Source organism: Cnephaeus nilssonii (genome assembly GCF_951640355.1).
Source record: "Cnephaeus nilssonii genome assembly, chromosome: 12".
Lineage (NCBI taxonomy): Eukaryota > Metazoa > Chordata > Mammalia > Chiroptera > Vespertilionidae > Cnephaeus > Cnephaeus nilssonii.
The window spans coordinates 26,503,418-26,575,506 of record NC_137083.1 but is presented as its reverse complement, the minus strand read 5'-3'; the positions used below and the strand labels follow the sequence as shown (position 1 = coordinate 26,575,506).

The 72,089-nt window shown below is 38.7% G+C and overlaps 2 protein-coding genes across 2 annotated transcripts; one reads left to right on the top strand and one right to left on the bottom strand.

The window, feature by feature from the left end:
• The first annotated feature begins 1,708 nt into the window (after nucleotides 1-1,708).
• LOC307107831 (guanine nucleotide-binding protein G(I)/G(S)/G(O) subunit gamma-11) lies at nucleotides 1,709-5,446 on the top strand. The gene is made up of 2 exons (XM_079785337.1): nucleotides 1,709-1,896; nucleotides 5,015-5,446. The coding sequence occupies exons 1-2, from the start codon at nucleotides 1,801-1,803 to the stop codon at nucleotides 5,138-5,140; spliced, it is 222 nt and encodes a 73-aa protein (XP_079641463.1). The 5' UTR covers nucleotides 1,709-1,800; the 3' UTR covers nucleotides 5,141-5,446.
• Nucleotides 5,447-54,476: 49,030 nt separating this feature from the next.
• BET1 (Bet1 golgi vesicular membrane trafficking protein) lies at nucleotides 54,477-67,089 on the bottom strand. Its single transcript, XM_079785831.1, has 4 exons — nucleotides 66,931-67,089; nucleotides 59,973-60,097; nucleotides 57,712-57,768; nucleotides 54,477-55,650 (listed from the first exon to the last, which is right to left on the bottom strand). The coding sequence occupies exons 1-4, from the start codon at nucleotides 66,947-66,949 to the stop codon at nucleotides 55,495-55,497; spliced, it is 357 nt and encodes a 118-aa protein (XP_079641957.1). The 5' UTR covers nucleotides 66,950-67,089; the 3' UTR covers nucleotides 54,477-55,494.
• Nucleotides 67,090-72,089: the final 5,000 nt, after the last annotated feature.

Here is a 72,089-nt window from a genome sequence, read left to right as displayed (position 1 = left end):
CACATTAACTACTTTCACTAACTTATTTAAGCTATTTTTAACCAACCTTTTAAATTTAAACAATGGGGAATCCAAAAAAAAAAAAAATGCATGAGTTCTGTAAACATGAGTTTTTGTCTTGGCTCACAGCTCACCAACAGGGAACCCTCCATCAGCTGACCTAACTGCTTTGAGTCAGGGAGATCCTGGACTGTGTGCTATTTCTAATACAGAAAAAAGAACCTCCTAACATTTTCTACATTTATCACATGTAGAGACATAAACACAATTAGAAAGGGAACATACTTCAGCTAATTCACCTCTCCCCTGCCCCATCACATATTTTACACATTAAGAAAACCAGAATCAGGGAGGGGGTGGGAGTAACCTCTCCAGTGATGGCCAGTGTCAGAGCGGAAACTAGAATCCAGGAATACTCAGCAAGTAGATTATTGTTTTTTGGACAAAAAACAACAACAACAACAAAAAAAAAAACCCAAAAAACAAAAACACCCTTTGCTTACAAAATGAGGAGTGACTATGGCTGCCTAAGTCCAAGTACCCTGAAATCATTCAGTGAATGCCTCCACTCTTAACTTGAATTTGACTCAGTAAGCAGTAGGTAATCCCCGGAGAGAAAGGGAAACATCTGACTGCTTGGGAAGATTTCTCACATTCATGCTTTACTTTTCTTCTAATTTTTAAAGCGTCACTAACAAGGTTTTAGTTTATAGTCCAAGGGAAAGTTTTTATTGCAGGCAAACATTTTTCACATCCGTCACTTTTCCTGGCTTTACCAAGTGGCAGCTAGAGGAATACTGCTTTCCAGAAAGTGGAGAAACCAACACTTTGTGAATCAGGAATTCAAAATCCTTGGTGTCAAGTGTCACCCACACGCTGGCAGACGGAGTGGAAGAAATCTTTTGGGGGAGAACGGGGGACATTAAGATTCTGGCGCTCTCCTCTGGTATCATCCACTTATCCTTCAGTCATGACCAAACACTCCCCAATACAAACTCTGCTAACAAGGATGCAGATAATTATTTAATGTCAGAAAATGCCCCCTGCAAATTGTAACTAATATTCATACCCTGGCCCCCCTTTGGTCCCCAAATGTGTCAGTGCTCCCCAGTTCCTTAATACACTGGGTGGCGAGACATCGACAGCTGTGGAGGGTGTCTCTGAGATCACAGCCCAGTCCCATTGTCCATCTGGGACTTTTCTCCAGCGCCCACGGTTCCCCCAATAAATGTGCGCATGCCACTGGGAAAAGGAACGTGCGCGCTGTGTCCTTTTGAAACTCTTGGAGAAGTGAAGAGCTGTTATTTCCTGCAGGGTAGTGTCCCCCTTTCTTGCTTCACAAACAAAGCCCGGATATGACTTGGGAAAGGGCAAGAAAGGAAAAAAAAAAGGAACAAAAAGTAAAACTTTTGTTTTTTCTCCAGGGGTTAGCGCGCAACCCCAACCCTTGGGCCCCAGCCCAGGCCGGTCCCCCGAGGGCGAGGTGGGGTCGGGAATCAGGCCCGGGACCCTTGGGCTGAACCCTCCCCGGGCTCCCTGGGGCAGGCCTCCTGGGTTTTAGGGCTTGGCGAGTGCGATCAGGGGTTTTAAGCTCTCGGGACGCTGGGCAGGGCTGGCGTGAGGGGCCGGGCGAGGCCGCTGCGCGCTCCACGCGGGGACCACCGCGCGGGGGGCGGTCCCGTCCAGCGGGCGGGCGGGCGGGCGGGGGGGCGCGCAGTTATTTTGGGACGCGCCCTGGTTTATAGCATTTCCAGCTGCTCCACTTCCAGAGCTGCCCCTGGGCCCGGCTCTGGGGCGAAGATGCCGGCCCTGCACATCGAAGATTTGCCAGAAAAGGAAAAGCTGAAGATGGAAGTTGAGCAACTTCGCAAAGAAGTGAAGTTGCAGAGACAACAGGTAAATTGGCTGCCCCGGGTTATTTCCTTCTCCGGGGGTCAGCGTCTCCCGGTTTGGTGCAGTAAAACCAGTAGATCAAGTTGATGGTGGTGGTGGTGGTCGTGTGTGTGTGTGTGTGTGTGTGTGTGTGTGTGTGTGTGTGTGTGTGTTTGCTGTTGTTTTTGTGTTGTTTTTGCAGCTGGAAGTAGGGCTTTGGTGGCGCCTGGGAACTGCCAGTTGATGTGGAAATCCTGGGAGGTAAAGGAGAGAGCAGGGATCTGATGAGTAATTTAGAGCCAAATGTCAGAACATCTGAGCCGCCTAGACTGGGGAAACAGACAAGAAAGTTTGCCTGCTGTTAGACAGTTGGTTTTAAAGACTCCAGCTGTAGGAAGAAGACAGATGGCTGCTTACTTCCTTGATCTTTTTCGTCATGGGAAGAATGGTATCTGAAAGGCTTTTTTAAAATCACAATTTAAAGTCTTGAATTGCCTAGTTTAGAATTTCACAGGGCTCTTTCCAGAGGGGTTCAGTGGGCAGCCCATTGGGGCTTGGAAGCAAAACATTACAATGTCCATATTTACTTGTGACTCTCATCCCTTTGTAATGCCCCGTTTAGAAGTAATGAACGAATGCAGTAGTATCGGTTTACTTATAAATACTTACGCATATACTGAGATGCTATAAAAATACTGCTGTGTTGAAAGGGGGTAAAAACCAGTTGCCTGACACAATGAATAGGCTTGTTTCTTGAAAATTTAAGGGACCCATTTGGTGGATGGCAAAGCCCAGTGGTAGAGCATGTGTGGACCTTAGTGTTTTCACACAATGAAACTTAGAGGTTACCTATTAAACAGAGTTGCATATACTGAAGTCAAGCATTGTCGCAAAGCTGGAACAGCTTAATATCTAGTATCCCTATGCAGAAGTTATAGGGGGAAAAGAAACAAATATCTTCTAGTTATTTAAAGCTTCAACTTAGAAGTTGGGCAGGGCCTCGGTGCAGCTGACTGGGGAAATATTCGTTAGCAGGTCCTCCCTGCCAGTTCCCCAACATCCACGACTCGGACACACCCTGCTAGGTCAGCTTCCCAACTTCAGAAACTCCAATTGTATGCCAGAGGGAGAGAAAATTTCCAGGATAGCCTTAGGGGATGGAGGGAGAGGCACTGACATCCTAACAATAATATTCAAACATATTTTATAATGCACTTTGAATTACAGAGTATTAGCGCTAGACAAACACTGTGGCTCTTAGGGATCATTCAACCCTCTTACTTTTAAGAATTTAAAAAAAAACCCACAAACTTGAATTCCAATGGGGCCCCAGAGCTAATGAGAGGACAGTTACTGGAACACAGTCTTGTGATGCCCGTTGGTTATTCTGTCAATCAGTTGTTCATGTCTGAGCTGTGTGCTCTGCTCCGGCCAAGGGCATCAGTTCACAGGCTGGACTCGGGCTCCAGCTAATTGTTGTTCAAACATATCCTCTTTACCAGGCGTCCTCAAACTACGGCCCGCGGGCCACATGCGGGTGTTTTTGCCGTTTTGTTTTTTTACTTCAAAATAAGATATGTGCAGTGTGCATAGGAATTTGTTCATAGTTTTTTTAAACTATAGTCCGGCCTTCCAATGGTCTGAGGGACAGTGAACTGGCCCCCTGTTTAAAAAGTTTGAGGACCCCTGCTCTTGACCGTGGAAAGAAACGCACCCGAGGAGTACTTTGGCAGGTACAGGTCTCTTTGGAAACCTGATGAAGAAGCCTCCTTAAGAACAGATGCAATTTAGGGGAACTTGAATCTTATCCATAAATTTACCTGGGACCACAGACCCTACGTTATGGATACTTGCATCTCACTTTTGAGAATTCAGTGTCAGCAAGGATGGAGAGCAGATGCTACCTGAGAGAATGGTGCTTGAAAAGGTTTTATTTTTGCCACATTTTAAGCCAGATAACTACATCACCTCCTTTTAAATTTTGGATCAGTGGTCTCCACACTGGTGTGCAAGGAGTCTTTGGGATGTGGCAGTAAAAACATTAAAATTTATATTTTTGGTTAGTTTTTAATCTCTATTTTTAAATAATTTCCAGATTATGTTTTAAAATTATGAATGATGCATTGACACAGTAGTATCTGCATTTATTTCTAAGTAAATAATTATATGCATTTTGGGATATAATTATGTTTTAGTGGTCACCATTAAAACAGTATGAAGATTAGTAATTAAAACATGTTTTAGTGGTCACCATTAAAACAGTATGAAGATTAGTAATTAAAAATTTAGTGGGAATATTTTTGTCTAGTCTTAGGTGGTCTCCTCTGGAATTTTGCTTGAGTTCTATAACTTTTGCTTCTAATTTCTTACTTGTAATAGAGACCTTCATTTAGACACGAATCCTTTTCCTTTCCTTTCCTTTTAAATACTTTTTAAAAACTCACTCTTGCAACCTGTCTCTTAAGGAAAGACTTTTTAAGGAAACTATTGAATTCTTTCTCCATTTCAGATAAAGTTTTTAAAGGATTACATACACACAAGAATCTGAGGTTAGCAGAATAAGTCTCAGACAAGTCTTTCACTGTGGCCCTGGCTCTCAAGCAACTAACAGGAAGGAATTCGGAGCAGAGACAGAATGGGGTGACTGGGCAACTTCAGCCTTTTCCCGAGTCAGACGTTCAGTGTTTCTCTCATTTTGTGAAATTGCAGAATGTGGCACACACCCGTCATAAATGAGAATGTTGGCAGGTGTACCCCAAAACATTTGGGAGTGTGCTGCTACACCTGTTCATTAGCATGGAAAATTGAGAGCACACTTTGGTGTAGTTCCTAAAATACTGTGGACACGTCATTAACTGCATTTTAGCAGAGGAAGGAAATCATGTGAGTCACGATGGATAGAAATTGCTGAGGATAATTTATGTAATACAGTGACTCTCTAACATTCTAGCCCATAGTTAGAGATATATTTTAGATAGAGTGTATCATTTATTATATTATATATGCTCTGTGCTATACTCTAATATTTTTAGTCTCACTGTAAATGCTGGCCATACCCAATTATATTAATTTCACTAAAAGGTGGTGATACAGTTTGAACAATCCTGACCTAATTCATTCTTCCCCCTCCTCCCCCTTTAAGGTGTCTAAATGTTCGGAAGAAATAAAAAACTACATTGAAGAACGTTCTGGAGAGGACCCACTGGTGAAAGGCATTCCAGAAGACAAGAATCCCTTTAAAGAAAAAGGCAGCTGCATTATTTCATAAGCAACTCTGGGGAGAAACTTTATCCTCAGTGGAAGAACTAGCTTATTTTAGTTTTCCGAAATAAAACCGACATGCCTTTTAAAGAAGGAAAAACTAAATTAAAAGCGGACTTTCTCAAGCACTTACATAGATATGGTTTTGTATAAGAGCTGTGTGCTTCTCATCTTTGCTCACTCCCCACCCTCTTTAAGGGGGCAGAGGGTATCAAATGTACAATTATGGAAATAAGGACATTACTTGCGCATGACTCACCTCTTTCAGCATATTGCTTGATGCCTCAAATAAAGTGTTATCGCTGGAAAATGAGTGTTGGCGATTTAAGAACGCGCTTTTTTTTTTTGCATTCACTTTAATATTTCTCCCCATACAGTTTGGGTGTTTGGGACATGTATCCAAAGGTGAGATGGCTCGATAGATCAGGTCTCCAATCCAGTTCTTTCTGCTCCAGACCTATCGAGAGTTTTACATTGCTGTGTTCGGACTTCGGCAATGTGTTGGAACATTGTGTGGGAACTGGGGGAATAGAATCGCTAATGTTGACAGGAGTCAGATTATCTGAGTCAGGAAGGAACCAGGCCAAACCACAACTGCACCAGCACTTCCTCAGTTTATCATCACACAGATCGTGTTCAAAGTGTTCCTGCCCTGGTGGCCTTGGGCAAGTGAGGGGGTTGAGGATCATGAGGGGCACCCTCGGCCAGCTCCCTGTGTTCACCCTCAGGGCACTGCATCTCCCATGTGGTCTCCAGCTCTTGGGCATAGCAACCCTCCAGCTGTGTGGCTTTAGCACAGACACGTGGCTCTGTACCCTGCCCTGCCAGCCTTTCCCAGCAGCCCTGAGTCAAGCACGCCTCTTTTCCTTCTCCTCCAAAGGCACCCGTTCATCTTTGCCCCTTTCTAAAACTAGCTTGCCTTTTCCCTCATCGACTTGTAGGAATTCCTCCTCTAATTTTGAGCAATCATCCTTCGTCAATAATTGGTGTTGCAGATACCTTTTCCCAGTCTGTGGCTCAGCTGTTCACAGTGGCTCCCAGCTGCAGCGGTGTTAGCCAGAGTGTGTGGTCTGTTTGAATCCTTTGTGAGGGCAACTGCGGGTTGGACCACAAAGAAATGGGACCTTTCCTCTTTTCTTTGAGCATTTTACTCCCTCTTGGTCTAATTTTTGGAAGAAAATTGCTCCAGGTTTGAACCAGAAGAAAGATGAGCAAAACCTTTGCAAGTTAGCTTCAGCTCACGTGGCCTTAGTTATTAAACGCGCCCAGCAATTTTAAATGCGGAGCCAGAAGCCCAGGTTTCTCCTGGCTGAGGCCTTTTCGCCTGCTGAGATGCACAGGTGATACGTATCTTACCAAGCCGGAGAGGGTCATGTGAGCTCTAGCAGCTTCCTAAAGCCCATCAGCACCCTCACTCTGGAATGACTTTCCTTCCCCTCGCTGCAAGAGAACAGGATACCCCTGTGGCATTTGAAAGAGCAGGTTTGAGAGAAGGGACTATTTCCGCCAATTTCCTGCCTTTTTCCCAGTGCTGACGTCAACTGGAATTATTAAGGGCCACAGGATAATTTTAGCCCAGAGCATCATCTACTCCAAGGTGAGCTTAAGAATAGCAAACACGTATTTCTCCAACAGCAATAGAACAATTAGTATTTGGGGTGGGTTTCTACTGTTAGTCATGGGACATTTAGGTGGCAGAGGATTTCAGTACCTTGGTGCTTTTTGAGTTTTACTTGAATGAGCTGTTTCATTTCTTTCAAGTCTCAAAAGTTTTCTCCGGTTGCATAAAAAAGCCAACGTCATTTCTGGTTCTTGGTAAAACAGATGAAATCATGTGCTTCCCTCCTGGAGGGCCAAGTCAATACATTTATCTCCTAACTTTTTTGAGAGTTGCCTGGATTTCTGGTAGCCACATTCAACTATCCATTCATGTGCATCTCCAAGTCCTAGTTTTTGTTTTTCATGTACTTTCAATCATTTGACAAATTAGCCCACTTCTGGTTTTTCCTTAAGAAAGAGCCAAGTTGTTTATACTAGATCTAATTCTATTCTCTCTTTCTATTTCATCATAGTAACTCGGCAGACCTAGAGAAATGTGATAAAAATCATTTTGATTTTCTACTAAAAACTTACTGGCTTGCATTATGAAGAAAATGAAAAAATCTGGTAACTATACATTTGGATATATTACAAAAGGAACCTTTAGTAAGTGGGGATTTAAGTGAAATTTAAATCATATGTTCAGTTTCTGCCTAGTATACACATTAAGTTTGAAATCATTTGGTAACTGATAAAATAGTTACTATGCTTTGTATATTGAGACATAGATTCTATGAACTCAAATTAACAAAATTGGCTTTTCTATTTCTAGGCATAATCTATAGTACCAGCTCACCCATACTTGGTATTTTAAAGAAATTTATTTTATATGTTGCATGCAAACTGATATCTCCTTATTGTCTAAATCTGTATTTCCTTGATTTCCTGTGATTTTTACAGTCAGATTTTCTTGTACCTTTGATCACTTGCACTCATTTCACCCACCCCCAACTTCCTGCCTATAGTAATCATCACTCTGTATCTATGAATTTGGTTTTTTTTCTTTCTTTTCTTTTCTTTTTTTGTTGGTAAGTGAAATCACACAGTATTTGTCTTTTCTGTCTGACTTAATTGACTTAGTTTAGCATAATGCCCTCAAGGTCCATTCATGTTATTGCAATCAATGGCAAGATTTCCTTCTTTTGTTATGGCTGAATAATATTCCATTGTGTGTGTGTGTGTGTGTGTGTGTGTGTGTGTGTGTGTGTGTAAAATAAGTTAATATATTATATTGTCTTTATCCATTTATCCACCGAGGAACATTTAGTTTCCATATTTTGGCTATTGTAAATAATGCTGCAATGGACATGGGGGTGCATATATGTTTTCAATTTAATGTTTTTGGGGTTTTTTTCTGATTCTCAGAAATGAAATTGCTAGATTATCTGCTAGTTCTGTTTTTAATTTTTGGTGAAACTCTATGCTGTTTTCCATAGTAACTGCACCAACTTAAGTTTCTACCAATAGTGCACAGGGATTCTCTTTTCTCCAAATCCTCACCAACAGTTGTTATTTCTTGTCTCTTTAATAATAGCCACAACAGCCATAATAACATAACATAACAATGCAATAGCTATAGCAAGTGTGAAGTGATATCTCATTGTAGTTTTGATTTGCATTTCCCTGATAGTTAGTGATGTTAAGCACCTTTTATGTGCCCATTTTTGTCTGCTTTTATTTGTTTAAAGAAACATTGGAAGGTCATACAGGAGACTGATAAAAATTGCTACCTGTTAGGGCCAATTTTTGGTGTAACCAGGTGGGAAAGAATGAGATTGAGATTTCTCATGGTATATCTTTCTATAAAGTTTTTATTTTTGGAACCTGGGAATATATTATCTTGTTTTAAGAGTAAAATTAATTTCAAAATAAAAAATAGAAGCAAAATTTATAGTGCTATGTTTAGGCTTTGGAGAGTAAGTATATGTTGGTATTAAATAATCAGAAATAAGTTTGTATAATCAACATGCTTTGACGAGTAGTATATTTTGGTCTGTTAAGCTTATCCTACCAAGTAAAACAAAGATATTGAGTCAGTAATAGTTATATTTCATCATTATCCCCTCTGAGTCTGAGAAGGATGATAATTGAGAAGAAATAAACCCCTATTTTGAATATCAGTCTAGAAGAACAGCGACTGCTGAGAAGATATCTTTGGTTTAACAGAGAGGAGTGGGGTGGTGACAGAAGAAAGTGCTCTCTGGTTAGAATGAACCCTGACCCCCTACTCTGTGCATTGGGCTGTGCTCATGGGAAGAACATTCAACCACAAAAATATTTGGAGCTCTTTGTATGCACAGGTGGATCTTATCTTTAGTCTTAAAGGATATAGTGGTGGGTTAGACAAAGTCCTTAACATCATGGATTTTATAGAAATGATAATAAATTAGAAATCAGTGGAGATAGAATATGTTATGATGTATAAGTTAGGATAAGTAGGAAAGTGTGGGGGTTTTTTGGTATTTTTGAGGATGATGATGATTATGGTGATAATGATAGCTTATACAAATGAATTCCTTAATATTTGTCTGGTTATTGAAGTAAGCCTTTTATAAAGATTATGTCTTTTAATTCTCACAAGTACCTTATGTATGGGGTAAATAATTTACACAGAGTCATATAACTAGTGTAACTGGCAAAACAGAGACTGTGCCTTATACATTATGCAAAACTACCTCTCTTGTAGAAGCCAATGCATATGCAGAGTTAAAAGAACTATTAGCACAGCAATCTTCAGAAGTGGCTTTTGGCATAGATAGGTAAAGTAAGTCAGCTGCTATAGCCTTAGAAAATTTTAGCCCTGGTGTATGACATAGAACTTTATAGTAACATTTTAGTTGTTGGTTGGTTGGTTTTCTTTCATCACAGCCTAATACAACAATTTTAACCTATAACAAGTAGGTAAATGTTGCTTTCATAATGAAAATCATATCATGAATCAATTATTATAACAGTGATAAACTTTAATTATATATCAAATAGCTTTTGCTCATTTGCTGAATAATATACTCTCTCAGATTAGTGCCAGAATTTTATCTGATAGAAGCTACATGAATGATGATAGAATGCCTAGAAGAAATAATTGAGACTCTGTAAGGACTTTCTGGGAAATATCGAAATGATTAAGTGACAGTCAGCCCCAGAGAAATGCCTAAAGTTACTAACCAATCTTTTCTAATAAGCCATCAAGCTTAATCTCTGTAAAAACCTATATATTAAATCTAATAAGCGTAGCCATAGGCTTTAGCTGTGTCATCTCAGCCTTTTCTTCCAGTCAACCTGAGGCGTATGATGTTAATGACCTACACCACAGAGTTGGTTTGGGAATTAAGGGGCCTGATTACTGAGGCTATGAGTAGAGCTCTTTAAATCCATAAAAAGTCCTCGTGTATTGGCAATGAACACCTTCAAATCCCTTTTGGAAGTAATCAGATTAAATAGAGATACATGAAAAATATATCTATTCTATAGAATCAGTATATTTAGTCAAACTTTCACAGTTCTCTTTGGTACTGTGTAGGGAAGCAAGGAAAGGGAGTTGGTCTTGCTTTACTGAATGTTTAGAAATAGTATAAAATAGAATAAAAAGGTCTATGTATCTCAATCTAAGAGAGAAAGAAGGAAGAGGAGAGAAATGTTTAAACCTATATTAAACAATTTGAAAACGTAATCTAAAAACTTTAATACTGATGTAGTTCATTGATTGCTTAAAATATTCAAAGGTCATTGTTGCTAAATGTTTCCTCTTTATAACTAAAGTGTTAATGAGGAGCACCACAACATGGGTGTGCATGCTCTTTAATTGCCAATATCCAGACTCCCCTTTCCTCTTTTTTAATTTTAATTAAACTTTGAAAGATTGTATGCAATTAGGCTTTCAGCTGATTCTTATTTACATATATTATTTTAATATAAAAGCACATATAAGGTATAATACATTAATATTTATTAACATTTGGGTTTTCAATTTGGGGCAGGAAGTAATTTAGACATTTAAAAACCATTTGTTTTCATTTGATTCAACAAATGGACTAGGAGTCTGTAAACATGACAGTCTATGGACAAGTTCAGCCAATATTTTTCCTCATTCTAGGAACTGGCAGTCGAAACAAATGGTAGTGACATTAATCAAGTCCTATTAATTAAGCCGATTTTATGTACAAAGTATAAGTGGATTAAGTGTTTGAGAAAAGGAAGGGTAATAAGTGAACAAATAAAGACTAGGACATTTCTACTTTTTTTTATGGGAACATTTCATGGTAGGAGATGTAGTAGCTTAAGTGAAAGGAAATAATTTGTGAAATATTAAACGAAGAGGGAGAAATTTCACTTACTGAGAGGAGCTTGGCAAACCAAAAAAAGCACTTACCAAGTTTATGTAAAAGAGCAGAGGAAACCTATAGATAATGGGGTCTATTGCCTTTGGTAAAAAAAGTCTTTGAAATGCTTTTTCAGCTGTTGTGGGTAACAGATTAACCCAAATTCAATGACTTAGAACAATGCATTTGTTATTGCTTATGAGTTGGCCAGTCATTTTATCTGGGATTGGCTCTGTTGATCTTGGCTGGTTTCACAATTCATCTGCAGTCCCCTGATGGATCAGCTGGAGGCTGACTTGTTAGCTGGGTACTGGCTCAAAGTTAACTGGGGCAAAGTTGGTGACTGGGTTCTTTCATCTTTTAACAGTCTTGCCTGGACTTGTTCTCATAGTGTGGCAGGGTTCTGAGACGAGAGTGGAAGCATAAATGGTATCTTAAGGCCTAGAGAAATAACACACCATCCCTTCCATGGCATTCATTTGTAGAAAGCAAGACACTAGGCCAACCCAGATTCAAAGGGAGGGAAACTATATGGCCCCTCTTGAGTGAGGGAACTGCCAAGTCACATGGCAACAGGCATAGATACCAAGAAGGGTGGGAAGGTGGGGACATTTTACAATCTATCCACACCTTTGGATGAGGATTTTGGTTTCAGCCTCAGGCAGTGGAAGCCAATCGGTATAAGCTAGGGATAGGTGAGAAAAGAAGCTTCGTTAGGATGAACCAGAAGACTCTGATGCTACCCACCAACTGTGGGGATGGTCAGGACACATCCTCACAATAATCCACGAAGGTGGGAGGGGCGCATTAGAATCTGTTGTGAGAAGAAAAGCATCAGGATGAATGTGAGAGTTCCATAACGTGAAAGATCCTCACAATTAGTGTGGCAAAGCTGAATTGCACCTAAGAGAGAAGGAGCAGCCTCTTGAAATTAACTTGACTAACTCAAGTCTATTGACACCTCAAGTTCTGGAAAGCAGAAGACCGAGGGTTCTGATTACACCCTTTTCACGTGTTGTAGAATAGAACGGATTCCTGCAGCTGGATCACCTCTTCACGTAGAACTCATTTTCAAGAGAGCCAGACTCTGTGAAGTCACAAGCTTTTACTTCTGTCCCCAACACTGATCAGCCAGTCTGGTGAGGGTAAAAGCTATCATAAGCCAATCCTGCCAATTCTTCAGAAACTGATCATATTGTACCGCTCTTAGCTTACTCCCTGGGGCAGCCTGCGGTTTTTTGTTTGTTTGTTTGTTTGTTTTCTAATCTTTTTCTAGCATTCTACCTTCGATGGCTGAGATGAGGGAGATGTCCAGAGAATTTGGGTTTGCTATTTAATTTATTCCTCACCTCCCAAATTTGCTTGTGTTTTGATTGCTTTGAACATTCTGTCTGAACGTGGTCTTTAGAGAGAGTCCTGTTGATATTTCTTTGGGTGTATGTTTGTGTTGGAACGTCTGTTCTTGGTACAGTACATTTCTCTTTGAGAGTAATCCTAACCAGTATTTCTGAGGTTTCTGATTTCTTTTACAATGCCAAAAGTTTCTTACATAAGTCCTCATCCTTTGCTATAGCTGAAGGGGTGTAGGTTATCTGGAAAGGAAGGTGTTAGTGAATACTCTTTGATTAATGAGTAACAATCCCAAATCTGAGGGCACGCATAGCATGAGCTTCAAGTATGACACAGCCTCGGTGCATCCATTGACTCGGTAGCTGACCCTGGAAATATATGATTCTTTTATCCATTTTAGAAGGACATTCCCCAAGTCATTAGCATGCATTTGTATAAACTGGGGAAAAAAAGATGGGTGTGTAAGGTTATGCATTTGTCATAAATTGGAAGGAATATAGGCAATTTTATAAATGTATTTTCCTTGGGATCATAAATCACAATGATACACTAGATCAGGGGTTGTCAAACTTTTTCTGTAAAGAACCAAATAGTAAGTATTTTAGCCTCTGCAGGCCTGTGCTATCTCTGTAGCACCTACTCCAACACGAAAGCAGCCACAGACTATAAAATACATAAACGAATGGCTGCAGTTGTGTTCCAGTAAAACCATTTTTATAAAAAACAAGCGGCAGGCTGGATTTGGCTCACAGGGCCCTGCTCTACACCAATGCTTTCAAACCGAGTGTTAATACCCATTAATGGTCAATTTTGTGGAATGTTGCCAATATTTTAAGTACAATATCAGCATATATTCCATATAGTAAAGGGTATTATTTGTCTTATAAATATATGTGTTCAAGTCAACATGTAAAATTAGTATTTTGTTGGTTGCAGTCAGTAAAAGCTGATGTAGAGTGTTAGAGCTGGAAGTTCAACATTTGATGGCATATAGTGAAGACATTAACCTTGTCCAAAGAGAAGGCTGGTCTTTCCCTGCCTCCTCTGGAAGGTCCTCTCTAAGCCCTGTGAATGTCCTGTTTGACAAGAGTGTCCTGATGACTGGGGCTAGGGCAGTGGTCGGCAAACTCATTAGTCAACAGAGCCAAATATCAACAGTACAATGATTGAAATTTCTTTTGAGAGCCAAATTTTTTAAACTTAAACTTCTCTTCTAACGCCACTTCTTCAAAATAGACTCGCCCAGGCCGTGGTATTTTGTGGAAGAGCCACACTCAAGGGGCCAAAGAGCCGCATGTGGCTCGCGAGCCGCAGTTTGCTGACCACGGGGCTAGGATCAAAAGTAGTACATTGTGACTTATGGTGAGTCTTTGAGTCATGTGGTGATCAGCTTGACCTGTGCGGAAGCAAGAGACTGAAGCCAGCCACCATGGAGTCCCAGTAAAGAGTTTGGACACCAAGGCTTCAGTGAATTTCCCTGTTTGGCAATACTCCTTGCATGTTGTAACACATTGTTTCCGAGAGAGCGGTGTTGTCCATGACACCACTGGGAGAGGGCAACTGATAACTCTGTCCTTGGAACTTTCCTGGACTCTGCCCTGTGCATCACTTCCCATGGCTGATTTTCATGTCTTAGCTGTAATGAACTGTCATGGCTATCAAAATGGCTTTCAGGGAGCTCTGCGAGTCATCCTAGCCAATTAGTGACTCTCGGGGTGGTCTTGAGGACTCCTGGGCTTGTCACTGGTAGCAGAAGTGAAGGGGATTTGGGGAACTGTGTCCTTCTAACCTCTATGATGAGGAAACCATGGGCCTGTGGCATTTATAAAGGTTGTGCTGCAAATTAGTGGCTAAGTCACAAGGTGAGTAGCCGGTGTGCAGTCTCCTTATTTAGAAGCTTCTTCCTACTCCTGTACCTATTCCTGCTTCTTGCTAACATTTGTTGAGTTTATCTGACTTTGTGCTATGGGCTTTGTACATGATGATTCTTTGATTTTCACAAGGACCCTTATAAAAGTTAGACTAGGATTATCACCATTTTACTGCAACAAAACTGAGATGTGGATAGTTAGGTACATTTCCCAGGTTCATACTGGCTTTAAATGATAAAATCAGGATTAGGAAGCAGAGAGTCTTATTCCACTTGAATCTCATTTTCTCTTTGCTTAATATTGTTTTCTTAGATGTTATATATTATATTCTCTAGTAAAGCTAATTTTAATTCCTTTCATGCAAATCCATCAGGTTATCTGGCATATATGTGTATAATAAAGTTCACCGTATAGACCTTTTGCATTCCCCTCAGTACATGACATAGTTAACCTTTAATAAGTAGAGGTTGATAATGGATGAGAATAAAAGAGAGAGGACACTGGGTTAGAATCCCATGCACCTTCTTGACTTTCCGCATTGTTGACATATTTGTTTTCTTCTGCATCTTTTTCTCCTCTTTTTCCTCTCCCTTCTCTTTTCTCCTTTTCTTCCCTCGTCTTCCTCTTTTTCTTCTCCCCTCCTCCTCTTTTACCTTCTCCTTTTCCTTCTTCTTCTTAAAACCTGAATAGACTAATCTCAACTTCCTTTAACTCTTAAAAACTGAGTTAAGCCAAAATTGCAGTTGAATGTAGTATTTGGTTGGACTTTGCTTGAATAGATTTTTGCTATAATACTTCCATAACAGGGTTTTACTGCTGTTTACTACATGATGGAATCCACATTTATCTTTTTTTTCCAGACACTTAAGAGTCAGCATATCTATAAAATGAAATCTGAGATTAAAAAGCAATGAAAAAATAGGCTCTGTATAATTCCCATCAGTATCATTTATCATGCACCTAAAACTGAAATCAAAAGACTCTTCTGACCATGTATTTCATAATTCAGGCCACTTAAAGTTTTTAAATAAAAATCTCCCTTTTGAATTGTATTTTCTCCTTTTTGAAATGTTTTTATTTTCTTTTTTCAAACCCTGATTACAGATTACAGATGAGGAGACTCACCAGTGAGAGTAAGAAAGATGTTTTCTTATTCCTTGTGTGTTCAATATTCTAGGAAAAGCTGGATTCGGGGGGATGAATAAACCGTAATTAATAAGCATAACACTTTTGGGGTGGTAAACACACAGTACAATATACAGATGATGTATTGTAGAAATTGTATCCCTGAAACCTATATAATTTCATTAATCAATGTCACCACAATAAGTTCTACTAAAAAACACTAATAGTGACTTCTAATTGTATGGTCCTTGGATGTTTTCTGTGCCCCATCACATTACTTTATTGGATCCTGAGAGGTAGGCAATATAAGTACTCAACTTCATGTGATGTTGTGATTTATATTAAGAAATATATATGTGGTCTTTGTGCCTGCCCATTTTTGGCCTAGAGCTCTTAAAACCTTTGGAAATTTCCTCAGTGAGGAGAGCCTCAAAGTGGAGGCAGTCACCTGCTAACTTTGCTTCTTCCTTGATGATATCAGAGACCTGGACTCCACCCTTCCCCTTACTTTCCTGCCAACTTCTAAAATAATGAGGTGATTCTGAACACGTCAACCTTAGGGTTCTCAAACTCCTAACCCAGGTGATTACAACAGCAGTTGCACTCATCCTACTATTGCACTGTGCCGTGCTACTTTATGCTGTGCCATTTAAAGTGTTAAAATACCAGTATTTTTGTTGGTATATTAGCAATTTGGGGTATTAATAATTTCTATTTTGAGCTATGCCCAGAGAGTATTAAAAACTGTGTACACAATGACAGTATACTTTTTAATGCAAAAGGAACCTATGGTGTTAGAAGTCAAGACTGTGGTTGCTCTGAGGTGTGTGGTGTGACAAAAGGGAATAGGAAAGGGCTTCTGGGATGCTGGTAAGGTTTTGGTGTTGCGTGAGGTCCCTAAATAGAAATTGTGTTTGCTTTGTGAAAATTCTTTGTGCTGTCTACTCTTATGATATATACACTTTTGCTACCACATGGAAGATATTCTGATTCCTTTTTTCCTCTGTGAAGCTGTCTAGTGATATTTTTCTGTTTTAATTCTAATCCCCCCGGTTACTGACGAGCTGAGCCTATTATATTTTAGTCACTTGTAGTTCCCCCCCAAGGCCAGTTTGTCCTGCACTTTCTGAGGTCCATGATAGAATCTTAAAAAGTGTGTGTATGTGTGTTGGGGGTTGGGGAGACAATGGAGAATAGGGGAGTGTGTGGTAGGGGGCTGTGGGAGTAGAAGACAGTAATGAAAGGTTGGAGGTCAGTACCTCGTCCAATTCCCAGATCATCTCTGCAGGCTGATTACTGATGCACTTCACTCTCCTTCGCTTCTTATTCTAAGGCTGACAAATTGTCAGGGACCTGACCCCTGCTGCTCTTAGATGATTTATTTAAACAGGGACTCTTTTTCTGGATCATCTGAGCCAGAAGGTCAAAAGCACTTCAGGCCTGGACCCTGACCCTCTTTCAGGGAGCAGCACCCTGGGGCAGACTGTAGAATATAATGACACCCACGTCTTGCTTTGTGATAAATTACCAACTTAAATATCAAACTATCAGTATTGTCCATTTGCTTTGGTATTGCAGTTGCTACTGTGTTTCATTATCTTCTCTTTCTCTTTACTTCTGTCAGCACTGTTTTATCTTAAAATTCTTTCATCTTCAATCACAAACTTGTGAATTTACTAAGCCTCCATCTCTCTCTCTCTCCCTTGTATAAATCCTGATGTTTGTCCACATCCACCTTCATAGTCCCTCCACTTTACCGAACTCCATCCCCCACCCCCCCATCCAATTCTGGTTTTCTTTGCCTCTATACAGTCTGGATCAGGTATTCAGCATTTTAACATTATACTTGTATCACTTCGATGTCAGGTCATTTCACACTATCCTTGAAGAGTTTGACAAAAATCATTCCGCTCTCCTGTTGTTATGTCCTGTGGGAAGCTGAGGCCTGTGTGTGAATTCCTGAGACTTACTTTCTCCAAAAAGTCACCTCTGGTTTTGAATCTACACAACTCATCCCTCCAGCCCACTCACATATCACCTCCTGCCACTATTCTCTTCTCTGAGTCTTTTCTTCATTTCCCTGAAGTTCTTCTCATAGGGCACTTCTGTATGTAGCCGATATTATTCACTCAGTGAATTGGAGTTTACAAGGTAGAAGAGGAAAGGACCTCGAGTTGGGCATGTTGTCTCTGGTACTGTCATTCCAGCATCCTTCTGTCCAAGCCTTGCTCTCCAGTGCCCCTTCAACACTTCTCCTGCCCTTCCTCTATTTTCTTTCTATTTCACCTCCAAATTCCAGTTAATTTTGAATGAAAATTAGCCATGGTAGTCTGGAGTTTATTTGTTCCCAGGATGTTGACTAGGTATGGAGAAAACCCCCCTAACCTTGCCTAGCCCTTTGCTGCATGGGGCTTGTTTTCCTGGTCACTGTTACCTATCTTTTCTCTCTCGAGCTCTCCACGGCATCAGTTAACCATCTTTCTCTTTTCTGTTCAGCAGTTCAGCGTTCTTCAGCCTGCCCTCTTGCTACAAATGTCCTACCCTTTTACTCAGCACAAAGGTTTGAAATATCAGATGTGTACTATCTCCCTTTTTCTCCTTCTACATGAGAAAGTGCCCAATGCTCACCTTTCTTTCTTGGTCTCTTTCTTTTCTGATGAACAAACATTTTCTTTTTCTTTCTTTCTTAAAATTATTTTTGTTTTTATTATTTTGCTAAGCCAACCTCCTTGAGCTCTTGTACCCCTGGATCTCCTGGGATGTAAGCCTTCACGTTATGCTATATACCTTAGATTTTCTAATTTCCACCCTTGATTGGTTTCCTCTTTTCTGTCTAAAAATGTGACTTGCACTTTCCACCCAAATCAATAATAACAACAACAATTATAACAATAAAGCCAGAGGAGAAAGTTTCCCTTGTTCCTGCCCCCTGTGGGAGCAAGGCGGCCCATGCTTTCATTCACGTTTGTTTCCACTTCATAGAGCACTGCCTGCATCGTTTGCCCGACTCCATTCCTCGCTAATTACTCATTCTTTGAAATCTCTCAATCTCACATCCCTTCCCTTCTCACTGACTTTCTCCGCATGGCTTTCCAACTGTCAAATCTAGTGCATTTAAATTCTCCTTCACTTGTGACCTTCTCTCTCACTGGAAGCTGCTTTCCACTCAAAGCCCCTTTGTCCCTTGACTTTGAAACCTCGCCCACCATGTTCCTCTGCCTGCCTCACTCTCTTGGAGCTTTTCCAACTTGTTTGGTGGCAACTCTTTCCAGGCGCTTATACACAGACGTGCCATGACCCCGCCCTTCAGACCCTTCACAGGAGGAATCTCACTATTGATCCAATAATACACTTCCCCTTTCAGAAAACTTCAATGGCCTTATTTTGCCTGTTTACAGATAAAAGTATAGACTACTCAGGATAGCTTCAAGGTTCTACACTACACATTTTGAATCTACCATGTTAGATTTGTCTCCCATTCTTCTTCTGTATATTCCCGCCCACGCCACTGCTGGCTGATAGCCAAGTAAGCCTTCAGCTTTTTAGCCTCCCATCATCGTATTGCATATGCCATTTCCTCTGTCTGAAACTCTGTCTTCCCTCCCCACATTCTTCCCTTGTCCAGGTGGCCCCAAGGTCAGAGTGCACATTGAGCAAGGGCTTTTACAACTACTTCCGGGTTATTCAAATAACAAACTTACTTAGCAATGAGGCTTTCTTAAAATGTTATTCTTTTAAATGTATTCTTGGTGAGAAAAATAGTTCTAAGTGTGAACACCAATGCAAAGATTAGTAAGAAAGATGAATAAGTTGACTAAAGAAAATAACTATTTGTACACAATAAACACCATTAACATTAATATATTCCTAAACAAGTTCATTTATTTTCCCTCTAATCTCTTAAATAATTCTCCATTTTCAAAAGAGAAGACATGTAAATGCTGTTCTATTTATGGAAGTGTCACATGATATTAGAAAGCAAGTCTGTTCCTTTTTCAAATTAAGAGTTTGAATATGATCACTACATATTTTTTTAGTAAGAAAGGTATAATGTTAGAATGTTGTTCCTCATTTTTTGGTTTTATTTTGTGTGTTTTTTCCTAATTACTCAAATAGCACATTTTTCCGTGTGCTAAAGCCTTGGATTCTGTATTAGGGGGAGGCTTGGGAGGTAGACTCTTCATGGCTGTGTCAGTGAAAGCGTGAGCATAGTGTTGACTGGTTTGGCTTAGACAGTAGGAAACATCTGGCAGTTTCCTGATAGTTATCAAGACAGAACTGTGTTTCCTTTAAAAACAGCTTCACACGAACAATGAACTACATAACAGCAGAGGAATTTTATAGTATAGGAAATAACAATGCAACTATGAAACTCAGAAATTAGTTTTAACAGTGTCAATCAAAAAGTTAATTAGACTCAAGAAATAGATTAAGCCCTAACCGGTTTAGCTCAGCAGGTAGAGTGTCAGCCTGTGGACTCAAGGGTCCCAGGTTCGATTCCGGTCAAGGGCATGTACCTTGGTTGGGGGCACATCCCCAGTAGGGAGTGTGCAGGAGGCAGCTGATCGATGTTTCTCTCTCATCGATGTTTCTAGTTCTCTATCCCTCTCCCTTCCTCTATGTAAAAAATCAATAAAATATATATTTAATAAAAAAGAAATAGATTAATATTTCTATTCTTTATCAAGTATCTTAATAAAATGATGGACCTTTGCTTTGCTTTTCTATAGCTAATGTCCATCTCCAGTTTATATTGAGGCATTGAAGCAAATGAAGAGGACTGCTGCTCCAACCACACCTGCCTTCTTCCCACTGACCAACATTTGCCTCATTGATAGGGGCCCACCATGCAGCAAGTGTATTGCCACCACGATCCCACCTACCCTGCCACACCTGCAGAGACTGCTCTACAGACAGAGATACCAGTACTCTCCTCTCTCCCTACCATCTTCTCTCACTTGATCCACTTAAAAGAGTACATTTTGAAAACTTTTTGGTCCAGATAGTGTTTTTTTCTACTGAAAAAAATATCAGACAACCAATCTTGGATAGCAATGCAAATTTTGCTTATACCTTTTTTTTTTAATTACTTATAGTCTTTTTTTTAAAATATATTTTGTTGATTTCTTACAGAGAGGAAGGGAGAGGGATAGAGAGCTAGAAACATCGATGAGAGAGAAACATCGACCAGCTGCCTCCTGCACACCCCCTACCAGGGATGTGCCCACTACCAATGTACATGCCCTTGACCGGAATCGAACCTGGAACCTTTCAGTCCGCAGGCCGACGCTCTATCCACTGAGCCAAACCGGTTTCGGCTGCTTATACCTTTTTAATGTAAAGTTCAAATGTGTTTACAAGCCAATGCCAGATGAGTTTGGAGGAAGGAGCAAAGATGAAATCTGAAAACAGTTTAGAGAAATGAATGGAATCTGGTCTTTCTGCTTGAACACTCTGGGTGTTTCAAAACCCAGTTTTGAAGTCCAAATCTTTCAAGTTAAGGAATCTTAAAGTAGGTTGGTTTTTGCCTGACATTTCTACTTTCATACAAACCTATGATGTATATCCAAATTATGCCATACTTCTGACCTGTATATCAGAAAATTGGACCGAATCACTTATAGTTATGATTCCTGATTTAGCAAGTCTATCAACCCTCTATGCTTGGTCAATCACAGGTTGCTCTTCTGATGCCCTAGAACAGGCCTCATAACCCTTTCCAATGGTGCTGCAGGTTTACTAATAATTGGAGTTGACATGACAGACTATACCTATTTGCCTTCCCAGGTTTAGACTTTTCTAGATGTAACAGATACAGCAATCACTGGGCAAAACTTATCATTAATCACTTTCAAAAGGGATGCTGAAGAACTGTTGGGACAGTCCCTCTGTTCTATTTCATACACGGACATCTTAGGAGATGAATTAACCGAAAGTGATCTGATTTCTCCCTTATCTTTCTTTTCCAACAATGCCCTAAAGCGTTATCTCATCCATTTTGAAAAGACTTCCGAGCACATCGTTCCCAGGTCCTCACAACCAATCTATATTTGGTACTGGCTGGAAGGACAAGGATCCTTCCTGTTTTTTCTGTAATTTATCTACCCCCCCCCCCCCATTCCTTAAATTTGTTTCGCTTCTCTGAGTCCAAAATGTTTATCACTTAATTATTTCTTCAGCATATCATGTCTCTTCCCTCCAACAGTTTCCCCTCCACACCATATAAATATGCTGTCAGGGTTTTCTTAACCTAAAATAAGCAAGCAAAAGGATAAACTTTTCACCAACTCTACTTCCTTCTTAAACTAGCATCTTATAACTCTTTTTGTCCCTCCTTTAACCACAACATTTCTTCAAAGACTGAGCTGTCTTCATCGCTCTCTTCTTAATCCCTCATAAGGATTTAAAAACCCTCAGAAGGTGCCTCATGCTTTCCCCATTCCTGTGCCTCTCAGAAGCATTCTTCACATACTTCTTTTCCTTGGCTTCTCTGGCTAAATTAAAATTAAAAATTAAGTCTCTGCTTGTTCTTTTTGTTTGTTTGTTTGCTTCCTTAACACTATATACTTCCTAAGGAGTTATCTTTGACTTTCTTCTCTTTCTCTACATTTCTCTCTGGAAAACTCAACTTTGAACATTTCAGCTATCATCTCTTTGCGGATGATTTTTAAATTAATATGAGCACCCTAGGTTTCTTTCCTAGATGCTGGATTGACATTTTCGAATCCCCTTCTGAACATTAAATAGTGATTCTCTTTTTCCAACTACGTTTAACCTTCAAGAGACTTTTTAGCCTGAATTTCCATCTGCTGTATATCCTGCTAATCAAATTTAGTTGCTATCTTTCAGCGTGTTTTCTGGGCCCATTCTTTCTTCCAGCTCTCATTGTCATCTTGATTAAGGCCTTTATCATACCAACACAGAAAGCCTAAAATAGTTATATTCCAACTTCATGCTCCAGCTTCTATCATTTTTTTTTCTTTCTCCATAAAACCACCTTTCCTAAACCCTGAGATTTATAATTTTAAATCATTGTTTTGATACTCTTATTGAAAATCATCATGGGAATTACTATTATCGATTAGGTGGGACTGGTTGTCTTATCTGACAGCCAAATGCCTTCATGACCCAGGCTCAACTTATTTTTAAAGGTTGTGCTCAAGTCAAGAGGATTACTTCCTGATTATGAAATTTGTCTTGGTCTTTTTTTTTTTTTTTATCAATTTGTGTCTTTGTTTTGGCATTTTCAATATTGAGATTGACTTCCTCTACTTCTATACTTCACCTTGTGAAATTCTACTCAACCTTTGACACGTAGATCGAAAGCCTCAGTATTCACCTTAAAATAGAGGTTTAAAATAGTCACTGCTAAGTAATGTGACTATTGCATAATATAAAAAAAATTTTTTAGAATGCCAAAAAAGAATAGAATCAAGGTGGGTTTATTTTCAAGACCAAAGAGATCAAAATATCAGGACATAGATACATTTAGAATGTGACCAAGGGTATTATTGAAGTGCTGGATAATAGAATATATCCATTCCGATTAAGAGAAAAGTGGAGGAAAACAGAAGACTCGTGTATTTTTTAAAAATCTGTTTTTATTGATTTCAGAAAGAGGAAGGGAGAGTGAGAGAGAGAGAGGAACATCAGTGATGAGAGAGAATCATTAATCGGCTGTCTCCTGCACAACCCACACTGGGGATCGAGCCGCAACCTGGGCATATGCCCTGACAGGGAATCGAACCGTGACCCAATGCTCAACCACTGAGCCATGCCCAGTCTGGCAAGACTCGTGTATTTTTTAAAAATGGTTTATGATTCTGATGAGAGTCAGAAAGGTCTTTGATGACTTACCTGATGACCCCAGCCAGAATTTCTCTTCATCTCAACTCACTTATCACAATGATTTGAACTCAGCTTATCATTCTTTTTAATATTATCCACCATATTTCAATGTAGTGTCCTAGTCCCCTACAGTGGGCTGGTATCACAGTATATATTGCCACCCGCTTCTCCTTGTTCATGCTCAAAAAAATATTTGTTGAATGAATGAATAAGGGAAGCGAGGGAGGAAAAAAGGAATAAAAGTAAGGACGATCTACTTTCCTTTGTTGTCAACACATATCTTCCTGATACCATTTCCTGTTTTTGCTACTTGAAGAGTTAGTAGAAAGTATTTTAGTCTTTTATTGATCAAAAGATTGAAGCATTAGATTAGGCCACTCAAACCAGCAAAACAAATGTTTTATTTGTTCATTAAACATACATTTGCACTTTTTTATTATTGACAACATGAGGCAGAAATTGCGAAATTTTCCAGGAATTACGTTTTTATCCAGAGGGCAAGTCTGGGAATGAGTCACTGGCTTGTCTGGACAGCAACAGACGATTATTTGCATGGACAGACCCTGTGGCCAGGCCTGCCGCTGACCCTGAGTGGTAGCAATGGCTGCTTTCCCAATTCCTTTCTAGTTTTCTATACAGCAGAATAGAACTACACGGAACATCACTGTTAAGATAATGGCTTTCTGACTTTGATGCTGGTGACCTGAATACTGTTCTATTAGACTAATAACTAGCCACCTGCCAAAATATTTACATTTTTACCTTTGAATCTGTAAAGAATATAAGTAAATCTATCCTTTATTAGGATTGTATTGATATCTTTGAGTCTAACTTACATTTATTGTACCCTTTTCCTATTTAAGGATATTTCATACAGTGTCAAGGATATAGTTAAAAAGTTAAAAAATTTTAAATAAACAAATAGCTTTTGTAGTGTTGTTTTAATGACAGTACTGAATCAATATCTTATGTTTTTATTAATGAATTGAGGGAATTTTTTATTTGCCCAGATAATGTCTGTTCATTACAGAACATCTCAAGTTTTCATACGCGATTCCTAATGGGCTAGCTGAAGTAAACAATATTATGTCCTAAAAGTATAACTTCAGTCTCCTTTTTTTCCCTGATACTAAAACTAATCATTCTTCTTCATGATCATGATCATCATCAGATACCTCAAGGCCACGGCCATTGCCAGCAGGTGATATTGCTTATCTTCTTTTATAAAGGCCTCATGTCAAAGGTGAATTAATAATAATCTCTCAAAAGAACAAATTCTCCCCATTGCTTTTTTGATATCTAGTAATCTTTTGGAGATTTCAAACTATCTAAAGACGAGTTAGTGTGCTGTGCTATAAGAGGAATGTGGAAAAGATTTGGAATCAGAGTGGTCCAGGTTTAAATCTTGGATATCCTGTCTGTTTGTTTGATTCTCAGTGGATTATTTTGGCTTCTTCAATCTCTGTTTCCTCATATGTAAATCAAGGATAAGAATAGCTAATGGTTTATTCATACGGTTCATTCATTCAGCATCTTTCTCAGATCTCTACTATGTGCTAGGTCCTGTGAGCAAGATAAATAGTTGGTGGCTTTGTGAAACCTACAGTTTAATGAAAACATCAAGAAAACAGTTTTAGTTTGAGTGGCACTCTTTAAGAGCTGGAAATCTGCAGCCAGTCTACCCGGGTTCAAAACTTAGCTCTGCCACTTATTAGCTAAAGCACTTTAAATTGCCTAGTCTCACTTTGACTCAGTCACCTTATCTATAAAGTGGGGATAATATTAGTACATCACTAATATCATATCACTGTAGTGAGGATGTGAATTATTATGGATCAAGGCGGGTTGTTGTTGTTTTTTCTTTCTGATTAAAAAGGACCAAAGTTTAGAGAGTTTGAATAAGGCATTAGGGGCAGTTCCTGACCCTTAAGGCAGTTTTTTAAGGAAGAAGAGCTCTATCTTTAAACACGTAAAGAGAAACAGAGAAATACTGCACTTTTCTAAATGAGTTTTTGATTTTTAAAGTCTGTATTGGGAAACATTAGTGGGATACTCAGGTCCAATTGGAATGACTGAGCCACCACGTAAGTATGTGCTTTAGTGATGCCTGATGCTGTGATTAACTCCAAGCCTCATTCAGACAAACATGTAAAGCAGGAGAAAATATATAAGGACTTCAATATGCAGAAAAGATTAAATACATCCTACACCCTCATCTCTCTCAGAAACACACATAGTCACACCATCAGAAAACCTATAGTTTTGCTGCAAAGATTGTCAGTCTATGAAAAAAGGAAGACATTATCCATTCTTCCGGGAAGACGAAGAAAATTGTAAAAGCATTTAAAAATAACTTTATGACTCAAAATCTCTTTTCCTGTACTAAAGTATTCAGAACATCATTAAAGTTCAAAACCAAATATAAAGAAAATTGCTAAAAGGAAGTAGTACTCAAAAAACAAAAACAGAACATCTATTGAACATTTAATTTTTGTCAGGATAAAAGTTAATATTATATTATAAATTTCCATAGCATGTAGTTACGTGTAGCATTTCTGACAAGACCAATTAAAAACTTGCATAATTACTTTATTGGAAACCCTTTTGCAGTACTTACTTTGTAGCAGGCACTGTTCTAAGAGCTTTATGCATAATGTTATACAATTAAGTGGGAAGTTAGCTGTCGGTTTTTTGTAGATGCCTTTGAAAAAATTTAGAATTTTCTTTTCCACTCCTACTTTGATGGGAATTCTGAACGTTAATGAGTGTTGAGTTTTGTCAAATGCTTTGTCTGCATCTATTAAATCGATCTTATAATACTTTTTTCATTTTGTTAATATCATGAATTACATGGCTGAATATCTACTGTCAATCCAACTTGGCATTCCTGGGATAGATCTCATTGGCCATGATGTATTGTTCTTTTATATATAAGATTAGATTATTCAATATTGTGTTAAAATTCTTAAGATATGAGTTTGTGAGGGATACTGGCCTATAGTATTCTTTTTCTGTACTATCTTTTATCAGATTGGTATCCAGGTTATGCTGGTCTCCTGAAATGAGCTCAAAAGAGTTCCCATTTTCCTTTATTTTCTGAAAATGCTTGTGTTGCATTGCTGTTACTTCATCCAGAAAGTTTAATGGAATCCATGAATGGAGAAATCTGGGCTTTGTGTTATCATTTTTTATGGCAGTGAATTCAATTTCCGTAGTATAGTGGTCCTTAAGTTTTAGTATGCTTTACAATCACCTGGCAGCCTCCTTCCAAGATTCTGTAGGTATAAGTGAGACCCCAAAATTTGCATTTCCAATGACACTGCTGTTGGTGATGTTTTTTAAAGCAAACTCAGAACTATTGCTTGATAGAGAGCTATTGATGTTATGCCGTTCCTACTGGTCTATAGTAATAGTTATTTTAAAGTCCAAGTCTGATCATTTTTACAACTGTTACATACCTGAATTTTTATCTATTGACTCTTTATTCTTGATTATGTATTTTATTGCTTTTTTAATGTTTATTATTATTTTTTATTGAATGCTGGTCATTGCATGTATAAAACATAAAGTAGCCCTTCTTATCTTTAGAGGATATGTTCCAAGACCCCTAGTAGATTCCTGAAACCTCAGATAGTACTGAATCCTATATGTAGTATGTTTTTTCCTTTACATACATACCTATGATAAAGTTTATTTATAAATTAGGTATAGTAAAAGATTAACAATAATAATAATAAAATAGACCAATTATAACAATATTCTGTGATAAAAGTTATGTGAATGTCTCTCTCTCTCTCTCTCTCTCTCTCTCTCTCTCTCTCTCTCTCTCTCTCTCTCTCTCTCCTCTCTCAAAATATCCTATTGAACTGTACTTACCCTTTCATTTAAAGCATCACTTTTCAACCAGTGTGCCACAAGAATTTTTAAAATATGCAATACCTGACTAGTTAGGGACATTGACCTCTTTTCTTTTAGACTGTCTAATAGAAAATGACAACAGCCACAACAATAGCTGTCCAGTGTGAATGAATCAAAATTATACTTATTTTTGTCAGATTGGCAAACAATATATGTTTTAGTGTGTCACAGAATTTTAGTAATTTGTGTCTGTGTGCCATGAAATTTTTAAAAAAGGCTGAACATCACTGACTTAGAGGAGCACTTTCTGGCTTCTCTTTGGCATATCCTAATTGCCAGCATCACTGCTCTTGCACTTTGAGGCCATTCTTAAGTAAAATAAGAGTTACTTGAACACAAGCCCGGTGATGCCCTGAGACAGAGTTGATATGAAAACCAAGATGGCTATAAGTGACTAAAGGGGTAGTCGCATGTATAGCCAGGAGACACTGGACAAAGGGATGACTCATGTCTTGGGCAGAGGCGGGGGTCGGGGGGGGGGGGGGGAGAGGCATAATGGGACAGCACAAAATCTCCCAACACTACTCAGAAGGGCAAAACATTTAAGACTTATGAATTGTTTATTTGTGGCATTTTCTATGTAATATGTTTGAACTGCTGCTGGTAACTGAAACCACGGGAAGTGAAGCCATGGATAAGGGTGAGTGACTATATTTACTGTAGGGTAAGGAGTGCAGGAGGATTTTTGTCATTTTTCTTCCACCCTCAGACACAAAAGGACTTAATTTTCATGCACCTTATGGTGGGTCCCTCTCAACACTCCTGCCCTTCCCTCTGGGGCAGACCATCACTGCCTTGAAGTTGACACAGACCAAAACCCAATGACGTTATTTCTTGGTTCTCCTGCTCTTCCTTCAGCCCCAGTGGTGAAGGCAGGCCAGTGGCTCTCAGCAGCCCTTCCTCATGTCTACAATGAGGCTTTGCACCAGCCCTGGTTTGTGTGGAGACTTAATGTACCGAGCTTGGTTCACAGCTAGGACCTAAAGCAATGCGAAGGAGTGAGTATCTGCATAGGACTAGTTGTCAATACTTAAGATATCGCAGTCCTGGGAAACTGCACTTCCTGGTATTTGACAAGAACTCCCCCAACCCCACCCCCATAGGAAGGCTAGGAGAGGGAAAGAGGTTTTCAGTTGTGCATAGAACTGTGGAACTTAAGCAGGGAGGGACTGGCTGCGGAGGACTGTACAGAGTCTGAGATCAGTGCTTTTCAAAGGAAATACGAAGTCTCACCTGGGAGAGAAATTGAAAATTGGATAGAGAGGGGGAAGGGCTAGATGATAGGGGAGAGCATACCTTTAAAAGGCACAGGACTGTTGGATCAGGCCAAACTTGTGTGTGTGTGTGTGTGTGTGTGTGTGTGTGTGTGTGTGTGTGTGTGTGTGTGTTTTAACTTATTACATGTGGGTCATGGCCAGGGTCTCAGACACAGAGCAGCACTCACTGGGGTGTGTGTGTGTGTGTGTGTGTGTGTCACAGATAGTACTATGATTTCATCTGCTTTTGAGATTTGAGCTAACCAGGGAGCTCTGCCACCTTGGAGGGCAGTGCCAGCTGTAGCAGGTGCAGCATGCTATTGCTGATCAAAACTGCTTCTGCAGGTGAAAAAGTGCCTTACATGTCGTCACAGGAGTTGACAGAAAAGTTAGCATCCGTAACTTTAATCCTTATAACAGCCTTGTAAAGTAAGGGTTACTAATCACATTTTACACATTAAAACACAAATGGAGGGTCCACCATATCCAAGCACACATACCCCATCTACGGCAACACAGAGGCTTTAAATCAAGATGAGCTGCATACCTCTCATTTTTCCTTCTTCTTTGTCACCAGATCTTTCTTGCAGTCTTTAGGTATCCCGGATTGCACACTTGCACTTTATAATGTATTTTCTGTTTCTGCATTTCCTTTGCTTATTTTTCTGTTGTTTATTAGAATAGTTCCTTCTGGAAATATATCCCGGCTTGTCTGTGCTGAGGAGAAAGGGACAGGGAGCAGGGCATTTATGGAGTTGTCCTTGGGAGAATGGGTGGGGTGAAGAGACTGCTCTTAACTACCCTACCCAGGGCAATGCTGTTACAAAAGCGCAGGTGAAAATGGTATATATATATATAAAAAAAGGACAAAGTACTACTTAAGTGTGCCAGATATTACATTTTTAGTGCAGTTGACTGTGGGGAGCTTCTGTCTAAAAGAGCATGATGGTGGTTTATACACAACACAGAGTCCCTTAACAACAAAATAAAATTGGAACTCTAGCAGAGAAAACCTAAACACTGTGCATTTAATGTAGTTTAGGCCCTGTATGATGCACTTTTAGGCTCCCAGCAAATGGAAATAATTTCATTTTTAGAGCTGTGATACCTAAATGTATAGTTCTCTAGAAGAAAAAGAAGTAGAAAATTCTATTCTGTTTCAAGTACATATACATTCCTAAAAAGCCATACTGACTCATAAACCTTGAAGTACACTTTTAACCCTTTGTAGTTACAGATTTTAGTAAAAAAAAAAAATCCAATCTACCTCTTGAAAGACTGTTAGCATTCATCTCAATTTTACTGATTGCTTGACACCTTATAATTTCCTTGAGACTTACATTTTGGGTTCTTAATTCAAATGAGTTTTGCCACTGCTCTCAGCTTACTGATAAGATGATTATGTATTCTGCATCTTAGTGTGCTTTCTGGTGATAAATTATATTATAATTATCCCCGCCAGAGCTGCTTCAGTTAAGTGCCTGGTAGCATTTTGATTATACAAGTCATTTTTCTCCCCGAGGGTTTGTAACTTTACCCTTTTAAAATATGTTTTTGTTATCCTGTTACTAATAGAATATGCATATTGGAGAAGGGCAAAACCAGATATCCGTAATAAGTAGACCTACTCTCAAGGGAGTGCTTCTTTCATTAGAACTTCTATAATGGAAAGGAAGAAGCCCTCCCCTTCCTCATTAAAGGAACATCGGTGGAGGCGGAGTGGGTTATACCTGTGGTTGGTTTGAAAAACATGGGAAAGGGCAGAGTTTATTCTATGCCTCGGTGTTCTCTCCCTCCTACACACATACCAACGTGTAACCAGGGACAGGCTATTGGCTGTCTTCACCATGGTTCATCAGCATTACATGCAGGATGGAGAGAATGGGCCCGATGTGAAAAGATGGGCTGCTCATCAGAACAGGTTATTTTATGGACGGTCAGCAGGGCACAATGAGCATAGGACACCACTTTTGTTGAAGACAAAATTGAGTGCCCCCAACGGGGCGCGGAGAGGAGATGGAGTGCCTGGCATGATAGGAGGCCTGATCGGAGACAGTAGTGGAAAATCACAGGTATATATCCTTTGAGGAACTTCTATGTGTTTTATGTAACACCTTGTCACAAATACTGAAAATGAGTTGCAGGTAGAAAATTTACAGATAGATACATGTGTTAATATCTAAACATAATAAAAATTTTCTGACCAAACCATTCGGTCTAGATAAATGGCAACATAACTTGGCATGTATACGTTTATGTTTGTATATATGTGTGTATATATGTATGAGCAAGAAAAGGTGTATAGTTGTGAGTATGTGAAACACGGAGTTTATTCTTGTATTGTTGTTTATTAATTATTGCAATTTCCATGCAAACAATTGTAAACCTGCTTTTTCCCACCTCTGTATTGTATGGCCATTATAAATGGCCTGAAAATTAATTTCTCCTTCCTTCCTTCCTCCTGCTCTCTCTTCCTCCCTCCCTTCTTTTCTTCTTACTTACTCTCCCTTTCTATCTATCTAATCTACTTCTTTGTTTAGATTAGATTTATACAATTGTAGCACTTATGGATGAAGACACTTCTATTCTCCGAATAAGTAAATCATTCCTCTTTAAAAATTCAGCCTTTAGAGGCCTATTTAAAAAACAGCTTGAGATTTTTAAAGTGACAATGCATACACACAAACATACATACATACATACATACATACATATATACATAAATACATATAAGCAGGTTGTACAAAAATTTATTCCTTCAAATTCTTATGGCTGTTTACTCGTGTTATGTAATTATTCTTTGGTGATATTAGTATTATTCTTATAAATACTAAGGTGTATCAGAACAATTGTAGAATCAAGAATTAGACAAACTCAGGTTTGAATCCTTATTTCCTCCATAAGACCACAGGATTACTTCTGTCCTTGGAGTTTTAACTTGGACTTTTAGTTTTCTTATCCATAAAGTGAGTGCAATAACATCTACCGTGCAGGGTTGCTATATCAGATAAAGTACCTAAGCCACTTGCACTTCTGTTTGGGGCACTGTTTAGGTGAAGGGAAGAGAGAACTGAAAGAAGAAAGATGAGTGACCAAAAGCAAGTTCCCATTCCATAGCAAAGAGGAGGCCGTGGATTCAGTACACAGAGAGGCATGATCCTGGAAAGGGCACAAGACAAGTCTCCTCCAAGATCACAGGGAAGAAAGGAAATATGAATGACAATGGGTGAAGAAAATTGAGGCAAAAGAAGTGATATTGCAAATTTTTATCATAACGGTTCTGCTCACAAGGAGTGGGAAGCGAGCAGTCTTCAACCAGCTGGGCAGCTTTTAGAAACACCAATGCTGGATTACACTTCCAGAGATCCTGATACATGTGGTCTGATGTGGGGCCCAGGTATCAGTGTTTTTAAATACTTCCCAAGTGGTTCTACTGCTCAATCAGGGTTGAGAACCACGAGCTAGAGTGGAAGGCTGGGGTGTCCACATTGTAGGAGGCAGAGAAGGTCTGAATAGCTTCTGAGAGTAAAGACCCGTGTAGGAATAACATCTTTCGACTGAAAAGTGAGGAAAATCTGGGCTTGGAAAAGGAAATAACAATGAAAGTGCAATTTTATTATCTCTCTGGTGGGCGCAGTCTTTTGCATAATTCTCTTCTTATTTACTTCACTCCCCTCCTTGTGACCTCCACCTGTTTTCCTTTATTTCTGACCAAGCCCACCTTTTCTGGCTGCGCTGGCATTACTGCCTTTTTGCCATTTGCTTTCCTTATAACTTTCATTCTTCACACTTTTCAACTTTTCCTAATTTGCTGCCCATTAGCTCCTTTCCACCTTCCTCCAGCCAAAGCCGCAAAAATAACTTGGGCCCGGCCAGGAGCAGCGAACCAGACAGTTGTGATGCATGAGCCCTGCGTGCCTGAGCGGCTGCAGAAGGAGCAGGCCTGGGGGACCTAGTGCGGCCACAGCAACTGCAAGGAGGTGGAAGCAGGAGGCGAAGGGCCGAGGCCCCGCTTTGTTCATTCATCTTCCGAGGTTGAGTCTCAGGCTCCTGGGGAAAATACAGTTCCATGTACCGGTCTTAGAGTATGAGCAAAACACTGGCAATCAGGCCCTGCTTTCTGTTCCAGTGGGAATGACTGGGCGGTGATATTAGTTGGGACTGTTTTAATTATAAGTGACAGAATGGAACTTGAAATAGCTGGAGCTAAAAAGAAAATCATTAAACAGAAATGCCCTAAGGATGCCAATCACAGATAAGGACACAAACCAAGAACTAAATTGTTCTCTAGACTGTTTTCTCTGTTATTCCTCCCACCCCCTTTCTGCTGTTTTTTGTTTTGTTTTGTTTTGTTGTTGTTTTTCCACTCCCTCTTGCATGCCAGTGTTCTCTACTGCTTCTCCATCTACTTGGTGGAAACTGTTCATGGAAAACTACTCCAGCCAGAGAATGTGCGTGTGCGTGTGCAAGAGAGAGACAGAGAGATGGAGAGAGATGGAGAGAGAGAGAGAGAGAGAGAGAGAGAGAGAGAGAGAGAGAGAGAGACCTAATTTTAGCCCACTGGAGAAATAATCCATTGCCTTCAGTGCTGGTCATCTGTAGCTAAAACATTCAGCTCTTCAGTATCCACAGGGGGGCCAGGTCTGCACCCCTCTAAATGAAGGGGGAGAAAGTGAAGAATCTGAGCCACCCAAAGACAGTTGCTTCAGAGATTGGCTTGGAATCTTGTTTGGTCACGGATGTTCCTTCCCCCCAAAGTTCTAAGATAGATAATAAGGATAAATATATCTGAACATCCCATTGGTAGTTTAATATATAACATTTCTTTATTTTGAAACAAAATAAATAATGTATGTCATAAATCAATTCAGGATTCACCCTAGAAAAATGCTGTGTTTTGAAATGTCAATAAAACTCTGTGAAAAATTACAAATGTGGTAAATTTAGACAGGTACCAAATTTCATTTCTACTCTCTGAACATGAAGCAAAAGTTGGGGTAGGGCTTCCAGAAGTGTGTTGCACCCTCACCTCACACAAAAGTGTAAAGAGCTATTTAGGGGACAACCATGTGTTTGAGGACAGGAGCACAAGTTTACGCTTAATGCTTTTTCTCCATCTCCTATTAACTTTAAACCAAGTGGCTTCATTTACATCTATGACATATGCATGTGCAAAAGTGTAAGTAATAGTACTAGTAGCAGTAATGACAGCAAAAGAAAAGTTTTTCTTTCTTTAAATTTTTAAATAGCTGTAATTCTACCATTTATATTATTGTTTAATCCTCAAATATTAATATGACTACTGAGCTAATAATGGGAAATAAATGAATGCAAACTAAACAGGAAAGTTATTATCACATCTTGACATCACAATACAAAAAAGGGAGGTTGAAAATATATCTAATGAAAACCATCATTATTAGAATTTCTAACATTTTTTAATAAGCAGATTTTCTTTTTTCTGCTTTATTTTTTTAAATTTCTTTATTGATTAAGGTATTACATATGTGTCCTTATCCCACCATTGCCCCAAACCCCCCACTCATGCCCTCACCCCCTGTTGTCTGTGTCCATGGGTTAGGCTTATATGCATGCATACAAGTCCTTTGGTTGATCTCTCCCCCTTACCCCCACCCTCCCCTACCTACCCTGTGAGGTTTGACGGTCTGATCAGTGCTTCTCTGTCTCTGGATCTGTTTTTGTTCATCAGTTTATGTTGTTCATTATATTCCATAAATGAGTGATATCATGTGATATTTATCTTTCTCTGACTGGCTTATTTCACTTAGCATAATGCTCTCCAGTTCCATCCATGCTGTTGCAAATGGTAAGAATTCCTTTTTTTTTACCGTAGCGTAGTATTCCATTGTGTAGATGTACCACAGTTTTTTAATCCACTCATCTGCTGATGGGCACTTAGGCTGTTTCCAAATCTTAGCTATGGTGAATTGTGCTGCTATGAACATAGGGGTGCATATATCCTTTCTGATTGGTGTTTCTAGTTTCTTGGGATATATTCCTAGAAGTGGGATCACTGGGTCAAATGGGAGTTCCATTTTTAGTTTTTTGAGGAAACTCCATACTGTTCTCCACAGTGGCTGCACCAGTCTGCATTCCCCCCAGCAGTGCACAAGGGTTCCTTTTTCTCCACATCCTCGCCAGCACTTGTTTGTTGATTTGTTGATGATAGCCATTCTGACAGGTGTGAGATGGTACCGCATTGTCGTTTTGATTTGCATCTCTCGGATGATTAGTGACTTCGAGCATGTTTTCATATGTCTTTTGGCCTTCCTTCTGTCTTCTTTCAAAAAGTTACCTATTTAGGTCCATTGTCCGTTTTTTGATTGGGTTGTTTATCTTCCTTTTGTTAAGTTGTATGAGTTCTCTGTAAATGTTGGAGATTAAACCCTTATCAGTGATATCATTGGCAAATATGCAGTGGGCTTTCTTGTTGTTTTGTTGATGGTTTCTTTTGCTGTGCAAAAGCTTTTTATTTTGATGTAGTTCATTTGTTTATTTTCTCTTTATTTTCCACTGCCCTAGGAGTGGTATCGGTGAAGAAATTGCTTCGGCATATGTCTGAGATTTTGCTGCCTGTGGATTCCTCTAGTATTTTTATGGTTTCCCATCTTATGTTTAAGTCCTTTATCCATTTTGAGTTTATTTTTGTGTATGGTGCAAGTTGGTGGTCTAGTTTCATTTTTTTGCATGTATCTGTCCAATTTTCCCACCACCATTTATTGAAGAGACTGTCTTGACTCCATTATATGTTCATGCCTCCTTTGTTGAATATTAATTGAGCATAGTGGTTTGGGTAGATTTCTGGGTTCTCTGTTCTATTCCATTGGTCTATATATCTGTTCTTGTGCCAGTACCAGGCTGTTTTGAGAACAGTGGCTTTGTAATAAAGCTTGATATCTGGTATTGAGATCCCACCAGAAAAGTTTTCTTGTTCATATGTTTCAAGATTTGAGTTTTGTTGTCACTTGTTGAGGATAAAAAAGTTACCAAATTAGAAAATATGGAATGTCACTTTATTTACATATATATTTCCCTAAAATGACTGTTAGATCAAAGAGGAAATGCAAACTAAAATTACAGAATATCTATAACAATAGTAAAACCAGTATATGTCAGAATTAGTGGCATACTAATTCATTGTTCAGAGTTAAATGCATTAAATATTTATAGCCACTTAATATAAAAAATAAAATAATAAATTATACATCCCAATAAAGAAACTGAAATGTAAACAAAATAAGCAGAAATGAGGCACTGATAGAATAAAAATGGAATTGAGTTGGCAAATATCTAAATTTTTTTCTTTTTAAAATACTAGTAAAAAAGATAAAGAGCTAGCTCACTTAAGCAAGGGAAAAGAAATAGATGCCCAAAATAGCACATAGTCAGAGGAGAATAACCACAGAGGAAATACAAAGAAGAATTAGAAACGGCTCTTCTCAACCCTCTACCAAAACATTTGGAAATCTGGATGATACGGCATTTTTCTGTTGGGAAAAGAAATCTGTTTCCTTGTGAGAGTGACCTGGAAGCCACGTGTTGAAGCCAGCAAACCCTCGGTGAGACTGGGTGCATGAGTGACTTCATGGAAGCAAGCTGCTTCAACAACACATTCTCCTGCCCAGAACTCTTATGTAAGGAAAAAGTACCCTTTTATTGTGTTTGGTTAGTCATAAATTTAGGAGCACTCTATTTATAGCAGTTATCCTATTTTCACTGTATTTATTTTGAATCACTTGCCTAACAAATTACTCCAAAATTCAGTAGCTTAAGACAACATAGAATTATCTCACAGTTTCTGAGGACCCAGCATTCAAGAGAACTCAGCTGGGTAGTTCTGACTCAGGGTCTGGCTTGTGGTTATGATCACAATCTTGCAGAGGCTGCATCATCTGTAGCCATGACTTCACGGATGGAACCATTTCTAAGAAGGTTCAGTTACATGGTTATTGGCTAGTGTCTTATTTGCTGGAAACCTCACTTTTCACCATCTAGACCTCTCCACTGGGCTGCCTGAGTGTCCCAAGACCTGGAAGCTTGCTTCTCTTGCAGTAAGTGGAAAGTAGGTAGGTAGGTAGGTAGATAGGTGCCACCGTGCCTTTTAATAATCTCATCATGAAAATGACTTAACATCACTTCTGTTAAATTCTCATTGACACATATTATCCCTGGCACCAGGCAAAAAGGGAAGGTCTTATTTCCTGGGCTTGCAATTGATGTAGCTGTAGATGCCCAGTGCTAAGAGGGCATCACATTTGATTTACTCCATCTTGAAAATATTTATATTTGAATGTATGTTTTGTAGGTGAAGTCTGATGGGACAATTTACAATCTGTTCAGACCTCAGACAGGAGAAATATGTGATTATTTGGTAACAAGGGTCCCCAACAGTGAACAGCGTTAGGAAGGATCTGACTTTCCTGGGAAAAGTGCTTGCTCCCCTAAGGAATACCCCTCCGTTGTAAATTATTGTAACTTGGCCATCTCTTTCCAGCTACCTTTAAAAACAAGTAAGCTCTTGCATTTGTTTACTGTAGCGTTGGTGGATGTGAGTGACCAGGAAGGAGACCTGGATTTTAGACCACTTTTTTCCTTGGATGGAAAGACTCGTTTATGACCTCTTTTGTCTGGAAAGCAAAAAAATCCGAGTCATAAAAGTGAAGACAGTCCTTTTAAGGTATACTAACTTCATGTGGTTAATTTTCTACTTCCTTCAATTTATAACACTTACTGAAATCTCATGCAACATAACTTTTTGTATTTTATTTTTGTGGTTACTTTAATGATTTATGTTTCTTTTTCATATTGCTTATCTTGATTCCCCATCATTTTGAAAATGACAGTTTGTTCTTTTCCCACTTGGTTTATGATTTTAAATGCCTTAGTCAGCCTCACTGAGTTCAGCTATGAATTTTAACCTTGACCTGCTGGAAATTTAACATATTATTTTAAATCAACCTTGGAAAAAGTCATAGTACCCAAATATATATTAATTTGATGAATACCTACAAGTTGTTTTTCTTTTGTTTTTGCAGGAAGAGTATAAATCACTCTCAGTCAATGGTTTTTGTAAATAAAATATCTAAATTCATAATTTCTTATTCAAAATTAGTGTTATACAAGAGCATTTGCATTAAAGATAGTTTACTCTGAAATAAAATTTTGTACAATCCAGCATTCGTGAAGGAGGTAAATAGGTGGGTTTTGCAAAGACCTTTGTTTCATAGAGGGGAAAAATAAATCATTAAATATTAGTGGAAAATTGGGTTTCCTCTCTGGGAAATGCTCTCATGCCTGACATCCCTCTGAACAGTCAGTAAGTACCTCCTCTTGTCGGGCAGAGTGGCAGTGCATGAAGGAGCTAATGAATGCATAGCCAAATTAAATCTCTTTGCTTGGCAGATTTGCCTCCATTTCTATTAGCCGTTGAGAGAAAAACACTTTTTTTGACCTTTTAAATAGCTAGACTTCAAAAATAACGTTAGCATTTGCATATTTTGCACATTTTTTTTCTGAACCCCAAGTACCTATACACATATATAATCATCATCCTTACCCTGTTACTTCATTCTAAATAACAAAAATGGGATAGTGAGCACCCTGAGACAGGGCACACACCTTATTCAGTTGGGTATGCTCACAGTGATGATAGTGGCCAATACATAGAAAACAGTTCAAAAATACTACTTGGATTATAAAATAAATGCATCACATAAAGAAGTAGAGAAAAATGAATTTACAAATAACAACTGGGGATAGATGTGTTAAATATTACATAGTATCTGGCTTTTGACAAATAAAAACTTAATCGGGTTTTTAAAATTCAATCATTCTTGTTAAAAAATTTATTTTAGTGTCTCCTGTTGAATACTAGCTGGAAGATATAGCTGAGTGGTGAATTTTCAAAGTGAACATAGAAAGCTTTTAAACGGCAGGACATAAAACAATAGGTCTTGTCTGATTCCTGCAAAGGAGAGATGCCATTATCAAAACATTTAAAATAACTGTTCCTCATGATAGCAATCAATGAGGACGTTTCTGTAATGTTATTAAGCAAATAACTTGGCAGAAAGAATATTGCACAATATTAAGACAACTCCCACTACACCTAATTGATAAATCCAATAGACTCAAATGTATAATGCATACACTGTAAGTAATATTTGAACAGAAATATCTATAGAATATAATATATATTTAGACGCTCCTGTTTCCCTTCACACTTTATCTGCAAGCCCAGATTTGTGTAAGCCCAGATTTGTGTTTAATAACATATCCTCAGACCTGCTGAAAGCAATGTGTCCCTTTGGAGGGGAGAGGGCTGCCATCCGATGAGGTTCAAATCTAATAATCACAAAACCGCATCCTGTTTCAAATGCCTTAGCAAACAATAAATCCAAGTCCAGGCCATCAATACAGGAAATTTATTCCTGCTTTGAAATTTGGTGACAATACAGAACTTTTCTTAGAATAACAGTTAATGCTAAAATGAAAATCTTCCAATTCAGGGAAGAAAAGAATCAGCATATGCTCTTGCTTATCTACGCCTCACTTCCTTCTGCAGGTCCCTTGTGCATCAGACCTCTTAGATTTCAGGGATCAGGCTAGTCAACCTTTTCTGGAAAGTTAGAGCGACCCTCTGTCCAGGTATTTCTAAGACCATCCCTGAATATGCTCTATGGTCCCAGCATAACTCACTAATGAAGCCCACTTTCACTCCCCAAATTCTCTCAGTCTGGGCAATAAATTATATAGTTACCCCTATTTTTGGTTAAGGCAACAAATAGGAAATTTTATTAATGATATGGGTTTGTTTCTAATGAGATGTAACTAAGAAAGTTTTAATAATACAGCAATTTTCCATGAAGTAAGCTGACTTTTAAAGGGGCAGAAAAATGCTTTATTAAAATTCCTTTTGATATTTTGCAGTTATTTGCAGCAGCTGAGATTCTTTAAGTCAAATTTGTGGGGCTGGGGAGAGCAATTGAGAAAATTCCTGTGAGAAGCTTTGTTTTTCTTAAAATCAGGCTTTTTTTTTTTTTTTTTTAAGCTTTGAGCTCTGGTTGTTGTTCTTTCCTACCTGGAAAGGAAGGAACAAGTGTTTGGCCATAATTCTGCTGTAGACACTAGTGCATTATTCTGTTCGTATGTGGTTGAGTATGCAGTGTTAGTGCTAGAATGTGAGTTTCCAGCCTTCCGAGACAAAGTTTATTTCCCCTGTGTTAATGTCCATGACAGTGCCAAAGTAGCTGGGCAACAAAACCAATATACTTGAAATGCTATCCCTAGAGTTGGCTTCAAGGCAAAATATGTTGAACCACATATAACCACAGTTATTTTCTCATTCAATGCCAGGCATTTCAACACAAAACTTTTATTTGATCCTAATAAGAACCTGTGAGGCATGAATTACTTTGCAGATGGGAAAATAGAGAGTCAAAGAGATTTAGTGACTTCCTTAAAGTCATTTAGCTGGTAATTGATAAAAGGTTGATTCAAATTACCCTCCCCCACCCCCGCCCCGCTTATGTCTCTACCTCCTCCAGTCTTTGATATCTGGCTGAGAAGAGAGTTTTCAGATGTGTAGAAAACCATTTCTTAATAAGAATCCCTGTATGGAGGTAAAATGGAATATTCCTATTTTACTTAAAAAAAAAAATCTTCAATGCTTGCCTTAGAAAAAAAATGGGCTGACAGCATCATCCTTATCTTTTCTTTTCCCATCTGCCCTTACCAATTTTATGAAAGTTATTGTACATTTCAGACTCTTTTATTGTAGCCTCAAGACAGCCTTATCTTCTCCATTTTATTCACTTATTTTTTTGAAGCTGTAAACTGGAGTTCTTCAGTCTTTTCAACTTCAAAATGAAAAGTTGGCTCCAAAAGTAAAGAGTATCAGGAATCCAAAGAAAAGTGGGAAAATTTGAGATTCTTTTCATTTCGTTTTTAAGAATCAATGAGTCATTTGGTTATAGAGCTATTTGAAGTATAGTTAACAGATATCAAAAAAGTCCTGGGCTTCTTGCAATCATGGCTGCCTCAGAGGTCAAAACTTCTTCGCATGTGGGATGAAAGATTGCCCATACTTTGGAAAAACAGAATCCAGGGCCCGTTAAAGACTCAGCAGTCTTGCTACTGTCTGAAAGCCTGCCATTTCAGAAAGCCTCTCATGCTGGTCAACAGGCTTGGGTAGTCCTTGGATCATATCCACTGATGTCCCTGCTGTGCTGCCTGATGACTAAAGCTCAGGGACTTGGTTGCCTCTAGGGAGGTTTTGGGAGCTTCAGTTCCCCCTAGCTTTTTGACCTACAAAGAAGCAGGTCATTCCCATCATACCAGAACTAGCTCTGGGCAAACAAACACTGGATTAGCCATTTTAACAAAATATATTCTCAGGGTTGATTACTGGAACTGACCTAGGAGGGAACGTGGGTGGGGGAGGGGGATGTTGAGTGGGGATGGGAATGATTCATATGCATATACACCCTTACATTGTAAAGAGCTGGTGGCTATTGATCAGAAACAGATGAGGCAGGTCTTCAGGCTTCCTACACACCTCCCTCATCACGGGCCTCTGAGTCCTGTGATGAACACATAAAAAGCAAGAGACCAGGGAGGTGTATCTTTTTTTAAGCAAGACTGCTCTGGGGCGTGCCACACACAGGCTTCTCAACTCGATTTGGAGACTGGGGGTTGAAGGTACATGTGTGCTCTATATTTCGACTGTGGTGGTGGATATAAGACTATGCATTTGTCAAAATTCATAGAATTCTACAGCACAAAGAATAAATTATATAGTATGTAAAGTGTCTTTTAAATCCACCAGGATGTGAACGAACTCCAAATGGAACAGAAACTGTAGCAAGTGAATTTCTAACTGTATTACAAATGGGTAAAATAATACTGAAGATGGAAAAAAAAAAAAAAAAGAACTAACCTAACTTACTTTCCAGAACATTATTTTGAGTGAATGATGCAAACCTAAAGATAAAAAAGAACCAAACACTAATGTACTTAGTAAATTTGTTTCTCACATGGGCATGGATTCATAATTCAGAAGCTATTTCTGTGTATACTGGAGTTAGACAAATAAAAACATATATTGTAGACAATGAGAACCAGTTTTCTCACTGTCAAATACTGGAAAGAAGTGAAATATAAGGATAGGGGAAGACTAGACTAAGTCTATATATGATGTTGTATTGTAACTGTAGGCATCAGTATGACCTTAGGGTTTTAATATCTATACAAGTATTGGATACAGAAATTAATTTAGATCTGTGTATACACAAGGGTTGGTAGACATACATCTATTCTCAAGCTCTGTCAATGGAGAGGGACTAGGAGTGACACCCCAGGAACAATGCGCACATGCTACCACATGGACCTTGGTTTTTAACACCATGATCTCATAAAAGGAACCAGGGCTTTCGCGGGGATTTGGTTGGTTGCAGGCCTGGGACAGAAAATGGGCCATGTGAGTCGCTTACCTCCTGCAGTGGCAGAATGAGAGGCAATGCTCTAAAAGAGAGAGTGTGGCAGGTTGAAAGGGCACTGGAGCCAAACTGAAAAGCTTCCCAATGGTCAAAGCTAGAACGATTTTACAAAAGAAAAAAATAGAATTGGAGTGTAACCCATAAAATTAAATAAATATCCATAAGACAGTACTGATATCAATAAGCACTTGAGTAAATATATACATGAAGGAGAAGAGACAGCTCTTCCTGAGAGAAGGATCCCAGCTAATAGATAAAAAAAAGTAATGAAGGAAATAGAAAATCACCATTAGAACACCACAGCAAATTACTGCAGGCAAGCTCCACTGATGGATCCTAAAGTTAATGGTGAAAGTTTGAGGAGAAACACAGTATTTGCATTTGAAAGTACCTCTTCCAAAATATGTATTAATTGCAAAGGAGAAAACCTTCACTGTAGAATGAAGAAACCTGGCAGACACCACTTTTACAAGGTGATCAAGGTTAACGTAATCCACCACAGGATGTATGCTCCCTAATAAGATATGCTGAGAGGAAACCATCACATCTAGACTGTTCTTGCCCAAAATACATAACCTCAATCTCATCATGAGAAAGCATCACACAAAACCAAACTATTGAACATTCTGCAATGTAACTAACCAGTGCTCTCCAGGAGTACCGATTTCATCACATGTCACAGGTCGGAGGAGACCCTGGAGACATGACAATAAATGCAGGATGAGATCCTGAAGAGGATCCCGGAACAGGAAAAGGACATGGGGAAATAGAAGTGAAGTCCGTGGTTTACCGAGTAGTCTTGTACTAAGGCTTGTTTCTTAGTTTGAGTAATTGTACTGTGGTTATGCAAGATATTAACTTTAAGGGGCGTGGTGTGGAGGATATAAGTTTACCTTTTGTGCTGTTTTTGCAACTTTTCTATACGTTTTTAAAACTGGAACAAAATGTGCCAGAATATTTAAGAGTAAACATCTTTGAAAAGTGAAAATATAGATGATTTTTATTTCCCCTTTCATACTTTCTGTTTTCTAAAATCTCTATAATGAGCATGTGTATTTAGGACAAGATAGGCTATTCTGTTTACTTTGGGTCAGGAATTTTCTTATGTGTGCTTTTATGAAAAAAGGACAAATTGGTTTTTATTTAATAAGATAATGCAAAAATTTTTCTATCACGTGCTAAAAAGCATCTGAAAGCTTTAACAGCAAAGAAAATTCGGCTTTTGATAGGAGAAATATCAGCCCAGTTAATACTATTTTTGTATAGATACTTCAATTGCCATTGAGTCATCCTTTATGATCTTATTATAAGCAGACAGCTACCATTTTTGAAGGCTGAAATGATCCCAGATATAATGAGCATATGTGGAAAATGCTGCTTTCTCTTGAATAGTTGAAGACTGTCATGATACTGTCTTTTAATATTATGCTCAACCATAAGGCCATATATTGATTTTCCGTTTTCAAAGTAGTATGAGTCTACAAAATGTACTTGTAAAAGAAAAAACTTCCTTCTTTCTTAGAAGTTTTGGAAGGCACTGTAGGATGTCACAGTACCTCGGAGTCATTATTTTGACATGTTATTATATAATTCTGTGCCGGTGACAGATGGCACTGAGAAGAGCCTGTTTCCTTTTAGGCTTCTGGACCAATGCCAAGAAGAACCGAAATTAGCAGACACAGACTTCCAGTGTTGTCATTACTTGGAACCTGAAGGATCCACTGTGGGGGAAAACACACACACATACACACACACACACACACACACACACACACACACACACACACAAAACCCTACATCTTAGTTTCTAAGTAATTTGAAAATTTTGGTTAAAGATGAAATAAATATAATCTCAGCAGAGTTGCAGAAAAGCCGAGCAGGTAATCAGTGAACATAATGGAAAGCTTATGTGACAGAAAACCCAAATCGTTTATTTTTTTTATTTTTATTTTTTTTAGCCTTGCTCTTCCATATCCCTCTTATATCCAGAATGATTTATCACATTGTGAGGGAAGGATAAACTTGTACTTTCAAAAGTAGAGCAAAGAAAATATGACAAAGATTATTTTGAGAACTTACCTAAACAGGATACATTTGAATGTTTACTTATGGTAAACATACATATATTCATATACATATATATAATATTCACATTAAGTGGTGTGATGACAATTTAAATAATTTAAAATAAGAATGTGTTGGTGCTATCAGCTTTATTTATCTAGTAGTCAAGCAGAATGCAGGCAGGAGGTTTGTACAATAGTTTTTTTGGTTACTGTAAAAGGGAAAAAAATTCAGTTTTATTGCAATTTTTAAAATAGCAATTAGCTTAGCATTACAGTGCTTTTTTGTCTAACATTTTTAGCTCATCTTGATCATCTGTAGTTAATAGATGAACACTTGGATACAGTCTGGTCTCCTGTAGATCATCTTTGTCCAAGGATGGGAACATGGAATACAGATGTGTTCACTGTTCACAGAACTTTCAGCTCAACAGTGATGGAGCAATTCTCTTTTACAGTGATTGTAACATGTTACAAAATCTGCTATACCATGTAAACGAGGATCAGACTGGGGGTATTTCCTGTCTTTAAGACTTAGGAATGTCTTCATAAGTCTGAATTTTATGTATGTTGAATCAGAAGGCTGTTAAAGAACATCATTCATTAAGTAAATTTGAAGATTTAATTACCTTTATTATGTGATTCATGAATCGGGCAGCATCCCCTCTAGCAAGCAGAAGGGCACTCCAAAGTGGAAGGACTTTATAGGAAGAAGGGTGGGGCGAGAAAACTATTAACCAAAGAAAAGAAGGAATTATTTTTAGACCAGGACAACCTTTTTGGAGAGGAAAGGGAATGGGAAGGGTTTTTATTGTGCACATTGCCTCATTGGTTTTGACCAGAAAATTCCAGATTGGTTGATTAAGATTATGTTTCTGAGAGAGGCTGAAACAGTAATTAGGTCAAGTATTAAATCCGGGTTTAATATTCTGAGCTTCAGCCCAAGTGATGCCTTTTTGAGCCAGGCTTTTCTCTTTAACAGGACTAGTGCCTGGTGCTTGACAGGAGTACTTGATCAAAGTGTTCCATGGAGCTTAGTGGTAGAGTTGAGTTGTTGCATCATTTAAAGACGATTTTATTTGGATGGTCTGTGGTCTCCTCTTTTTCCCAGAGCCATTTTTCAGTCAAGTTAACAAGACACATAAAATATACAAACCCCTCCAGGGACATCAAGCGGAAAACTTTTATAAGGTTTTTGCTCAGCTCAGCCTGGATAATTTAGCAACTTTTGCTACCACTCTGAGATCAAGTAACTGAACTTGGATATTATTTTAATATGTTGTTAAATTACTTATTGTGGTGAAAAGTTAATATAGCACAGACAGTTAACTATTAATTAAATTGTAGGAAGGCAAATAGCAGCCTCATTTTTATTTGAGTGTTTTAGAATTGATGACCTATTCCAAGATTTCACATTCCTAGCTAATTGTATTCAACATGGTTTTTTCCCTTCCTTTTTGAAACTGTCTCAGGCAATTAGGCTTAAATGATTACATTACCACTAATAATGAATTTCCCGAAATGCTTTTATTGGTTGCTATTTTACTCACTAGATTGTATGCCATTGAAACTCACTACAACTGTTGTCGAATGTGCAGTGAAGTGTCTGCAAAGCAGGATGACTACCTAAGTGTGAGTAGGTGGGAGTGGGTAGAGTGGTGAGGGAGAAGCTGGATGTTCTGGAGGTGTGATTGTGTTTTTTAATCCTCATCTGAGGATACATTTTATTGATTTTAGAGAGGGGGGGGGAGGGAGAAAGAGAGAGAAACATCATGTGAGACAAATATCGATTGGTTGCCTCCCATAAGGCCCCCAACCAGGGTCTAGAAATAGAACCCACAACCTGGGTATGTGTCCTAACAGGGAATTGAACCTGCAACCTTTCAGTGTACAGGACAATGCTCTAACCAACCCAGCCACTCCGCCAGGGCTGGAGTTGTTTTTTTACGTGTCATCTCACTGAGTCAGCCTCTATACAATTGCACTTGGCTATTTCTTCTGCCCAACTGGCCTTTCCCCCCAAGCTCTTTGCTTGGCTGGCTCATCTCCACTCTCACAATCTCAGCTCCTCAGAGAGGTCTTTTCTGACCATTCTTCCCACGAACTCTTACTCTGATTATCCAACTTATTTACTTTTTTTTAATCAAAATATGCTTCTTTTGTTTATCTATGAATTTAGCTTCTCTATTGCCTGCTTTCTGTTTCATTGTATTCTGAATGCCTGAGTAAAGTGCATGGCATATGGAGAGACTAATTAAATATTTTGTTTAATGAGTGAATGAATGATCCCCTCAACAGTACTATGATATAAATAAAAGTATCCCCAGTTCAGAGAAAAGGAAACAGGGCCAGAGAGATGACATGACTTGCCACACTGATAAAATGGAAAAGCTAAAATTTAAACCTGTGTGTTTCTGACTCTAAATTTTGCCTGCCCTACCAAAACTTCAGTTAGTTGGCTATTAAGATTTTGGGGTAAATTACATTCTTAAAATTGTCATAATACCTTTAATCTTGTGCAGGTTATTGTTCTTAGGCAATTCAGTTTATATGATGATCTCTTAGTTTTACCATTTTTAAAGTGGTGGCTGGGATCACATTGCCCCTAAAGTCTCATAACCTTTGACTTTAAAAAAATATTATTTTACTGTTTCTTGTGATAATAGAAGCAGGTAAGTGTTCGAAATAATAATTTAAAATTAACTATTTTATTTCTTGTGGAATAGAAACCTATTGTGGCTTTAATTTTTCTTAATGATACATCTTTTCTTCAGTTCAGTGGTTTTAGACTTAAGAATTTTTAAATGTTGATATATTTAGTAAGTCTTTTTATTATATGAGTTAAGACTTTTATATCAATCTCCCATTTATTTATAGTTCTCAACTTTTAAGAAATATTTTTCCAGATAATGAACTTTACTGGATATTATTGAACTTGAAAACATTTTACCTAGCCATTTAAAACATTTTAATAAAAACTGTATTTCCCCTCTTTCCTAAACAGATCTTTACTAGTTACTCTGGGTGCCAAATATTATTTATTTAAATTGTGATTGTAAAATAGCTACACCTACATAATATAAAATAGTTCCAAATAATTAGATGTGGACAGTTGCATGGATGGGGATTGTGTACAAGTTCAATAACTGCTGAATGGTGATTAGGGTTAAGTCAAAGGATAGAGCCCATTTTTTCTTCAGATTGAGTACTGGAGCCAATGAACAATTCATTCTTCCTTAAAAAAAAAGACACACAATATTTTCTTCTCTGTTAGTACCCAGAATCATAAATTCATAAAGATGGACTGAGAATCCAATAGGAATAAAGCATTTTTTTCTTAAAAACCAACAGCATAAACACACAGCAGTAAAGTCATTGTGTTATAATATCCAGGCATGGAGCATGTTTTATAATATCCAAGCACCTTCCCATGTTTCTTCCCCTCAAAAAAATAAACCATTGGACCTAATACTTTGTGGAATAAAAAGTCTTCTATGTGACAAAAACCCCATTGATCAGTATGTTTACTAGTACATTTGGGCCCTTTGGAAAATAAACATTTATTTCATTACATCTTCCTTTCATTTAAGATTGGGAATGTTTTTATTCTCTTTTCATTATTTAAAGTTTAAATTTCTATTGACATGAAGATGTCAACAGATTGAGTGAACGAAAGGAAATTTAAGCACAGCTGTGGGTATATGTAGAATCAGAGGATTCTATGTGATAGAATATATACATTATATAATTCTCGTTTCTTTTTTCCCCTCTCCTACAGCAACCAGAGATCATTGGGAATAGCATCCAGTTTTCTTCTAGAACTATGATGATGTGATGAAGCCTTTTAGATTACTGTAGCATATACAAGTTAGTCTGTTTTATGTTTATGTATGACCCAGAGGATGTTCAAATGATGAATTAGCATCGGTATGTCCCTAATCAGCTAAGTAAAAGTAAAGTAACAACAGTGTAGAGACTAAAAACATCAATATCACACTCCCAAGAGTAAGTTACCTAGTTAAAAATGAAACAGCCTTTGTAATAAGGATACATTATCTGAAAGACAAAGTGGGCGATTCAGCCCCATCAGATGTTGATCTGAACAGACTGCTGCTGTTATAGTCTGCATAGGTGGTTCTGCAGCACCAAGACAGATTAGAAATACTTCTTAACAAATTGATTAATTCACCCCACAATTCACAGAACATTTTCTTCTTCTCCAAGTTAAAGTGGCAAATATATAAGGCAGGCGTCCTCAAACTACGGCCCGTGGGCCACATGCGGGTGTTTTTGCCGTTTTGTTTTTTTACTTCAAAATAAGATATGTGCAGTGTGCATAGGAATTTGTTCATAGTTTTTTTAAAACTATAGTCCGGCCCTCCAACGGTCTGAGGGACAGTGAACGGGCCCCCTGTTTAAAAAGTTTGAGGACCCCTGATAAGGTAAGACAGATATGTCCATTTTGTATGTTTTCTCTTAGGAAAATTAAATTTAATATTTGAACTTGTATCACGAATGGCAAGGTATATCAGTCAGAGTTTTAAGGTAAGAACACAGCTTTGGATCACTTGAAGAGAAAATTAATCTGTTTGGGTATTGTCGGCATAATCCTTCTGGCAGCTGGGGGGGTCAGGGACAGAAAATGGACCTGGACAAATGAGAGAGCAGGAGGCACAGCAGTCGTAGCTCATGGGCACTCTGGGTTGGTTGCCACTAGCATTGCTACTAGTGGACACCAAGGCTGCTGTTTGGTTGTCTTTGCCAGATGACTCGGCTCGGGATACTTCAGGCTGCTGCCACTGGACTACACATCTATGTTTGTTGAACAATTGATGCTGTGGCTTCTGCCACTGGTAGTTTCTCAGCTACCTGCATCATTGGAAGTCCCGGTTGGAAGTACCCAATTGGTTAAGCCTAGATTCTGAGCCGATAGCCAGGCTATCGGGAGGGTAGGAAGAGACTGTATCTAGCCCCTTGGGAATCTGGGGTAGGAAGCAACACTCACACCGTCAGAGTATGCCCCGTATTGGGCCGAGTTGACCCCCTCCACCCTGCTCCCCTGCCCCAGGCTTTCATGTACTATTGTCTGTGTCCATGGGTTATGCATGTAAGTCCTCTGCTTTCGTTCCTTCCTAGACGCCCAGGACCCAAGTCACCTTAGAGTGGCTGGTTGTGCATTTTGCAGTGGACCCCAGCGGTCTTCCTGTGATGTAGTGATTTACATGTTTCTTTTTCTGTTCCCCCAACACCAGTCTTCTTTCCTTGCCAATTCTGCTATTTCCCCAGCTATAATGGTGATGGTTAGAAAACTGGTAATGAGAAATGAAGGTAGCCAGACCAGAAAGACAAATGTGTTTGACTTTGTTACTTCACCTATGTGTATCCTCTTGACTTAACAAATCCTCAGTTATCTCTCAATTTTACCTGTGAGGATATGCAGACTAGAACCTTGCATTTTAAAAACAACATGTTAGGATTAGATAGTGTCTCATTTCCAATTCAAAATTCTATAATCCTGTGAACAGACCAGAAATATTTGGCTCTGAAACACCATGATAGACATAAAGAGCTGAGTTTCTATGTTGCTAATATTTATCACTTGCCTGTCATGAATGAGAATGGAATGCCTGTTCTGACAGATACAAAATAAAACATCTATACCTATATATCTACTAGAGGCCCAGTGCACAAAATTTGTACATGGGTAGGGTCCCTAGTGGCTAGCTGGCCACCAGCCCGGGCCTTCCTTTGTTCTGTGCCACACCCTGGTGGTCAGCGCACATCATAGTGAGTGATCAAACTCCTATGGAGGTCAGTCGAACTCCTGCGGGGACACTTTGCATATTAGGCTTTTATATATATGGATAACTATATGTCGTCTATTTTATATTGTCAATGACAGCAAAATGCAGACAACCCAGGAGTGCTAGACTGAGTAGATGTGCCTAAGTAACTACACCAGTACTGATACCCCACCCTCTGACCCAAGTTAGTCCTTAATCTGTGTCAGTGAAACTCCCTAGTAAAAGAGAAGCCCCCACTTACATTGCTAAGTGAGTTCCACATCTTGTTGAGTGAAATGCAGACTTCTTGGCTAAGGACAGGAGTCAAGTCTAATTACTTAGAAACACAAACAGAAACAAAATTCTTAAAAAACAAAACCCTCTAGGTTTTCTGGAATGGAATTGCCCTACTTACCTGATCAACTTAGGTCAGAGATGCTGATAAACCTGTTAGGTTTTGAAATCTGAATGGTGATGGTAGAGGACTATTAAACAGCTTTACCCAAACTCTTCTGCTACTTGAGTCTAAGTGGCATCCATTCTTGACCCTGTAGGCAGAGCATTCAAGTTTTTTTCTGATTTTTTTTTTATTGTCTAAAGTTTTACATATGTGTCCCTTTTCCCCCAATTGACCCTCCTGCCCCCAGCCATTCCCACCCCAGACAAGCCCCCACTGCCCCAGTGTCTGTGTCCATTAGTTATGCTAATATGCATGCATACAAGTCCTTTGGTTGCTCTCTAACCCCAGAGCATTCCATTTTAACCCATCTTCCCTCAGCTTTATAAAAGGAAAAACCGTAAGAATTTTAAATTAGCAACAATTTTTGTCCCCTAACCGAGCAGATATAATATTGTGCTTCTAATATTCAAAGCTCAGCTAGCAACTGAACTTTCTATGCTATTAATCAAACCACCCATTTTTAAAAATGTATATTTTATTGATTTTTTTTACAGAGAGGAAGGGAGAGGGATAGTTAGAAACATCGATGAGAGACAAACATCAGTCAGCTGCCTTCTGTACAACCCCTAACTAGGGATGTGACCGCAACCAAGGTACATGCCCTTGACCAGAATCGAAGCTGGGACCCTTCAGTCCGTAGGTCGACACTCTATCCACTGAGCCAAACCAGTTAGGGCAAACCACACATTTTTATTAAGGGAATTCTATAGTCTCAGCACTGAAAATTTTAATGATAGTTAATAAAAAAAGATATATTCTCTAGGAGGAACCATTAATTTAGTCACCAATCACTTCTTGGGATCTACTATTGTGCCAAGTGCTCTAGAAAAAGCACAGGTACTTAACATAAGGTCTCCTATTGGTAGACACCAAATATTCCCTTCCTGAATGAGTTAAACAAATTTATTTATTTATTGATAGTTAACATTTTATTTTCTATGAATAATTTTAATGTTCTTTTATTATTAGGAATTTATAGCTCTAAAAATATAGAAAAACTGAGTATATGGGATATGTGGTCATCAGGCACTGCACAGTTATTTTTTGAAGATGTACAGTTTCTAAAAATTCGCTCATTGGTTAGGAAGAAATGAGTTTTAAATACCCAATGGTACAGTTCCAAGAGAAATATATTTACAACGATTCTAGGTAAGTACTAGAAAAAAAATTTGAGTCATGAGAAAATACTCATGGTTATATGAAAATACAACCCATTTGAGTTATGTAACTTGGCATAGATTAGTACCAGTAGGAATTGTTCAATTAGCAATTAAGTTTTCTGAAAGTACACATCATTCCATTACTAGTAACAAAAGCAAAAGTATATGTTGAATAAAGCAACACTTACTTGCACACTCAATTAAAAGGCAAACTACATAACATTTTTATACTGCCTGTCTTTGGAATGCCCACATCTTTCAAAAAAGTTTAATATAATTTAGATTGAAGACTGTATAAATACAAAGGTGACTGAAGTTTTTCTCTTTCTCTCTCAGTATTTTATATATATATATATATATATATATATATATATATATGAATATATGTACAAATATATATGAGAATATATACTTTTTCCTTTTCACTTCCTTACATACATGTTTTATATTAAACTTTATTGCATGAGAACTTCCTGGTGATTTATTCTAGGTCATGTGAAGGTACAAAAAATTAAAGCAAGCATATTAAAATCATAGTAAATTAAATATTAAGATGCTGTTGTTTTATGATTTTTTGTAGTTTACATTTTGAAGAATAAATTAAAATTTGAAAAGTTTGAAAACAGAACTTTGAGCAACTACCCTGAAGGCAGTACCATTGAGTACTAGGAAACCTTCTAAATTCTTTACAAGTAATATTATCACAATAACCCTCTGATTGTGTATCACTGCTTTATATTCAATTGTTATTTCTCTTTTACAAATAGAATAACTAGCCGAGACCGGTTTGGCTCAGTGGATAGAGTGTCGGCCTGCGGACTGAAAGGTCCCAGGTTCGATTCCGGTCAAGGGCATGTACCTTGGTTGCGGGCACATCCCCAGTGGGGGTTGTGCAGGAGGCAGCTGATCGATGTCTCTCTCTCATCGATGTTTCTAACTCTCTATCCCTCTCTCTTCCTCTCTGTAAAAAATCAATAAAATATATTTTTAAAAAAATAGAATAACTAGAGTGGCGAGGTCATCAACCCCAAATCATCATGTGAGTAATGGAGCCAAGATTTATGCTCGGTAATGTGACTTCATAGCTTTCAGTCTTAGCTACGATGCTAATTTGCCTCCCAATAAATATTTAGTCAGTTAATTCATCACTGTGGCCTGATGAAGTTATTTACTAACTAAATGAACCCAAATTATCAAGCACTTTTTCCACTTTCTCTACAAGGAAGCAAATTTAATACATATGATTTGAAATTTAAGAGCATGGAAAAATTAGGAAAACTAATTCATTTCAGAGAACCAAAAGCTTTCTATGGGTGCAGGTGCCAGGGTTTTCTGCTCTAGAATTCAAATGCTTAAAATGTTGCATATTTGTTTTAGATTTCACAAGTATTCTCTATTCAAGTAGTATCTAAGAATTAATTTGCATGCCAATTTAAATGCTAGCGATCATTTGTACAATTGTCCCTTCCCTCGTTGTGGAGACCTACGCCTCCTATCTGTATGGGATGCTGCAGAGAAGTTACACCTTTTTATTATTGCCGAATGTGTTGGCACACTTCCAAGGACCAACTCTCAGTGAAACGGAGTATTCTGCGGAACATTTCAGACATTTGGATTTGTTTAGATTTTTATGAATTGCTTTCTGAATCTGCTTTACCGTTTAACATATGGGACTTATATAGTGTGTCCCTACCACCCAAACATCGGCAAGTCTTGTGTGGTTTGAATAAAAGCTATAATGTGAATGTTTTGCTTGTTTATTAGAATCAACTTCCCAGATACATCTAGCAGTAATTTTCTTTTCAGAGTTAGCAATGAGCTTGTAAAGGATTAGAACTTTTCCATATTTGATGTTTCCCTGCCCCAAGTTTTATTTCTGGGAGCATTTTTTTTCCTAGTGGCTCCCCAAACATAAGAAAAGGGTGCTCGCAGATGGACCCCTGATGGGACGGGGGCAGGTCCTTTCAGGAGCTGTCAGGAATCTCAGGCAAGGCAGTGATGAGAGAGGGGTTATACGAAATACTGGTTAGGGCCTTGATTTTAGGCAGTTCTTAAAAAAGAATTCTAAAATAAGAAATGTTGAAGAAGGCAGTGATAACAATCACATTTACCTTACCCCAAAACCCTTATCATTGCCTCCTTGATGATAATTCTACCCAACTTTTAAATAGTGTTTTAATAGATTTTACAAAGTACTTTCATATAATAGCCAATACTTAATCTTGAATTCCATCCTTGTCTTGCGATCATTGGTTTTCCTAGGGCCTTGATCTTGTCTACTTCTTATTGATTCCCTTCTGTTTCCATCTTCCAGTTACTTTTCTTTGGCCTTTTGTTCTTTTCTTTTTGCAATTTTAATTATTGCAACGATTTCAGAGTCTTCCCTGAGCTCTGGCTGTCACATAATTGACACAGAGTACATAATTAAATAATTCTTGAAAAAAAAAATCAATCTCTAATTGTTTGATAGAAATTTCCACTTAGAGGTCCGGTCATCATCACAGCCTGAAACCAACTTATCGTCTTACCCTTAAAACAATTCCCTTTTCTGATGTGTCGATAATAATAGGGAGAACTAACATTTATTGAGTAACTATCATGAGTAAGGTGCTTTCCAATATATTATCTGTCTCTCACAATGACCCTATGAAATGGGTGATTTAATGAAGAAACAGGTCTCCAAACACTGAGCAAGTGAAGGAATGGATATTTGAACCCAGGTCACCTAACTCAAACCAGTGTGTCACATCACACCTCAGGTTTGTCAGGCTGTTACTTAACCCCTCTCAGCTCTTGTGTTTTAACTGTCAAGCAGAGGCCCAAATGACAACAAATCCAACCAGAACATAGGTATTTAGAGAAAAAGTACTGCAATGATAATAGATTTATAAATAGAAATATTTGAAAATTAGATATTTTTGAAACTGCAGTCATGATTTATCTCATTTGTTTAAAGTTCCGAAATAATACAAATATGTTAGCTTTTCTTGATTTTGCTTGGAACCTGAGTTTTCAGGACCATTTCTCAGGTTCTATGTAAAAATGTAAGGGACTTGAATAAGGAAACAACAAAGTTCAACTTATTTCATTAAAAATTTATTTTTAGAGTTCATAAATGAGTAAATTCCAAAATAGCAATACAATGTATTTAAGAACATTTTAATATTTCTTTCTACTCAACATTCTACCTTTGTTTTGCTTTCTATAAACAAACATACTGGTTTAAAACAACAATACTCTTACCCCTAAGTTCAATGCTGAGTACTTTCAATTATCTATTTTGAGCACATAATAATGCAGAGACAATTAATTTTCTTGAACATGTTATTTCCAGTCAGAGCTTAGCAATTACTTTAGCTTCACATTATTCTGTCACAAATGATAACCAAATGGCCTAAGTAGCTAAAATCATAAAGCTATTTTAAGCCAAGTCAATGGTATGTATAAAGTTAATATAAAATAACAATTATACTGGTTCACATTTGTTTTACACCTACTAGAAATATGCCAAAATAATAAGATTTATTAAAGAATGAGGTCCTTGGGCAAAGGGGAAAGAGGAGTCATATAATCAAAAATTATTAGAAAAACATCGTAGGTAAAAAGAAATCTGCCTACAATTTAACCAAATCAAGGAGGAAAGGGGAGTACATCATTAGGGTTGATGTCATTCAGGAAAATACGTTTATCATTCCACCACAAACCTGTTCACCACTGCAAGAGCTCAGCATCAGGCTCTCCATTCTATTCTCCCACTAAGTTTCTTTACATGGAACATAAACCTACGTTTATAATAACAGAACACTATACTGCTATTTAATCTGACAGCAAACAATAGAAAAACAAGGGTTAGGGCTGGACTGACTTTTGGCTATCTCAATACCCCTGAAAATAGGGGCAAAATGAGTCATTAAACAGTATTCAAAGAGCACTGTATTATGTAATGTGATTTATAAAACAGGTAAAATTCTGTAACTGTCAATGGAAAAAGCCATATTTGAAAATGAGGAATGTTTTGATGCTGATTTTATACCAAAGTGGTACCCCAAGCCACTTAAGTTGGAACAAATTCCAAATTCACACTTACTTGCATCACCTCAGTTTAATAATCCAATAAATGACAAAAAAGACAAACAATGAAAATAGCATCATATAGCACATCAGCTTTGTTTGGCTCCCTCTGGATAAAATCTTCAGTTTTTCCATAGTTCTACCTAGAAATCCAGTTGTAGAATCAAATTGTGAATCCTATGAGGAGAAAAAGAAAAACAGAATATAATGCTTACATTCTAATACTCTACATATGCAGACTTAAGTAATTGGATATACTGTTATTAGAACACATTCTTAATGACATTTTTAGTGTTTAATCAATTCAGAAACCTGTTTATAACTTGGATAATCAGCCCTATTATTCCATGCAAAACTGAGTAATTCTCTCAATGAATAAAAAGCTCTTTTATTATCCAATAAACATTTCTTTCAGCCACAGAATACTTCACAATCCTAAACTATTTAGGTCTTACTCCAATTCTGTGGATTAAACAACATTAACAATAAACATAGTTTGTCTACTATCACACAGGTTTCCCCCCACACACACTTTTTTGGGGTGGGTGGAGATCAAACCATTTTATTGAGGGCCTTCAGGGGAGGGTCGAAGGGCTGGGAGGACAGTGAGAGCTGATGTCCTGGGCCTGGCTGGGATCTCCCCAGCTTCACAGCTGCCAGAAAAGCGTTTTGGTTTTTTTACCACTTTTTGTTGGGGTATATTCTCCAAGAACAAATGGGTCTGCTTCCCAGTATAGCAATTCATCCAAAATGTAATATGGTTGGTCAGCAGTTAAATGTAGCTTTACTTTTAAGATCCTTTAATTCAAATAGGAAGTACAGTAGAGTAAAAGTTAAGAGAATATCATATAGAAGTGGTAAAACACAGTAAAAACTACAAATATGGATGGGGAAAATTACCATATTAAAACATCGCTGGAAAAGGCCTTATGATGAGGCCTAGGTATGGATTAGAAATATTGCACTTTCATAGGAACTCAATATGCTGAGATGTAAAGGTCCTGGCATTATGATAGCTTTTATACAGCTCTGGCTATGTAGCTCAAGCACTTTACACATCTACTAGTAGCCCATCGCAGTAGGCTGCCGCCACTTATGCGGGAGCCGGCGGGAACCACAGCGCGCTGCTGGGAGCCATGCTCCTTCCGCAGGAGGCGGGCCTGCCGTCTCCTCTCGGGGCCTGCGCTGAGCCACAGAGGTTGTGGGCCAGCCCCCCTGTCCCTGTCCCTGTCTGTGTCTGCTCCGGCTCCGGGGGGCTGGCCCGAGCTGGGCGCTGCGATGAAGCAAGCATTCCACCAGGCCACTCACACTCCCCACTCTCAGTGGCGCCCCCCGCCTGGACTGGGGGACTCCAGCGGGGCTGAGAGGACTAGGCACTGCCATTTTTGTCTTTGTGATGGAGTGATGGTTAATTTGCATATTACCCTTTTATTAGATAGGATAATTCTTCAGCAGGGCTATGTATTAGAGTCTTTTGGGATGCTTTTTACAAAATGCATAGACCTAAATCCCTTCCCCTGAAATTCTTTATCAGTATATTTAGAGTGAGGACCAGGCATTGATATTTTCAGAAAGCACCCCACAATTCTAATGCACAACCTTCATAGGAACACTGCTTTCAATGCCCTATTCATTTTGGATAGTACAGTTTTAAAAGCATGTGGAGAAACTGGGAAAGGTCTGGAGCTTGACATCCAAAATAAATATTTAAGAATGGAAAGTGGCTTGAAGAAGAAAAGGTATATATTGCTGAGATTTTAGAGATAAAAGGTTCTAGATGTTACTATGTTCAAATCCTATTGATTTGTTCAGAAGTGATCCTTAGGACATCAAGCAAAAGAAACAGGTTTACATTCAGTACAAGACATTCGGCTGATTGGATGTAAAGTGCTTTTAGATTACTTGGAAGTCTACATGCATTGAGATCTCTAAGAACAATCTAAATAGTCATTTATCCTGAGTCTTCAACAGTCTTTCTAAACACAGGATTTAAAGATACTTAGTTTCTACTTTTTCCTCATACTTATGTGTGTTAGGCAACATGAAAAATGTAAGAATATGGCAAAGACAAACTCTGTAGTTATTCAAAACCAATTAGATATAAATGGATTAAAATCCAGGACATACGATCCCTAGATCTATTCCAAAATGGATAAAAGTTAAAATGATATTATTCCTGATTAACATACTAACTTTAAGAATATTAGAGCTCAGTCTTAAAGTTAAAATCTTACTTACCATTTCAGCTAATAATTTATTTTGAGTTTTAACTTCATGGCCTATCTCAATGGAAAGCTATAAAGAAAGCATATACATTACTACTCAGATAAAAGTATTTAAGTGTTATAAAGCAAATATAATGCCATTTTAAATATACATTTTCTCAGAAACAACTGTTCCAGAAACAGAAAATATACACTCTTCTTCTGATACATTTTCACTGATATTAAATGGAAAATAAATTTAGAACTTTTACTCCTTCTCAATAAGGACATTGCTCCCCTGCTCTTCATTTGGATTTCATTTAATATTCAATTCCAGCTTTGAATTTTGGTACATACTTCTGATTCACATATCTTTGCATGCTTTTTCTTTCTTTATAATTATTCATACAACAGCATTTATCTGTATATTTCCTTCTTTATGTTTTTAAAGATGTACATAACTACCTGTATTATCAATTCAAATTCAGATACAAATATTTAATATTTTCCTACTGAAATTGACATTACTTTGAATACATGCCTAAATTGATTATTTCTTTAGATTCTAAAGGTATTTCTTTTTAAGTATAACAAATTGAAAAAAAATTACAAGTTGTCATCCACATTCTAAAGCTATGCAGAAAAGAGGCTGAGCCAAAAGAAATCTGCGTGTTTATGGCTGCTATTCAAACCAAAACCTGTTTAATACATTATATGACAAATTCATCAAAGCCTTCATTTCCAAGATATTTGAATAAATATAATCACAACTACTAAAAATCCTTGGCAAACCATTGCAAATATTGTTCTCAGCTTATTTTATGTGAACACAGTACGGGAGTATTTCTGACACAAAACCATACCAGAATTCTACAGATCAGAATAGGAGATAATAAAGAAACTATATATAAAGCTCAAAAGCTTTCTTCTAACAAGGAGCCTAAATATTCAACATTGTTCTTGTTTTTTAAAGCATCTAATTCTTAATTCCCTCTCAATGTTGTATTTGCTCAAGTATTAACATTATACAATATTGCTTAATTCACAGATCAACTCCTTTTGATTTAGTATGACTTTGAAAACAATACTCATTTCAGAATGTAATAGTCTCCAGGCTGAATACAATTCTATTTTCCAAGACTAGTGAAATACCAATTAAGTTTTGGCAATATGAGCTTCTACTTAATGCTCTGTTAGTGTACAGCATGTTTATTGTAATGCAGAATATATCACACACACTTTTAAAACCATCTTTTTCATTCCTTTATTTAATACATTTAATTCAATACAACTGATGAGGAATTATACTAGGTGCTGTGTAGAATATAAAAATAAGTACAACAGAAAACCCTACATTTAGTAAATTTCTTTTACATACAAATAATTCCAATGCAGATCACCATACAATAAGGGTGACAGAAATGGTATAAATGGTCGTATTTTCATAAAGAAAAATGTTACTTGTGACGTCATAATCAGGTAAAGTGTGGAGGACGGAAGGGGCGCAATGAAGTGGAGCCTTTAAAGCTCGGCCACTGTAAGGAGGGAGAGCACACCTACGGCAAAGGGAGAGCACGATGAAAGATACGGGAGTGGGGAACGTCAGTGTCGGGCAGAAAGTACATACACGTTCTGAAAACGCAGGCGGTAAGGTCTGAGAAGTTATGGACAATCTTTAAAGAACCTATCTGATCAACCTAGTGTGAACTTTCTTACATCATGGGAGGACAGTGAAGTCTTCTGAGAGTACAGGACACAATTTTAAAAACACACTAAGATGACTGGTGAGAGTATGTAGCTCAGACCAAAACATGTAAAAAAAAAAAATTAGAAAAAGATAGGTTAAAGGCTTTCCCAAAAGAACCAGGGGATAGTATTAGAAATGGAAAAGCAGAAATAGAAAGAAACCTTAGAAAGAAAGACGCATAAGACTTGGTGATTGCTGTGAAGTAAAAGGTAGAAACATGAAGGCTAAGATTTGTAGCTTAGGAGACTAGGTCAGAGCTGCGTGGGTGTGGAGGATGGACTGCTCAGAGACATTACTACAGACATCACACAGTATTTTAGATTTAACCACAAAAAAACAGCTGAAGTTTTAAAAGGATAAACAAATGTACCATATGTTTTCATTAGCCACAATTTTAAACCTACTCAAATCATGTCTAAACTTTGAGCATACCTCACTGAACCACACTATTTGGGTAACTGAATTCCTTAGTATGATGCCAATAAAAACATAACATATATGCGCATAAATATACAAATTTAAAGGTACTTAATATATTATATACTTACAGATTTTATAGCAGTTACTTTGTGTCTCAGACTTTCAGTGAGTCTGTCATTTTCTTCTTCACAGGCACTATATCCACTATTAGCATAGCCATAGTTCCCATAGTTGCCAGCAGGTCCACCTTCACCTGCAAGGATCAGTCACAAGTCTAGTTGTAGCAAAAATGAGCCACTTTTAAAACTTTGATAGAAAAGAACCGAAAAAGACCCCTGGAGGGCGTTGCAGACCACGTATGTCAATAATAGTCACATTTCACATGAGTTTTTAAAATAACAAAATAGAACAATTCCTTCAATGTCCTCTCTTAAGCAAATAATATTCAATTCATTTCAATACATATTTATTGACTGCGTATTGATTGCCCACAACACACTCAAAGAAGTACCGATATACATACAAGGATATTCAGGACACATTTCCTGTCCCATAGAACTATACATTTTTAAAAAGGTCTAAAAGTAGTAACATCAACTCCCCATGGAAGAAGCCTGGCTCTGAAGAGCAAGGGAGAAAAAGGATACAATAGCAGGAGGGAGCTCATGGCAGAGGGAGGGTCCTTTATTGGCATCTCTCTCTCTTAAACAGAAGAGAGCTGGAATAACTTATAGAGAATATAGCTGAGTTGAGAGAGGTGATCATTCATTCTTCAACAAATATTTGAGAAACTATGATGTGTCAGGTCCGTTGTTCTTTCTGGTGCTACTTTTTGGAGCTCATCTTCTAGATCAGTGGCCGGCAAACTCATTAGTCAACAGAGCCAAATATCAACAGTACAACGATTGAAATTTCTTTTGAGAGCCAAATTTTTTAAACTTAAACTTCTTCTAATGCCACTTCTTCAAAATAAAACTTGCCCAGGCCGTGGTATTTTGTGGAAGAGCCACACTCAAGGGGCCAAAGAGCCACATGTGGCTCGCGAGCCGCAGTTTGCCGACCACGGTTCTAGGAAATAGCAGTGAGATACAGGAATGCAATCCCTACCACTGCCTAATACAGTACTTGATATTCATCAGGCAATCAAACAGGCGGAGTGAGCCTTGGGCAGTGAATACAATGAGAGAGGAAAAGATAGTTTAGCAGAGGTCGCCAACCAGTGCTCTGTGGACCACTGGTGGTCCGTGAGGTCCGAAAGCTTGGCGACCACTGGTTTAGGGTGTTATTTAACCACATTAAAAAAATAATACCATCAATTTTCTTAGTTAAAAAAAAAAAAAAGGCCATCTCTGAAGAATGACGATCAGTTAGGAAAAACAGTACAGAGAAGGGAGGAAAATGACTGAGAATACACAGGGCTACTAGGGGAATAAAACAAGCCTGGCTGAGGCAATGTATAGTAGCCGTTTCAATCCTCTGGGATGTGTGAAAAAAAAGAGCTCATCAGCCTGAGTTAGCCCATGAGAAGTTGGATAGTTGGGCTGCTCAGGAGTTGGAGGTTTATAGTGTTGGGCTGCAGGACAGAACACCAAGAGGTTGAGATTGCTTGCCAAAATAATGGTTAAAGATATGAATTATTAGGTCTACATATGACAAGAATTGAAGTAATTTCAATAGAGGCCTGAGAATTTGGGGGAATGGGATGCTATAGAAACCAGATGACTAGTAAACTCAGAGTAGATGGAAGAACAGGAAGTAGTGGTCAGTGCTGGTAGCTGAAAGATGTTTGAGGCGTGCGTAGAAAGTTCTTTCAAGGCACAGCACAAATCTCATTTTCTCTAAAAAGCAAAACTCTCTCACTCTGAATTCTTATAGCTCTGACTGCACAAAACACTAATATAGCATACTAGAGCACACTCCAAGGGCAGAAACTAAATTTATTTCATTCCTGGATATATATCCCCCACAAACACATGCATACACATAGGAAAGCACACTCAATACAACTTGTAAATGAATTAATGAACAGAATCTGAAGTCACTGTTATTCAGCTTTGAATGTGCCTGGCTTTGTCAAGAATCCATATATATAAAAGGCTAATATGCTAAGTGTCCCTCCGACCGTCCGACCAGTCACTATGATGCGCACTGACAACCAGGGGGCAGATGCTCAACGCAGGAGCTGCCGTGATGCACACTGGCCATTTACAAAGAAATGGCACCGCGGACCTGGCACTGACAAAGCAACACTCGGCTTCCCCCAAGTGGGAAACAGGCCCCCCCACCACCCCGGAGCAACAGCCCACCAAATCGCAGCCAATGCTGCCAAGACTCCATGGTGCAAATTGCGGCCCACAGCCCAGCCCAGCCCGGAAATGGTCGCTGTGGGCACTGGGTTAATGACGTCATGTAGCAACACCCAGCTTCCGCTCCCTAGTGACTAGCATCCATGGATTTTCTTCAGCCCAGGAACACCACTTGCTTTATAGCCAAGTGCAAACATTTTACACTTTAGCCAAATGTTTCTGAAGTGTTTTCACATGCCTCATCTCATTTGATCCTCACAGAAGTCCTGGAGTGGGTAGATAGGAGACTTGGTAGAATCCTATTTTCATTAGCTGTAAAACGGAGTTTTAGAAAGTTTAGAAACTTGACCTGACTAAAAAGAAGAAATGGTGGACCTTGAAAATGACTTCAGGTTTTCTCACTGCGCAGAATATAGTTAAACACTACTGCAGTTAAATACTTTACCCTTTGTTCTCCCTGCATGATCTACAATAATAATCTGCTTCGTGTTGATATTTACTGCTGTGTTACTGACAATTACCTGAAAGAGAAGTTGGGGTGCTTCACTGGGCTGGAAAAAGTTTAGCTAGATCAGAAAGCAGGTCTAATTAAGCAAGTTTATCTATCCTAGCTAATCAAAGAGTAATATGCAAATTGACTGTACCTCCGCTACACCCACAAGCCATGCCCACCAGCCAATCAGGAGCGAGTATACAAATTAACCCAACCAAGATGGCTGCGGCCACTGAGAGAGCAGGAGGCTTGGGTTTCCCCAGCAATGGAGGAAGCCAAGCTTTCTGCCTGCCCTGGCCTACCTTGGCCTCCACTTAAGGCTACAAAGTTTCAATTATAGAAGATAAATAAATCCCAACAAAAATGGCAGCAGCCACGGAGCTGGAGAGAGCAGGAGGTTTGAGTTGCCCCGGCAATGGAGGAAGCCAAGCTTTGGCAGCCCTGGCCTGCCTTGGCCTCCACTTAAGGTTACAAAGTTTCAATTATAGAAGATAAATAAATCCCAACAAAAATGGCTGCAGCCACAGAGTGAGCAGGAGGCTTGGCTCTGCTCAAGGCTATAAAGTTTCAATTATAGAAGATAAATAAATCCCAGATACCAGGGCCTCTGCTTGGGTCGCCGGGGGACGTGGCCAGCCTGCAAACCACCACAGGCCCCTCACCCAGGCCGCCAAATACCCCAAGGAACCCCCACCCTGATCCGGGATACACCTCAGGGCAAACTAGCTGGCCCCCACCCCTGCACCAGGCCTCTATCTTATCTAATCCTATCTAATAAAAGAATAATATGCAAATTGACCATCACTCCAACACAAGATGGCTGCCCCCATGTGGTCAAAGATGACTGCCCCCGTGTGGACACAAGATGGCCACTACAAGATGGCCAGCAGGGGAGGGCAGTTGAGAGGGACCAGGTCTGCAAGGGAGGGAAGTTGTGGGCGATGAGGCCAGCAGGGGAGGGCAGTTAGGGGCAAACAGGCTGGCAGGGGAGCAGTTAGGCATCAATCAGGCTGGCAGGGGAGTGGTTAGGGGGTGATCAGGCTGGCAGACAGAAGCAGTTAGGGGCAATCAGGAAGGCAGGCAGGCGAGCAGTTGGGAGCCAGCAGTCCTGGATTGTGAGAGGGATGTCCGACTGCCCGTTTAGGCCCAATAGGATCGGGACTAAACGGGCAGTCGGACATCCCTTGTGCACGAATTTCTAGTATAAAAGGCTAAGTTGACTTGCGCATGCGTGATACATACAAAGCTCTCGCTGGCACCAATTGCACGTGTGTGTTTTGATCTGTCATTGTTGATCGTGAATTTGGTTGACACTTACAGAGAAAGGGCGAATAGCAATATTAAAATATTCTAATTAATTTCCTTTCAACGTGCATGAATCTGTGCACCCAGACACTAGTAGAATCATAAGCTTCTTGGAGGGCAGAAACAGTATCTCATAATTCTATATCCCCTGTAATGAGTACTTTATATGCAGCAGACACTTACACAATCTCTACCACCACACACACACAAAAACACAACAAAATGTCAGACAAGTATATTCCAGAGGAGAGTTGCATTCCCCAAATATTCCCTCAAATGCTGACATATTATCCATAAAGCTCTCTGAATGTGCTATTATAAAAGTGAAGAACCCAAGTGACTATGCATAGTATTTCCCCCACTCAGTTAAAACAGTCATTTAAACATGCAGTCTCATTCCATCAGTTAATGATATGCTGTACAAACTCTACTTTAATGAGGACCAAAATCCTTAAAGAAAAGGTTTATGTCTTCTTATGACTAAGGTTCTAAATGTAGAACATTTGCCCAATAAGTAATTAATGACTGCTTGAATTTAATCACTTGACAACTTTACCAAGGAATTCATTTCTAAATTAATGGTTTTTTGCTTTATTTTCTTTGTTTACCTTAATTGTAATTTTATAGTACTTCTATATCATTCCATTTATTGAAAGCAAAATTCTCATCACCCAGCAATCTTTCAATACACATTTCTTCTGTTAAAGAATTTCAAACTTTCCACATATTATCACCCCGACCCCCCACTATAAAAACTAAAAATGTTAAATAAAATTCTAGGAGTTGCTATTCCAAAGTTAGCCACTTCCTTTTGTGTGGATCACTGCTATCAAAGCTGTAGGAAATCTAGTGAGTACCAGCCATCCATCACCAGCCTTTGTCCATTTAGACAAATGCTACTTTTTCTGGGTAGTTTCCATCAGTAGCTGAGCCAAATCACTTAAAGAGATTCATGTGAAGTGTGGCAGCTTCTCCATGTGACTATCTATCAGGTTCACTCTTTCTTTATCCAAGTTTAAAATCCCAAGTCAATACACATTGATACTTAAAAAAAAAAAAAAAAAAAAAAAAAAGCCCGCCTCCCATACCAATGTAAATGATAGCAATGGACAGACACCTAAGTTATCATCTTTCCTCTCAACTACAAGGGAGCTTGAAAGAAAAAAGGCTCTATCCTAGAGATTCTAATTTAATTAGTCTCAGTTGGGGGGAGGGGGGGGTGTCCAGGTAGCAATGCCTTGAAAGCTCTCCAGGTGATTAGGTGATTCTAATGTATATTCAGGGCTGAGAATCACCACCTGTCAAGTCCTTTTCTTGCAACTTATCACAGCACACGGCTGAACAAAATATTCAAAGAGTTAATAGGCCTATTGATAAGATCCAAACTCCTTGACCTGGCACTCAAAGATCTCCACAAGCTGGTAGTTCTGGTTCCATGTCTCCTACTTCAATCAAACTGGCTTGACCATAATCCCTTCAACGCATCATTCATAGTTCCAGTCCTACAATTCTTTTTTTGGGGGTGGTGTCATCCTTCCAGCTGGAACTTACCTCTCCCACCCTGTACCTTCAAGCTCTAGGTCAAGTTCCTATGTCTCCACAAAGTACACAGCACTCTCTCTCTCTCTCTCTGACCTGCCTAAACATTCACTATCTGTAGAACTTATCTGGCATTTGGATGTCTCACGACCACCTTGTACTAGAATTTATCTTTGAACGTGTTCCCACTCCCCAACTAGATTGGAAGCTCTGGGGAGGATAAACAGGGCAACAAACAACTGTATACCTAGAGCTTATTTAAGTACACAATAAATCTCCCTGGTGGTCTAGTGGTTAGGATTCGGTGCTCTCAAGTACACAATAAATGTTCGTTGTTATCAGTAATGATACAAAGGAAAAACATTTAGGCATATAAAACTAAGCATCCTCAAAACTAGTTATTTTTTTTCTCTACGATTTAGCTGGTCAACTTTCTTTCTATGATGTAAATATTCATAAAAACTATATTTTTCCAAAGTGGTTTCTCATACGACAATTTATTAAGCAATGTACAAGTCTAGAGTTACTGTCAACTTTCACTAACTTCAAATACCTGACACTTTTGAGAAGTTTTCTTTTCTTTTTCCATCTTATAACAATTGGAAAATATAACTTTTTTTCCCCAATATTTCATACATTTTTTCCCTCAGGTTACTGTACAATGATTTAGTAGCATTTTTTTTCTTTTTAAAATTGTCTCTTAATAGAGAACTTCAGAACCAGGAAATGCTGTTTTAACAGCTGTGCATTATATTGGCCCCTTAAGAGTCCTTGTGCCTCACTTATTCCTTCTGGCTGGTAAACAGGCTTCCTAAAACCAAAAGGTCAAGAACAAATGCCCAAGCACGGCCACATTTTACTGCCTTAACAGTGGAAAAAGGCTCAGATAAGAAATGTTCTGGGTAAAATGGCCTCTGACCCCGAAGTCAGTCTCGGACTTTAACAGTAATGACACGTAGCATTTACCTTTGTAACTCACTGTTACCAGACTAACATTATTCTTATTCTTAGCGTGCTTCGCATGCAACACCCTATCAAACTTGGCTTCTGAAGAGACTTAACATCCAGGGCCAGCAGGGAAGGAGAAAGCGAAGCCAGCCTTTGGGGAGTAAGCACTTTGCATCACGATGCTGTCGGTCACTAACTCTAAAGGACTTCACTGCTGAGCTGGCACCTGCGCCCACTCCACCCCCCAAGTCCTCCACTCCTCTCTCTAAACCTACCATTCAAACTTGGGGCTGACCCGAACTTAAGGAAACCCCTAGGACCGGAGACAAAGGACCTGTTTCCTCTTGGCACCGCCTCCAAAGACCCCCCCCAGACACCCTGCTTCCTGGCCCAGGTTCCAGGGACCTAGGACGGGTCCCACTTCCTCCCGCGCCCCCGCGCCCAGCACGGCCGGCTCCAGGACCCCCGAACTTCGGACCCCAGTCCTCTCCTTACCCAGGCCTGCGCGCCTCATCCCGGCAGAAGGCAGAGGGGAACGGCAGGCGGAGGGGAGGCAGGAAGGGGCCAGGGGTCACCGGACCTCGTCTTCAGGACCCGGGCCCGGCAAATCACCAACTTCTTCCCCGGTAGCGCCACGACATCAGTGGAGTCTAAACATCGCGCGGCTTGATGGCGTCATCAAGCGCTCTTCGGCGCCGGGCGAGGCGGCTTGAAGGGCATTCTGGGAAATGTAGTTCCTCCCAGATGCAGGGCGTAGGGCGGGGCGTGGTGTGAACCCGGCCCCAGGCTTCCAGAAGAAGGGTGAGCATTTCTGTAATGACAGGAAGTACTTGGATCTTCGCTGCTGGACTCACTGCTCTCGGTTGTCAGCCCCGAGTTTAACCCAGGGAAGGACGGTTGACTTACTTTTCTGATTCTGCCTCTCTCTTCCTCTCACCTCCAAAATCAGCTCAGGGAAAGGCGAAGAAACTTTCCCCAAGTTTCTGATCACCCAAGTGAGACATCTGAGACCACGGAAGGGAAGGAAGAGGGTTAGCGATTTGTGCCTGTTGCCCAGTCAAGTTCCAGGCTGCCTGCCTTCCTGGAAAGAACCTTGGTATTCGTTGTTCAGGGACCTCAGGACCCCTAAACTCTTTTAATTGACGCAGAGGATACGGAAATCCAATTGAAGTAAGAGTTTAAAAGCTTGTTGGTGGGTAGGGATGGTCCTGAAAACGAGGCTCGTCCTAAATTTCATTTTATCTCAGGATTTTCACGAGGATTAAGGAAATAACGTGTGAGTGTGTGTGTGTTAACCTGAAATACAGTACATGCTTAAAAAAAAACACAAACACCTATTGATTTTTTGTTTGTTTGTTTGTTTTTGCTGCTATATGACAGTGGAATAATCTCCATGCTAGAGGTTTCTGGAAATGCAGGCTCTGATCATTTCCCTCATAGTTTCCCAATATGAGCATTGACTAAAGCAGCGGCAGGTAAATCTCTGCCTTCAGGTTGTTTTTGTAAAATCCACACAAAAAAACAGTTTTTAATAAGAGCTATTAACCTGGGAAATAAGCTTAATCCAATAGCGTTTTGAGAGAAAACAGTCTTCATAAAAAAATAAAACAAACCATTTTCTCTAAAAACAATGGAACTAAATGAAGATTGCATCAGACACAATTTTTGCAAGTAAACACCTAACCCTAACCCTAACCAAATTTCATGGCTAATCCAAGGGAAAATAGCACACAAAGTTCTCAAAACATTAACAAATTTTCTAATCATGAAGCAAATAAGAGAAATGATGGCAAAGCTTTTTTTTTTTTAATTTACAATCTGTGACAGGCTCGTCTTTTGCAAAAAGTACACATGTTCTATAATCAAAACATGTCAGAAAAATCATCTTATTTAAAGAAGGCTCTTTTCATATAAATATAATTTTTTAAAGTCGAATGTTAAATTTACCAAAACAGGCTATTTAAATTACATGTGTACTCATCCTCTTTACCTGGTAGGGAGATATAAGTATAAAATACAGTTAAAGAAAAAAAAAAAAAGTCTATCAAGAATATAACTCAAGACAGGCAAAGCTGGTTTATATTGAGCTTGGGAGCTAAAAATTCAAATAGTTGTTTATTGCTACTGTTGCTAGTCAGTCTCAAATTAGGATGCACTTATATGAGAAGACTGTGAATTCAAAAGATGAGGCAGATTTGGTGAATTTAATATACAGAAGAGTAATTATTAAACACTAGAGGCCCGGTGCACGAAATTTGTGCAAGGGTAGGGTCCCTAGGCCTGACCATCGATCAGGGCCGATCAGGTTCCCCTCCTCCTCCTTCTCTCGCCACCCGCCTCCCCACCTCCCCACCTCCCCACCTCCTCCTTCCCTTGCTCCCACAGTGCCCTGCTGCCACTGCTGGTCGCCTGTCATGTTTCGTACCACCTCCTGGTGGACAGCACATGTCATAGTGAGCAATCAAACTCCCGGTCTCCCAGTCAACCTCCTGAGGAGACACTTTGCATATTAGCCTTTTATATATATAGATGGTCAGAGTAGACATAGAGACTAGAGGGAATTCTTTTCTATTTTTCTTTGCCCTTTAAAGTGAAAATTCCTAACTCTTCTTGCTGATAGAAGAAGACCAATAAAATTCTTAGAGATTAATAGCATTTAGAACATTTTCTTTATTCTCATAGGAAAATTTCACAGAAAATACCTCAACTTTAGGAAATTAATGACTAAACATGACTTAAATATTTCTTGTAGTAATTACAGAAGCAAGAATATGAGCAGGCATTATCTGAATCTTGGTACAAAATATTAAACTTTCTTTTTCCCATTTGTTTGTTTGCTGACCATTTGTCCTGCTTCTTCCTGACCAAATTTCATGGCTAATCCAAGGGAAAATAGCACACAAAGCTCTCAAAACTGGCTAAATAAACATTAACAAATTTTCTAGTCATGAAGCTAATTCAGTGTATCAAGCATCATATTTAAACTGTAAGAAAATGCAAACTAAAATCAGGTCTTGACTCACAAATAGGCTATGAAACAAAAGTTAATCTGTAAGTCAGTTATTTTTGTACTTAGAACACATTTATGCTGGAGAATAAAATGGTAGTAAGGTTCCCAACCCAGCCAGAAAACACAGGGTTATGGTGGTTCCTCTATTGGCCAAAGTCTATGTAACCTATAGTACAGGTGAAATGCTATATATTTTTGTGGGAAAGCAGTAGGGAAAATAATTTTTAATCCTAAAATAATGCAATATCAATAAAGAAGAAGCAAACTTTAAAAAAATATTTTGACTATTCTTGTTAGAGAATTGCTTTTGCTTAAAAGTTCTTGAGAACTCAAAAATCTTTTTCCAGTAGTTTTTAAAGAGCCACCAATTTGATCTTCCCTTTCCATAATTCAGGAATATTATAGCACTGATGTAATGCTTCTTAGCCTTAATTGGTAAAAGTGAGGCACACAGTTCCAACTGAAAAGTCTTCAGCAGAACCAACTACATGATTGTGGGACCCAGTGCAAAATGAAAACTCAGTATCTCTCATTCCAAAGCAGGAGGAAAGCTCAGTTAAAGGCACTAAAAAACAAAGGTTTGTTTGTTTGTTTTTTGTCACAATCTATACCCTGCCCCTCCCACCAACTTGTCATGGTGTTTTGTTTTTTAAGTCCTTCTAAGTAAAGAAAAATAAATGACTTAGTTTTAAATGTAAACATAGAGCATTTAACTCATCTGTGAATTCACCCAAATCACACAATTTGTATCTCATGGCTCATACGTGAATATGTATTTTGTAGAAACACTGGACAAAATGAACTTGACTGTCTTTATTCCACATCCTGATATGCACTTTATCATGATGCTCAACAAACACGTTACCTTCAGCTTACTGATGAGTTAGGAGGGACTGAAAAGAAAAGGAATTATGGGCTTCCCTATCTTTTCCTTTCCTTTTATGTCATCATTTTCAACATAACTGGCTAATACAAGGAAGTGAGATGAGGGAGAAAGAATATGACAGGATGCACTCTTCTTTCTGCAGAACAAGTTCCGGTTCAAGAAGAACATGTAGCCTTTTGGGGCTGTCAGTGCCCACACTTGTCGGTCACAGACTTAACCCATTTACCTTGTACTCCCTTTGAGTTTTGCTAAATTTCCATGCATCTTGAATCCACTGGAATTCTGTGCTAATGGGTTATTGCAAATATTACATGTGAATGGGGTAGCAAGGACTAATAAACATGCGTATTGTGCATAGCTCCTCTGCTTAAAGGCATGCTCCATTATTCCATTAGACTTCACTTACAAAACACAAGTTCAAGATAAAATGAAGAATCTCAAGACAGTGACCATGAAGCATTACACTAAGCATGAAGCTCTTGTAGCAAGGGGTCAAGGTTGCACACCCATGAACCTGGCCCTGGTCTTCAGAGAGAAATTTTCCAAGGTGATAGGGCCATAATTGGTAGAGAAAAAGAAAGGGAGTGAATACATAAGACAGACATAGCCACAGGGAGAGATTGATTAAGGTGAGCTGAGTGGTGACATTTACAGGGAAGCAAGAAAATAGAGTATATGTATTATGCTCCAATTGAAATTTAAGGGAGGAAAGAGGTTGTTAGTTACACAGTTCTCCAAGCCACCCACCAGATTGGTTTCTGTCACCAGTAAGTGGTTAATAGGCTACTGATGAGTAAAACTGTTGTGTCTTGGCGTGCATAGGCAGCAGAAAAAATGTCCTCAAGATGGCCATGATCCTAGCAAACCTGAGTGATGGGGTGTGATTGCAGGCATGTAGCTTTTTCTTGTGTTTCACTCCAAAATGTTTCATCTTCCAGCAATTTTGATGTGTTACTAAGGCCTCATTCTGGGAAATAATTCTTTCTTTAATGTCAGTTAATCAGTAACTTTGATTCCCCAAATATCTGGACTCACAGTAGAGCTAAATTTCAAAATGGGCACTTTGCATAGACTTCCCTTTTAATATTTCAATTTTAGAGACATCTTAGACATTTCTAGAACATTTTAGATTAAAGATGATAGGTTTAATTTCCATTGCCTAGGAAATTTTGGTGTTTTAAGTTTCTTCATTACCTATCATTCAAGACTAATTTAGTCAAGTTGATAGTCATTTTTCATAGCATTTGTTATTCAAGAAGTATATTGGATTTTAATATCGATACGTTCAAAGCACAAAAGGAAAAATGAAGTACACAACTTAGTTTTATTTGCACAGCACCTTTAGACACTTTGACAGACATGTCATTTTATTACCCCATTCACGGAATGGTTTTCTTCCCATTAGTGCAGATTAGATGTATATATGAGATGCGTATATGAGAGACACACCATTTCAAAAAGTTGTTCAGGGGTTGAGATATGCCATCAGTTTTTATGTAGGACACATTCCCCTAATTTTTCTGTTTTATTGCACACAATGATCTCATTACCCTTGATTTCTAGAATCGGGCCAAGACTGTGTCACAGCACAAGTTATTTCAACTCAGCCTTAGTTTATTGACACAGAAGTACTCTGTATCCAGAGCCCAAAAGATCCAGTTTGTCACCTTTTCTATTCTTAACCATAATCCTAGAGTCAGCTGAGATGATCAGATTTGTATATCTTCAATATTTGTTTTGAAAAATGTTTACAGACTG

Excerpts from the sequence above, each read along its gene's own strand:
- LOC307107831 (XM_079785337.1), top strand. The coding sequence starts at position 1,801 with ATGCCGGCCCTGCACATCGAAGATTTGCCAGAAAAGGAAAAGCTGAAG. Across the intron at positions 1,897-5,014 it reads TGAAGTTGCAGAGACAACAG|GTGTCTAAATGTTCGGAAGA; the intron begins GTAAATTGGCTG and ends TCCCCCTTTAAG.
- BET1 (XM_079785831.1), bottom strand. Across the intron at positions 57,769-59,972 it reads AAGTAACTGCTATAAAATCT|CTTTCCATTGAGATAGGCCA; the intron begins GTAAGTATATAA and ends CTTTCTTTATAG. Across the intron at positions 55,651-57,711 it reads ATAAATTATTAGCTGAAATG|GATTCACAATTTGATTCTAC; the intron begins GTAAGTAAGATT and ends TTCTCCTCATAG.